The sequence below is a fragment of the Candoia aspera genome, chromosome 3 (genome assembly GCF_035149785.1).
Source record: "Candoia aspera isolate rCanAsp1 chromosome 3, rCanAsp1.hap2, whole genome shotgun sequence".
In the NCBI taxonomy this organism is placed as follows: Eukaryota; Metazoa; Chordata; class Lepidosauria; order Squamata; family Boidae; genus Candoia; species Candoia aspera.
This window is the reverse complement of record NC_086155.1, coordinates 183,436,250-183,500,988: the sequence shown is the minus strand read 5'-3', so window position 1 is coordinate 183,500,988 and position 64,739 is coordinate 183,436,250. Positions and strand designations below refer to the sequence as shown.

At 39.0% G+C, this 64,739-nt stretch overlaps 1 protein-coding gene across 1 annotated transcript; it reads right to left on the bottom strand.

The window, feature by feature from the left end:
- Positions 1-7,633: 7,633 nt before the first annotated feature.
- Positions 7,634-63,689, bottom strand: NECAB1 (N-terminal EF-hand calcium binding protein 1). The gene is made up of 13 exons (XM_063299469.1): positions 63,549-63,689; positions 61,055-61,079; positions 56,186-56,294; positions 49,202-49,227; positions 46,724-46,821; positions 25,304-25,440; positions 24,485-24,597; positions 23,338-23,414; positions 20,233-20,286; positions 19,391-19,503; positions 17,552-17,626; positions 10,686-10,777; positions 7,634-7,833 (listed from the first exon to the last, which is right to left on the bottom strand). The coding sequence occupies exons 1-13, from the start codon at positions 63,654-63,656 to the stop codon at positions 7,808-7,810; spliced, it is 1,053 nt and encodes a 350-aa protein (XP_063155539.1). The 5' UTR covers positions 63,657-63,689; the 3' UTR covers positions 7,634-7,807.
- Between the last annotated feature and the right edge of the window lie 1,050 nt (positions 63,690-64,739).

Here is a 64,739-nt window from a genome sequence, read left to right as displayed (position 1 = left end):
TGTTTCTTGCTAATAAAATGTTACATTTCTGTGCTGGTTCTGCCAATACAGCTGGGAGCTCAGCTCAGCTCTAACCACTCTGAATATGGGCTTAAGGCTGGCATTTTAAATTCTGGACAATTGGAGCAGGTATAACTCACTTGACAGTGAATAGATGTCAAGCTAACATAGATACCAAATTTCTGCTAGTCTAAAATAGGGATGGGGTGGCAAGGATACAAATATTCCTTTCTTTATTCAGCTGGTCCTTGCTTAACGACTGCCCTGTTTAGCGACCATTTGAAGTTATGACGGCACTGAAAAAGTAACCTTACAACCAGTCCTCACACTATTGTTGTGGCATCACATGGTCATGAGATCACCATTTGAGTGCTTCACAGCCAGCTTCCGACAAGCAGAGTCAATGGAGAAGCCAGCAGTAAAATCACAAGTCGCTGTCACATGATGTCTTACTTGGCCATAGGAGATTTGCTTAATGACCATAGTGGAAGTGAGATCTTAAGCCAATTGTGGTCATGTGATGTCTTGCTTAACGCCCACATCGCTTAGCAACAGAGTTGCTGGTCCCAGTGGTGGTCGAGCGAGAACTACCTATACATATCTTTCTCCCTGGCTTGCATTTGCCATCCTGCTTTTGCTGTCTCTCCTAACTAACACAGTTTGTTGTCAGCAAACCATGACCCTGACACAGCCAATTCCTGCTACTAATAGAGTCCTTTCCTAGAAGGACCAAACTTGTCAATCACCAATGCCATCTGAGAAAAGCCAGAGATCAGAGGTAGCAAAAACATCACAAAGAAGTAAGTTTTAATTCTTCTGAATCCTGTCTAGAAGTCAGTCTTTGCTAGGGTGCACTGGCATCTCTCTGATGCCTATGATGATGGGATCCTTTCTAGGAGAGGCCATGCTTGCTAACCAGCCATGCCAGCATTCTGGTGCCTCTGAAAACCCATTGAGTGGAAGGAAGAAAGCACAAGCCTGTGGCTCCCTGGACAGGAAAGCAGAGAGCTAAGAGGTTATTTTTAATACATTTTTTTTTCTAAATTTGTATTTTTAACTTGGAATAGGACACTTTTTGCATTGATTCATTCAACTTTTCTGTGGGCTTTTTGCTAGATAATTCTTCATCTGTGAAAATGAGCAGTATCAAAAGGTAGTATGACTTTGAAGTCTTTATTGATCCAACTAATTTTAACTGTGTTTTAGAACTTTGATGATGATGATTGTATGTCATCAAGTCATTGTCAACACTTAGCGACCACACAACTAGATTTTTGGAACTTTTAACAATCCATATTAATATCTGACTGCAAAACAATTCTAAGGCAGTTGAAAGTATTGGGAGGAACTGCAATATATAATTATTAATGTGTAGCAACATATAAGGTGCAGTACTATTGACAGTCCCATGTCAATTGGGTGGCAGAAAGACTTCTACCGGTATGTCATGACTACGGCGAGTATTTCTATGACCTAAAAATGTTAGAAATATGCAAGCATTTATGACCTTAAAAACCTTTAAATATGACCAATTAAACCAAAAATACGACTTTTAAAGCAAAAATATTCTTCCAGTGCAGAAATGCTAGTATTGAAGGAATCAAATGAACATTTTGAGAGTAAAATGGTCATCCCTGGATTAGTTTTCATTAACAGCAGAATTGCATTGGATGACCACATGCATCTTGAGGTTATTAAACTCAAAACTTATATTGTCCACCAGTATGTTCTTGTATCTGGAGAAACTCCGACATCACAAGAGGATATAGGAACAAATTTGAAAAAAGCAAACTCATCCGGAGAAAATTCTGGCTCGAAGTCTTCAAATTTTGCTTCGAGTCCATTTAGAGCGTTACTTATTTTGCAAGTGTTGAATAACCCAGATTAGATTGCAGCACTCTTTGCAGTTTATCACTAATTTTTTCAGCCACTTTCCCCTTTGCTTGCTTTAAATCACTCTCAGTTTGTTTTACAATGTTCAGTGCATCACTAAGTTCCATTCCTACAGTTTCAAGGTGGGTGATTGCTCTTCATAATCCACTGAAGTTAGATCCTATATATGCTAAGTGTCCAGCCAAGGTTTCAGAAAAGGAATTTTGCACAATCTTGATGGAGGAAGATTCACAATAGTCAAATTCTTTATCCACTGCAAGGAAGTGTAATTTATGAAATAATACATAGCCGCATCCAGCCAAGTCCCCCAACGTGTCATGACAGGTTGGGAAGGGAGAGCCAAAGTAGGAGCAATTTCTTTGAAGTTTTGTATTTGAAGTGGAGCTTTAATGAACATTTTTCCCATTCAAAATTATCTACATCAGGATAGTTGCTTCAAATCTCTTCAGCCACTCTGTAAACCATGTGCAAGGCATGTGATAGGAATCATTTTTGGATAAAGAAGTTTAAGTCCCTTGGCTGCTTTAGTTATGTATGGAGCGGCATCTGTTACAAAGAGAAGGATATGTCCCCTTTTTACACTATCCCACCAGAGTAGTTTCATAGAATCATCAAAGAGCATAGCAATAGTGGAATTGTTTACTTTTTGTAGAGTTTCACATGTTAGAAGAAATACTTCACCAGGCTTGTCACATTTCAGAGTGCTGATGATTGTTTACTTTTTGTAGAGTTTCACATGTTAGAAGAAATACTTCACCAGGCTTGTCACATTTCAGAGTGCTGATAATAACATTGGCTACATATCTTCTGTTTACATCACTTGTTCCATCTATTGAAACCCATATCTTCTTGTCAACAGCAGATCTTATCTTTTCTAACACATCTTCATAGCAGGCAGAGATGTAATTTTTCCTTACAGTTGATTCATTTGGAATCGGGTGACTGGTGTACTTCTCCAAAAAATGCCTGAGGCTACCACTACCTAATTTCCTTAAGGGAATATTTGAAGTAACCATCATTGTACAGAGATCCTTAAAAATTGTGACTGGATATTTGATGAACCTGCAGTTGAAGAAACAGCTCTCTCAAAAAGGAGATGTTGCCTGTTCTCAGTGAAGGTAAATCTTGCTAAACAACTCTTGTGTTTTGCGGTGTCACAATGTTGTTGAATATTAAAACGCTTTTAGGCCGATACCTTAACTTCACACAATTTACAAAACAAAATATCACCATCACTACTGAAAATCTGCTCCCCAAATTCTTGAACAAGATGCCGTAATTCCACACTCGCTGAACATCTACTTTTAGGCATGTTGAAATCAGATTGCAGCTCTCACGTGACTCCACCACCTCGAACACATACACGCCTGAGGTGGGGAGCAAATGAGTAAAAGAAAAAAAAAATAGGCAAATTCTCACTTTTTTTCAGGCTTGGTCAGGGGAGATGCCTCTGCCTGCTGAAGTGATTTTAAAAGAGGTTGCTCTCCCTCTCTTACACACACATACACACAGAGCCCTGAGTTGGGGAGCAAATAAGAAAAAACAGGCAAATTCTCACCTTTTTTTCAGGCCTGGTAAGGGGGGAAGCCTTTTCCCTTTCCCTCCCTCCATCACACACACCCCTGATTTGGGGAGCAAATAAGAAAATGAAAACAACAGGCAAATTCTCATCTTTTTTTTCAGGCCTGGTCAGGGGAGAATCCTTTGTTCCCACCTCCCTCCCTCTCACACACACACACATACCTACATACCCCTCCCTGAGTTGGGAAGCGAATAAGAAAAGGAAAAAAAAAACCCAGGCAATTTCTCACTTTTGTTGCTTGCTCAAACTTGCTGGCTTATCAGGAGGGTTGCCAATGACCAAAATGTGATGTTTGTTACAAAATTACACAGAAATATGACATAACACCTTTAAAAAAAGTCAAAATACGACTTTTCAGGCAAAATAAAAAGCATCTAATTCTCACCAGATTATTCTAAAACATGTTTTAACTTACTTATAAATTCAAATAGAGGTTCCAGAAAAAAAATGACGTCATAGAAATCCTCGCTCTAGTCATAACTAATTTGGCTTGCATTATGTCCAATTGAAAGTAATGTTAATACATTGGCACCCATGAAGCCAATGTTGATGCCAATCTTTGATATGTATGACAACTTTCTAGAAGCCTGCAATAATTTATTCAATCAGTCCCAGATTCTGGCATTATGAAGGCTATGTGGTGATGAAAATGTAACTTTTTGACTTTCTGTAGGCAAGTGATATCTATCCCTTTAGAAAGCGTGCAGTCTAAATTCTTAAGGAATATATTTCAAGTTCTATGTTGTGTTCCTAATATGCCTTGCACCATGAGGCTGGTATGACCAGAAGTGAAGCTCATAATTGGACATGCATCCTCTTACTGGCTAATGTTGCTTTTTTTCCCCCCCTGTGGGCTTGAGGCTTCTGGTTTTAACTGATGACTTGTTTCATCTTGGGACAGGATATTGCATGAGAAACTGAAACATAAACAGGTTTTACTCACCTGCTGCAATCATGCTGATGGATATAAATGTGCAGTGGCATCCCTTAAACAGTGGGCCAATCTGACCTGGCTGCCATGGTTAAAGATGCATTCTTGGGCAGTTGCTCACCTTTTTTCAAGCCAGCTAAATAAGCCGCATAATGGGTCCCAAATTCAGAAGAGCCTTAATCCTGGCATGATTTAACGTCTAACAGCTATATTTGAGGGGAAATCATGGGGTATCCCATTTGAATGAAGACTTCCCCTGTGGTGAAGAGTTCTGAAACACTAACCCATGTTTTGTTATATTGTCCTTATTATAGCTAATAACCCCCCATTTAGTCAAGAGTTCCAGAATCCACTGTTGCTGTCAATATAATTTTATCTCTCTGTGGCTAAGTTTTGTTTTGCTATTGGTAAAATATACCATACTTTGACAATATCAGTTTTATAATTACTAAGTTTTACTATGGTTTTTACTTGCTGTCAGAATTTTATTTCTGTTTTTGAAGTGGTCAGTGATCACAATAAAATTTGTTACTACCAAAATTCGTGACCAGCTATAGCAAACTGCTGTAGTGATGTGAGTAAAGACAGAAATATGTAATGGCTGTAATGGTGTGTGTGTGTGTGTGTGTGTGTGTGTGTATACACATACATACATACATACATACACACACACACACACACACACACACACACACATACAGTGTGTGTGTGTATGTGCGTATATATATATATAAAAAATATAAATCTGTGTTAGCCAGGAACTCAGGATGAAGTTATCAGCCATTATACATTGGTTTCCAGTTTCTTTCCATGTGCAATTCCAAGTGCTAGTTACACCTTTAAAACCCTAAATGGCATGGGACCAGGATACTTGCAGGACCTCCTCTCCCTGGGGCTATCTGCCTATCTCACCAGGTCAGATAGGATGGGCACAGTCCAGAAACCTTCCTTTAAGTGTTGTCATCTGGGAGGACCTAGGAAGTGCACCTTCTCTGTAGCTGTCCCTGCCCTGTGGAACAAACACTCTTTTCCCACAGATCTGGCAGGCCCCCACCCTCCTTGCCTTCCAGAAGTCCTTGAAGAGGTGGCTTTTTCCACAACCATTGGGGTAGGCTGAGCTGGAGCCCAGCAAGATGGTGTGTAGATATATGGAGAGAGTTGCTCCAGGGTGCTATGAGTTTTAATAAGAGTTTTTACTGATTTTTATTTTTTGGCTTGGGAGGTTCTGTTGCTTTTACTGATTTGTACGCAGCTCAGGGTTGTTGTTACAATATAGGTGGCTTAATAAGATTTTTAAAATAAAAATAATTATTTGTTCTTATCAATCTTCCATTAGCAGAATTTACTGTTGTTGAGAGTACAGCCACACAGCCTCTAAAGAAAATAATAAGGCTAGTAAATTTCCTCTGTATCTTGTTCCTTTCAGTCTTTTCCAAAATCTGCAAATGTGTTACATTTGTTATGTTTTTCTGCTGAAGACTGAATCTTACGTTATTGATTATGTGGAATGGTATTTGTTCTGTGGAGATTTTTTTAGTTCCTGTGTACAGACTTACAGATAATATTTGTTTTCACTTAGAGAAGTATTTGAAACTTTATATACGTATGTGGATTCCTCGGTGTTCTCGGAGCTTGCAGACATTTCGTCACCTGATTAGATAACATCCTCAGTGCTAGAAGAGAGTGGGGTTTGCTCTTTGCTTATGTACAGTAGCTTGCCCTGTAAGTGTTGGTGGGGGTATGGTTTTCCCCTTGGTACTTCCTTGATTAGGCTGTTCTTTGCTGCTTGTTTGTGTGTCTGAGCTGGTAGTTCCCTGATTAGGGTATTGTTTACTGCTCGATTATTGGATGTTAATCCTGGTGTTAATCCCCGCTTATCTGGGTGTTGACTGCTGGCGAAGAGGTGTTCTGGTCTTTTTGTTTCCTTTTTAGCTTTTTTATTGTCTCTTGAATGGTGTGTCAATGTTGTTTATCTCTATGTGCCTGTTGATGGCTGACATACATATTTATGGCTGACATACATATTTATAAAGCCTGTTGATGGCTTTACATATGTGTACATTCATCAGACTATTCCCTTTCAAAATAAGCAATGTTCTGCAGAGTGCGGAAAAGGAGTAAACACAATAAGCCAAAGAAATTAAAAGCTGGTGATAAGAAAAAGAAACAGCCAATTCTAGTTAACGCCAATATCAATACATTTCCATACTTTTCTGTCTTTGCAAACTGTTCTTGCTTTCACCATGTCCTGCCTTCTGTAAATGTCTTGCCTTTTTTTGAGGTTCGGTCATCAGTTCCTTTCAACTGTCATGGAATTTCTTTCCCCTTTTCTTCCCTTATTTTATTTATCCTTACTTCCTTATTTTATTTATTTATACTTACTTGGAATTCACTTCTCATTCATTCTTTCTAAATGACCTCAGTGTATGTTTTTCATTCTGGTTATTTATTCAGTGTTCATTCGTTCTTGACCCAATTTCTTTTCATTTTACCTCACACACTTAAGTTTCATTTTACAACTCACTTTTATGTTTCTTCTGACATACCTAACTCTTACTTGCATAAAATAAAGGGGGTAGAATCACACCATTTTTACTTCCTTTGACATTCATTCCTCAAAAACGTAACAGGCTACACACTACCTTTCTAATAGCATTTTGACATCTTATAATTTTTCCATCCATTTCCCATCTTCAATAAACACGATAGCATGCAAATTCATCCACTTGCTCTAATTTTTCACCATTGACATATAACTTGCAATTGTTCACTTCATTTTCCTTATCAAACATAGCTATCTTGGTTTTTAATAGATTAATTTTCAGATCTGTGCTTCCTGTTGCATCATACAGTTTAACATTCACTGCGGATTATTTAAGTTTTCAGCCAAAAACATGACATCATCTCCATACAAAGATATATATTCATATACTCTTTGATGTCAACACAACCATTCCATATACATTTATTTATAAATATATAATGAAACTTTTTCTACTAATATAAATATGAAAAAACAGTAAAAACACTTTAGTTTCTTCATAGGTCTTTTTCTATACACATCTGACTGACTTCATTGCACACCAGGTTAGTAGGCAAAGGGAACAATGTCAGATATGATTGCAGAAATGAATTTTCAAGGGACTTTACAAACAGTAGTGCACACAGTAAACACAATCAACACAATACTACATTTAAAAAAAACCTCATCTAAAAAGAGCCTAAAACTATTTTACATGATTTCATAAAATACTAGCAACAACTTATACAACATGAATTTCTTTTTAAATGGAAGAATCTATCGGTGAAAGAATAGCTATGATCTGCTAACTTTAGAGATTTTATTATTGTTCTCTGGGTGCTGTTTAATGTCGAGCTTACTTTTAAGAAGTATAGTACTTCTAGTTGTTCAGGGTGCACCAAGAAGCTGAAAAGAAAATATTCATGATTAAATAATCTTATGTCAGACATTTCCATCAACATTTCAAAGGGATGCTTAGTTTCAAAGTAATTTTGCAGCATGTAAATGGATGTTTCACTTTATTTACCTGTTATACCAGAACAGATTAAAACATACTGACATGCCTAATATTGTAACATGAACCTTGCAAAATTCTACAGGAATAAAATATTTTCAATGGCAGAATGTTCATATCCCCCCAAAATTGTTGGGCCTTGGCTATCTTTTTTATCTGACTGATTAGTGTTAACAGCATAGTTTTAGAGTAAAGTACTTGTAACCTGCATATAAGTTTATGTATTTTATCCGTTGGTTTTAGCCTTTTTGTTTTTAAAAAAACCGTGAATTTCATCAGAACATATATACACAAAAATTGGGGTGGGGGGAAAGCTAATGAAAATTGCTCAGTTAAACCAACAATTTAGTAAGATTATTTATTTATTTATTTTCTATCACACCTTTATTATTTTTGTAAATAACTCAAGGTGGCGAATATACCTAATACTCCTTTCTCCTCCTATTTTGCCCACAACAGCAACCCTGTGAGGTGAGTTGGGCTGAGAGAGAACGACTGGCCCAAGGTCACGCAGCCGGCTTTCATGCCTGAGGCAGGACTAGATCAGTCTCGTGGTTTCTATTCCATTGCCTTAACCACTAGACCAAACTGGCTCTGTACAAATAAAAATGCTTGCTTGACATTTAAATGATAAATGTTTGGGAATCAGGTTAACCCCTTTAGAAAGGCATCATAGCTGAAAGAACCCTTGTAGATTAACTTTGAAACTTCTGATGAAAGAGTTACATAGAGGAGGATATTTATAGGAGACCTTAAATGTTGGAAGGATACAGAAGAATTTCTTCAACTTTTTTGGTTCTTTCTGGATCCAATACTATCTCACCCTTAAAAATGATCAACCAATACCTTAAATTGCATTTGGAGGCAAGTATGTACCAAATAAAACTCAAATGAATCAGCACATTTGAATTACAATTTTGACAACTGTATTCCCTACTAATAAATGCTTTTGAATTATCTTCACTGAATGGAGAGGGGTTGGACCAATTCCAACTCTGAGATTTATAGAATCAGAGCAGTAATTCAATAGAAGAGAACAAATGTCAGTAGTCAAACAGACTGGCATCAACTAAGTTCATATATTCCATGAAACCATATTATTTTTGTTCTAAAACTCATAGATTAAAGCCAGCTATTTTGTTTTGCAACATTTACAACTTGGCATTATGTATGAAGCTAGGCTACTATGCCTTGTTTAATAAACTATGGTTTAAACATAGTTTGTTGAACATAATATTTGTAACATATTTAACTGTAGTTTTAATTGATGTATTTTTATCTTTTGCTTTTTTGTACTACTGTATATTTAACTATCTTAAGTGTTTTATGAATGGAAAGTTGCTATATAAATCAAATAAATAATGTCCCTATTGCCTCTGTCCTGAATCTCTGAAAAATAATTGTTTAATGATAGAACACCTACTAAAAAAATGGGGGCCTGATACTTAAAGAATTTGCTTGCCTTCCTGCTCAGTTTGGAGGTTGTTTCCTAAGAAAGTGGTTACAAGTTTAGGCTTCAGATGTTCAACTTTGCAGCTTTAGTTATGTTTGAAGGGCTAGAAGGGCTGTTTTGTGAGTCTCAGGGAATGAAATGTAGGTCTAATAATTCTACAAAAATCAACATCACACATAATCAATGTAAATAAAAAGGAGCTCTGATGAATATTGAAGCTTGATTGTAAATTGTCAGTTTGCTTGGTCCTTCATTTCTACCATTGTGATTTTTTTTTAAGAATAATTACCATTTTGTGTAAATTAAAACCTCTGATAGTAATAATGTTACTTTGGTGAATGTTGACACAGTATTTAAATTTTGTGCTACAACTGCCTGAAATATATTAGTTACTGTAAATTGGTCTCCTGATTTCCAAATTAAAATGTATTAGGCAATGCTATTGTCATAGTTATAGACATTAAGCCTTCAGTTATCAATTTTCTTAACACAGAGACACTAGATATCTTCAATCCATTTACATTAAGAACAGAAACAAAAAATGAGGTGTGCTAGACCAGATCAAAGACCTGTTGAGCCCAAAAGTTGTTCTCAAATAGCTAAAGAGATACATTTTGAAAGGCCAAAAGCAGGACATGATTGTAATAACATCTTTCTACATTGGATCCCTAGCAGTTGCTATTGAAAATCATGTTGATACTGGAGGTAACTGAAGCCATCAAAACTAATAGGCATTGGTGCTTTTAAAGCTTTAGTAGTGACTGTCATTACATCTTGTGGCAATGATTTTCATTGTTTTTAAACAATATTTGGGCAGACTGGCCCAAAGTCACCTAGCTGGCTTTGTGCTTAATGTGAGACTACATTACAGGACTCACAGTCTTCTGATTTCTAGACTGGTGTCTTAAACCATTACACCAAGCTGGCTCTCCTACATATTTACTAATTTTACTTTAAAAATACTTTTCTCCTTTCAGCTTAGAACAAACATATTAACCCCTCTCAACATTAAGATTCTTCCTTTTAAATTCACTGTTTGCAAAAAACAAACAAACACCAATGTGGCTAACAAAATGGAATTGACAAGGTAGAAATACAGCTCTGTTAACCTAATGCCATTCTGTGCATAGTTAGAAGCAAGTCCCATGTGTTCAATGAGATTTATACTCTAATAACATTCTATGAATGGATATTTATCTGCTACTGTTTCTTACAGTAGAATTAATGATTGGGAAGATGGAAGAACACAAGGAAATAACTTATAAAGTAAAAATTAAAAAATCCCATTACCAGGAACAAGCATAGTTGTAATGCGTTCTGGAGTTTCCAGGCAATCTATATTACTTCTTTGGAATGACTTGCTATAATTCATCTGGAGATGGCTGGAGAAATAAGTGATATATATTTTCTTATACAAAGTCATACTTAGAAACCTTTTTGGTTTACATTTTGTAGCATTAAAATGCACCACTAAATTAATCATGAATAATAAAAATCACCCAGTCTAAACCTAGAGGTCCCAATTCACATATGAATGCATCAAAAGTACACAGGCTCACAACCAGACAGAACTCATGCAGAGAGATTATTTGTGATTAAGTTGCCTCAATGGGGGAAAGTGCAGCTGTGATTTGTGTTATCACAGAGCTTTCTGTGATCTAAAAACAAGATAGGGCTACCATGGTCTTCTGAGGCATTTGTCCTGTTGCCACAGTTTTAATGCCAGAATAAAAATATTGCCATATTTTATTAAATTGTTTTATGAGCTTTGATGCATCAGGGTTTACATTTTCAAATCTATTAGAATCAACTGCATGCTTTTATTTCATTCTTTTACATTGCTTCCTGCTTAACAAATGCCTCTGGCCAAGAAAACCTTTTCATATTTTAAGGATCAGTACTGCTGGAATAGGAAGTCGTGTTTTTCAGAAAGATGCATAAGTGCCCAATAAGGCGCGGACTCACTTAAACGAGGCTAAGGATTTCCGTTTATTGAGTACAGAGTGCACGCACGCAAAAAGACAGGAATGCAGGCGTGGTTGCGTGGTACCCCATATATACCCGCGTGGCGGACCTTGTCCACCTCCACCCCCCATTGTCCCACAAGCTGGATCCGGATCCTCGATGGGCGATCTGGAAACGAATCCAGTCTGTTGATGGGCGATTAGGGTGATCACTGCCGGTCTCCTCTGTCTTCTCTCCTTGTCCGGTGCAGGTGCATCCCCCGGGGTAATGTGTGGAAGTTCCGCCGATCTGTTGATGGGTCCTCCGGTCCGCGCAAAGGTGTGCTTCCTTTGTCCTTGTAATCGCTTTTAGTGTTTGAGTGCTTAAGGGATTAGGGTTATCCCTTCCTCCTTCCTGAAAGGCATGTTCCCCGTTGTGATGCATGGATGCCTTGCAACAGGGAACATGACATACTGCCCCCCCAAGAAAACTCTAAGGTGCCGGTTTGTCAGGGTATGCTTCGTGGAAGCGTTTGACAAGCCGCTGTGCTGAGACCTCTTGCGCTTGCACCCACTCAGGGTGGGGGAAATGTTTCCATCGGACGAGGTACTGTAGAGTGCCCCTTAGCCTTCTGGAGTCTAGTACCGCCTTAATTTCGAAATGTTGTCCATCTATCATGATGGGCGGGGGCGGGGGGGGGGGGTTCATTGTGCCACTTTGAAAGGGTGACCGGTTTTAGTAGGGCACAATGGAACACTGGGTGTATGCGTCTCAAGTTGTGTGGTAGCTCCAACTTGAAAGTCACTGGGTTGATAATTTCTATGATTGGGAACGGACCAATGAATTTGGGTGCCAGTTTCTTCGAGGGCTGCAGAGACTTGATGAACTTAGTGGAGAGGTAGACCCTATCTCCCACTTTGAAGTTTGGCTGCGCCGCCCTGTGGTTGTCCGCGAACTTTTTGTATGTTGCTTGAGCGTCTGAGAGAGCCAGCTGGATGAAGGGCCAAACCGTGGCCAGTTGCGCTGCCCAGTCATCTAGGGAACAGGGCGGGGTGTCTGGCTGGGGCAGTTCCGGGATCGGAACAAAGTCTCTACCATATACTACCTTGAATGGGGTGTGACCCGTGCTCTGGTGCACTGCATTGTTGTAGGTCACCTCGGCAAAGGGTAGCAGGTCTACCCAGTCGTCCTGTTGATAATTTATAAATGAGCGTAGGAATTGCTCCAGGGTGGAGTTAAGAATCTCCGTAGAGCCATCTGTGTGGGGGTGCCAAGCCGTGGACAGTGCTTGCTTGGTTCCAATTAATTTTAAAAATGCCTTCCAGAATTTGGAAGTAAATTGTGTGCCCCTATCCATCACCAAATGGGAGGGGGCGCCGTGAAATTTATAGATGTGGTTTAAAAAGAGGCGTGCCAGCTGTTGCGCGGAGGGAATGGAGGCGTAGGGTACGAAGAGTGCCTGTTTGGAGAAATAGTCTTTTACCAGCCAGATAACCGTTTTTCTCTGACTGGGTGGCAAGTCCACAATAAAGTCCATCGAGATTTCTTCCCAAGGGCGTGAGGGGCTCGCTACCGGCTGCAACAGTCCCTGGGGCTTCCCCACTTTTTGTTTGGCCATGGCACATGTGGGGCAAGCAGCGACATATTCCTTTACATCCCTCCTAAGAGTGGGCCACCAGAATTGTCGTCTGACTAGATGCAGTGTTTTTACAAATCCGAAGTGCCCAGCTGTTTTGTCGTCGTGTGAGCGGCTTAAAACTTCTGCTCGCAATTGCTCTGGCACGTACAAGTTATTCTGTTTCCAAGCCAGACTGTTTGTGAAAGATACATTGTGTTGGTTGGTTTGCAACCATGTATCCGTTTTGAGGGCTTGAGCGAACTGTTGTTGCAAGCTAGGTGAAATTGACCTGCGTTTCCCTCCCTCTGCGGGTGGCTGTGCTGGGGTGCGCTGTGTCCTGGTTTGGCTGCGCGTAACGGCTTGGCAACCCAGCTGTGTGTCGGTCCACACAGTGCCTACAATGTCGGATGCCTGACTGGCATCCTGGGGCCGCCTGGAGAGAGCGTCGGCTAGGAAATTCTTCCTCCCCGGTATGAATTTCAGCTTAAAGTCAAATCGGCTGAAAAACTACGCCCAGCAAACCTATTTGGGGCTGAGGCGTTTTGGCGTGCTGAGAGCTTCTAGGTTTTTGTGGTCTGTCCAGGCCTCAAAGGGGCAGATGGCCCCTTCCAGGAGGTGCCGCCATGCCTCTAGGGCGGCTTTGATGGCGAACGCCTCCTTTTCCCACACGTGCCATCTCCGTTCCATTTCTGAGAACTTGCGGGAAAGGTACGCGCAGGGTTTCAGCTGATTGTCAGAATCCCGCTGAAGCAGGAGTGCCCCAATGGAAAAATCAGAAGCGTCTACTTGTACCACGAAAGGCTTGGTGGGGTCGGGGTGTTGTAGTACTGGTTCTGCTGTAAAGAGGCTTTTGAGGTGCTCAAAAGCCTTTTGACAGTCAGCCATCCAGTTCAGGAGCGCTCCCGGGTTCCGTGACTTTCGTGTGTCCCCTAAGCCCTTTGTATGGAGTAGGTTGGTTAGAGGTAGCACAATTTCTGCCAGTCCCTGGATAAAACCCCTGTAAAAATTCGTAAAACCGAGGAAACTTTGTAGTTGCCTCCTCGTGCGTGGGCGCTCCCTTGCCAGGATGGCTTGGACCTTACTTGGGTCCATCTCGATGCCCCTCGCCGAGATTCTGTAACCCAGGTAGTCAATTTGTGATTTATGAAACTCGCACTTAGAGAGCTTGGCAAATAGCTCTGCTTTGCGGAGTTTCCTGAGCACTTGCTTAACCAAGCGTTCGTGCTCCTCTTCTGTTTCTGAGTATATTAGCACGTCGTCTAAGTAGACAAGGACCCCCTTGAACAAGTGGTCGTGCAAGACCTCGTTAATAAGTTGCATAAATACTCCTGGTGCCCCCGCCAGACCAAATGGTAACACCTTATATTGAAACGACCCCAGGGGGCAATTAAAAGCTGTCTTCCATTCGTCCCCCTCCCATATCCATATACGGAAATAAGCCTCCCGCAAGTCCAGTTTGGAAAATATTTTGCCTTTAGAGAGGTGTGCTAGGATGTCCTTGATGAGGGGTATTTGTTTGATATGGACGCGGCATTCAAGCCGTGGTAGTCCGTACAAAGCCTCAATGTCCCATCCTTTTTTTCCCTGAAAAGGACTGGGGCTCGGACTGGTGAGTTAGTGGGTTCATTGAAGCCGCATGCTAGGTTTTTGTCCACGGATTCCCACAATTCTGCCAGCTCCTTCTGGGTCATTGCATAGATTTTGGGCTTCGGTAAGGGTGTATTGGGAACCAGTTCTATTGTGCAGTCCGTTTTTCTGTGGGAGGGGGGGAGTTTGTCCACCTCTTTCTCCCCGAACACATCCGTGAACTCCGCGTACCTGTCTGGCAAACCTGCCAGGCCCGCTGCTTCCAGATGCATTGTTGTGGATGCTGCCCTCCCCACCACAGCACGGGGGACCTCATCCCCTGTAGGCGCTTGCTAGGAGCCGTCTGGGAAGGTGATTGTCCTGGTCTGCCAATTGATGTGTGGGTTCCGTCGCACCAACCACAGGATACCCAGGATTATTAAGGGTTGGCCCACCGGTGCCAGGATAAATTGCAGGCTTTCCCGGTGGCTGCCGAGCTGCAGTGCCACTTTGTCGGTGTATTAGGTGACCGGGCCCCCTCCTGCCGCTGATCCGTCCAATTGGGTGAATACTATATGGTGCTGAAGTGGATAGCGGCGGAGCTTTAAATCGGCCACCAGGTCTGGGTGCATTAAGCACCTGGAGCAGCCCGAGTCGATCAGGGCCCAAATTTTGATGGACTTCACCTGTGATTTCAGTTCAACCTTGACATACAAGGTGGGGCAGTTTTCACTCACCCAGCTGTTGCTGCGCCCTTCTTGATCCTTCACCTGCCCCCTGGTGCTTCTTAGGGCAGGTGGTTGGCGTTTCCCGCCGGCTCATCGTCATTGCTCTCTGACTCTTCAATGGGGTAGGGTAAAGATTTCAGTCCGACCTCCCCAGTAGCCGCTGGCATCTTTTTGGGCGGTGTTGGTGGTTTACCCGGTGGTTTCCTCGGTCTGCTGTCATTTGTTTTAGCGTTTGGGCAGGATGCGGCTTTGTGCCCTTCCTTCCCGCAACGGAGGCACTGCCCCTTGGCGAATCGCCGCTCCCTCTCCTCCTTCCAGGATTGGGGTGCTGGTCTCGCTGGTCCGGCCGCAGCTCGTGTCGTCATTTGCATGGCTGTCTGCTTTGCTTGCAGGAACGTTTCTTGGGCATTTTCCACCCTGCCGGCTAGCTGTATCCACTCAATGAGAGTGTTAGGGTCGTCCCTGCATAACGCCCACCTCAAGACGTTCAGGTCCAGACCTTCCTTGAAACGCTTGATCAGGGTCGATTGTGACCAGTCCTCCACCTTTCCAGCCAGGGATTGGAATTCCATGGCATAGTCTGCCACAGAACGTTGCCCCTGGCTGATTCCCCTTAGGGCTCTTTTTGCTCTGTCCTGCTCAAGGGGATCTCTAAAATGTAGGTCAAGCGCCCATATGAACTCGTTGACGTGATCGAGTTCTGGAGCCCCTGCTTGGCACAGCTGTACGTACCAATCAGCTGCTCTCCCTCTTAGTTTGTTTGCTATGGCGTTGATTTTGCCTTTCCTCTATGTAATTTTTTGTGTTTGTGATGAAGAAAGATAGCATGGTCGGGTCTCCGTCAAACTTGACCCCGAGGTCTTTGACACCCGCTCCCAGTGGGTTCCACCTCACCTCTGGGCATCTTGGCACCTCCCGGGTTGCTGGGGTTCTCCATTCTCTTGGTGGGGATTCCCTTGGCCAGGTTCCGGGTGGCGTTGCTCCCGTCTCGTGCCTGCTCCAACCTCAACCCCAACGTCGCGTTTCTGGGATGGGGGGGGGAGACGTCCCCCTGTTCGGCTCACCATGAAAACCTCTGCCTGGTTCCGCGTCCTCTTCATGCCACCTCCGTCCCTGCCCCAGATGTCTCGTCTCGGAGGTTGGGGGGGGTGATGCGCCTCTGGAGCCTGGTCCCGGCTCCCCCCTCCCTCAGGCTTCCCACCCGATCGCCAACCTCAGGAGCAGCTGCTCTATCGACTCCAGCCTTGATTCCACCGTGCTGAGCCGCTCATCAGCTTGGGAGCCGGCCGCCGGCCGGCCGCTCCGCCGCCTTCCCTCAGCTCCTGGGGTTGTCGTGAGCCGGTGCTCTCTCGCCTCTTTCGATGGCCCGAACGCTCCGGGCAGGGATCCCGCCGTCTCGTCCAGGGTGACCCACTCGCCTTGCGACTCTCTCGTGGCTTCGAGAGTCCCGCTCCTCCTGGTCTCCTCCTCCGAGCTCGATCCCGAACCTACCCGGACTTCGCGGTGTCGGGGTGTATGGGTCCTTCCAATCGCTCATTCCGTGGAGCCAGGTGACCTGTCACCGGTCCTTGGGTCACCGCCGCTCTGTCGGTTGATTCTGTTCATTGCCAACTCGGGTCCCTCACAGGTCAGATCTGGATTGGTGCTGGCGGAATTTTTTTTTTTCGATTCCCGTCTTTATGTAATGGGTGCGTTTCCCAATAAGGCACGGACTCACTTAGACGGGGCTAAGGATTTCCGTCTATTGAGTACAGAGTGCACGCACGCAAAAAGACAGGAATGCGGGCATGGTTGTGTGGTACCCCGTATATACCCCCGTGGCGGACCTTGTCCACCTCCACCCCCCATTGTCCCACAAGCTGGATCCGGATCCTCGATAGGCGATCTGGAAACGAATCCGGTCTGTTGATGGGCGATTAGGGTGATCACTGCCGGTCTCCTCTGTCTTCTCTCCTTGTCCGGTGCAGGTGCATCCCCCGGGGTAATGTGTGGAAGTTCCGCCGATCTGTTGATGGGTCCTCCGGTCCGCGCAAAGGTGTGCTTCCTTTGTCCTTGTAATCGCTTTTAGTGTTTGAGTGCTTAAGGGATTAGGGTTATCCCTTCCTCCTTCCTGAAAGGCATGTTCCCCGTTGTGATGCATGGATGCCTTGCAACGGGGAACATGACAATAAGTAAGTAACTATGTTGGCTCCTAACTGATTAAACCAATTAATATAGAAAACGGACACGTAATATACTGCTCATACTGCCTAAGCCTAAGCTAATGCTGATGAATAATCGTGTTTTAGAAATCTACTTACCTGTTCCAGGCGTTGTGCTCCCAAAATTCATAAACAATGAAACAGGATTTGCTTGAAAGTTTCTGAATGGAAACACTAAAAAATAAGCACATAATTTATTTGGATAGAAAACAGACCGTGTGAATATTTCATTTATTTAAAAGCATTTCTGTAAGTGTTTTTCACCTTAGGGTTGGTACAGGCCTAATGAGAATGCCTAGTTTCTTTCTGTAATATTAAACTAAGTCAAAGCTCATTTTTTATTACCATGAGATTCATATTTTAAATAAACCATCATTCCCAGCACTGGAACATCATATAAACCGCACTGAAATCCAAAATGCATGTGCAATATATGGTATGCAGAGGGATGTTGAGCCTAAGACTAAGCAAAATACGTTTTAGCGGAAAACCGTGATTTCTTGGCCATAGCATAGCAGTCATTTGAACTGTATATAACTTAGAAATTTGACATTCGCTGTTAGAGTTTCAGTAAGGAAATATATGAACATATGCATAATTATTTTTACTGAAACATTTAAAAAGTGAAATACTGTTAGTTGTTTGGAAGAAGGAAGAGGCATTGAATTGAACCTCCCCAAATCTGATGGATGGGAATTTATAACCTGACACCTAGAAACTACATAAGAAGTTATACATACATAGAAACTACATACTCTTGGAGCACACGATTCCTTATTCAGTTGGCAAGGCTTGTGGGAAAGCCTACTTCTTTGGGCCTTTGGCCCTTAGCTGAATGAAATGGAAATTTTCAGTCCTATCATACTCATTTTCAGCTACATAATTACAACAAAATATCAACTTTGAGACATACCAGCAGATGGCACCATCTACATGGGAAATAATGATCAGATCAAAAGGGAAATGTCTCTTAGTTTTCTATATCCTCATCAGGTTACTGATGTTAATTATTTTCTCACATGGATAATAGTTTCTAGTAAAATTGTAATCCTATTCCATTTACATTCTTTTGTTCACTGTACCTTCAAGAGTTTCAGTAAATGTTACTTTGGCATAATGGACAGCATTTACTAGTATGAATAGCTAAATGTAATGCAAAGTATTTTTTTTTACATTGGTTTTGTTTATATAGCTCTGAACTAGTTTTGTCAAGTAATTTACTTTGTCAGCAGTAATCTGCAACAAGCAAACAGAAATTGGAATTCAACCTATGGGAAAAACCTAATCCTATGCATCCAAAGAAGTTTGACTGGTCAGCAATAGTCTATTAGCTTTCTTGGAGTCAGAGAGCAGAGCACAAGTTACAGCCTGCTGTAATGTATAATCTCTACTTTTTAATAGGCAAAAGTTTTGCATTTAAAAACAAAGAAGTTGTACACTTTAAATGATTTGCACTGTAATATCAGTAATCTGAAAGAAATTATCAGAAGATACCAGAGAGCCATTTGGCAATAAGAAGGCGCTCATTCACTTGTTCCTGGTTAATACTTGCACGTTTAAAATCTAATCCCTATTTACTCAAAAGTATATTCTATTCAGTGAGATTTACTTCATAAAATGTATGTTAAGGATTGTAGCCTTGTAGGTAGCACATCTTTTGAGAAATAAGGCCAGTCTATTCAGCCATATTTATTCCCAGGAAAATAAATATTGCCTCTTATGTCCTATTGGCTGATTTCCTATAGGTTACTATGGCTTGAGTTCTGTACATTTATAATTCCAAGAAAACAATACAATGGAGGGACTAAGTTTGCTGAATCAGTCAGACTAGGATGTTTTATAAATGCCCTTTATTAGTGATTTCCAGTGCCTCCCAAAGTGCAGTCTCTCAATAATGGCCTGCATTCTCCCATCCTTTGAGAATAATGTCATACTCACTGAAGACATCCATCCTGAGAAGAGGCCGTATCTACATACTGCTTTAGAGCAAAGCGGAATGGCTCTAGTTCTTCTGTGATTACTGTCATCTGACGTTGAACAATCATTATTTGCTGACAAAACAGTAGTACAATCTGATTAATTTACATCGACTATACTGTCATCGAATTACCTTGTTTCATTTTTAATGCTTATTTTATACCCCTTCCCTCTGGTTTTCTGGCTCTTCCTTGCAACCCCAGCCACATTATTCTGGGTCCACTGAATATGCCACACTTAGGTGTTACAGCCTTTTTTTCCCTAAAGATTTTTTTTGTATTTTTATCAGTTCTGGGTTTCCCTTCCATATGCTAACTTGCTTTATTAATTCAACATATAAAAATACTTCTAAAGTTTAATTGTAGTATATGTTTGTCCAGGCTTTTAAGTAGTTTATTAAGCTAGTATGCACACAATAAAATGACAATAGGTTAATTAGCCATACCTAGGATAGGTTTAAGCCTTTCATTGATTTAAAAATGGATCCGTCTAAGAATGACTAAGTCCGAATCCAACTCCAAAGGTCAAATAACATATAAAGCAAAAGCAAAGTTTTAAATGTTTGGATGCAACAAGAGTACAGTAAAATTTAATCTTGAAATGTAACTTGACTCTTGGATCATGTTTCTGGAAATCCTTTATTAGAAACAAGTCCCACAAAAGATTGTGGATTCATCTCTAAATCAGCACAGGATGGCAGCCTTAGCAACTCAAGTCCCAGGACAGATTCAGAACTCTTTTTGTTCTGCTTTTCCATTCATATGGATTCCATGGGATGGGGTTGGGGGGAAAACATGACTTACAGATTTAGTATTTCCTTCTGATACCTCTTCTTCTAGCGGCTCAAGCTTTAGATCCTTGTCAACCGATAAAGGGGAGATATAAACAAAAGTGTAAGGGTTATCTAATTAATGCTTTAACAAACAATCTTCAGCTTAATAAAAAAAATCCCCAATACCATGATTCGTAACCAATTTTGGTAGAAAATAACATGTAAAATGGCATGGAATTTAAGGATATTGAAAAGGCAATTTCCCATACTTGTGGAAACAGTCTAGCATTGTCCTTTGAATGCAATAACTTGTGTGTGGGGGTTGGGGACAGGGGCTCCATTTTAGCAGTGAGGAAAATACATCTATGGAGGTTCCTAGGATAGTTACAGATATTTCTACCCATTTTTGAAAAGGGGAAAAACAGAAGAATATTCCAAGTGAATGTCATATCCTGCCAAGTAGAGCCCTCTTCTGATTTATGGCTGACCATAAAAGCCAATCTTTTATGGTCTATGTATCTCTTTTTTTTCAGGATTAAAAACTAGTTTTGTCTGGAATTGGTTGAAGACAGTCCATGTGACTGAAACATTAGGAACGATGGCTGTTGCAATGACAAAGCAATCAGCAGATAACAGATGAAACATGGGCAGATGGTGATATATGAATAATTTCAGCTGGTTAAATCTGCAGTGAAATAGGATTTGCAATGGGTGGTAGATTAGAAGATAATCTACTTGTAAAATATAACTTTTAAATACAGAGATTAAAAATAAGTATATCCTGGTTGGTTAAGATACATCCTTTCTCTAAAAAGCAATACCTTGTGCTTCCTAGAACTTCTTTTATGCAGGTTGCTTATTGATTAACACACCTTTCCTCTACCTACCCTATGATGAAAGGCAATAAAGATATTATTTTATTATTTATTTATTTATTGAACTTCTCACCAACCCAAGTTGTGTACAGTGACTCTGGGCAGTTTACAATAATAAAAATAACATTAAAAATACAATGTAATAAATATAAATATATTTCAATATAATATACATATAAAAATACAAATATAAAATATAAATACAAGATAGCAAATCAAGATCTTAGTGTTGGCACCATCATGGTGCCAACAACCTCCATGTATGGCTATCGCCCCTCCCACCCCAAGCCAGGTGGCATAACCAGGTTTGAACCCCCTTCCTGAAGGCCAGGAGAGTGCAGGTCTGTCTTACCTCCAGAGGTAACTTATTCCAAAGGGCAGGCGCGATGGCAGAGAAGGCCCTCCTCCTGGACCCTGCCAATCAGCAATCCCTCATGGACAGGGTCCACAGCATGCCCTCTCTGCCTGACCAGGTGGGATGAGTCAATGCCATGGGGGTGAGGTGGTCCCTCAGGTAACCCGGACTCATGCCATGTAGGGCTTTAAAGGTGATAACCAACACCTTGAACTGGACCTGGAAGCAAACCAGCACCCAATGCAGCTCGCGCAGCAATGATGTTATCTGTGCCCTCCTTGGGACTCCTAAGACTTGTCGCACAACCGCATTCTGTACCAGCTGTAGCTTCCAGATACTCTTCAAGGGTAGCCCAATGTAGAGTGCATTACAGTAGTCTATATGGGAGATGACTAGGACATGAGTAACTGACTGGAGGGACTCTCAGTCCAGGAAAGGGTGTAGCTGGTACACAACACGAAGCTGCACAAAGGCTTCCCTGGCCACGGCTGCCACCTGCTCTTTGAGCAGGAGCTGTGAGTCCAGGAGAACCTCCAGGTTCCACACCGGATCTGCCGGGCAGTGCAACCCCATCCAGAGTCAAAGATAATGAGTTCCCAGCTACCCAGGAGCCCCCAACCCACAGCCACTCTCTCTTACCAGCGTTCAGCTGAAGCCTGTTGTTCCCCATCCAGACCCCCACAGCCTCCAGGCACTGAGAGAGGGTGGTCACAGTTTCACTTACGTCACCCAGGATGGAGATGTATGGTTGAGTATCATTAGCACATTGATGATACCTCACACCGTGGCGACAGATGATCTCACCCGGTGGTTTCATGCAGATGTTAAAGAGGAGCAGAGAGAGTACCGAACCCTGTGGCACCCCACAAAGGAGGGGGCATGGGCCGGATCTCTCACTCCCCATCACCACCGATTGGGACCGGCCCTGGAGGAAGGAGGTGAACCAGCACAGAACCACACCACCCACCCCCAACTGCCTGAGCCAACCCAAAAGGATACCATGGTTGATGGTACTGAAAGCCACTGAGAGGTCAAGAAGAGCCAGGATGGATGCACTGCCACCATCCCGCTCCTGCCAGAGGTCATCCATAATTGTGACCAAGGCTGTTTCCATCCCATATCCGGGCCTGAAACCCAACTGAAAAGGGTCCAGATAATCCATTTCATCCAGGACCCTCTGGAGCTGCAGCGCCACCACTTTCTCAACCACCTTCCCGAAAAAGGGTTGGTGGGAGACTGGATGAAAATTGTCCAGAATGGTAGAGTCCAGTTTCTTGAGGGGTGGTGCACCAACAAGAACATGCCTTAATTTGCCTTGTGAACTCTCTGTGTGCTTTTTATAATATACAAGTTTTTGTTGCATACCTGCTCAATTGCAAATAAAGAACAGGTATATTTGTGACTTTCTTTCCTGATACAGTTGTGGCTTTTCTTGAATATTTATTCTTAAATAAAATTGCCTTCCCTCCTATTTTTTTCAGTTAAGTCACAACCCCTGCTCTGATCCACACCACGTTTCAAACTGGATCTTTTTTTTTTTTGTCAGCTTCTCTCACCACACAAAATTTTATTCCATTCTATTCTGTTGTTGGAAAGTTGCCCTGCTGATGAACAGATGGATAGAGTCCTGAACCTCTTAAATGCAGATGGAAGTAGAGGACATGCCCTATACTGTACTTCTTTTTGGTCTAGTGAAGACATATACAATAGCTAGTGGGATGGAGGGGGTCTATAAAGAGTACATATCGTATAAGTTTGTCCTGTTTCTAGAACAAAGTAAACTTCAGAGTGTTTAAGTCTTAAAACAAAAAAGAAACCTGAAATGCTGAATGAATCATATTTCTTACACAAGCTTCCAGTAGCAAAGAGGGGCATGGAGAAATGTGATTAATGAAGTCATGCACACCTTCTGTTCTAGCTTATCAATCAGCTTCTGAAGTCTGTTTATTTGGGTCATCCATTGGTTGTCCTCCTTCTGCAAACCTTTGGAAAACATAACACAGTTGAAAACATGATTGAAGATTGTACTTGCTTAATAAGGGAAACTTTTGTGATATCTATGTATTGTTTCTTGGAGAGAGATGGGAGTTTTTGTTTCACTGGGCAAGTGGTGCAGGTAAAGTATAAATCCTATGTTGTTTCTGTCTTGATTTAAACCTTTCTACTGCTGCTATTGATAATTCTTTTGCAAATGTAGGAAATCCCATTCCTCATGGATGGCCTGCACTGTATCTAATTTGGCCCCACAGGGTAAATCTTAGTAAAGATAAACTTATTTTCTTGGAAGCCATTTTCTTGGAAGCCATTTCTTGGTTTACTGCTGTTTTCTTCTGGTTTTTGTTTTGTTTTGTTTTGTTTTTACTCTCCTGTCTCACCAATAGTCTTGGAATTTATTACACCCACACCACTTTCTATTTAAAACACCGCACAGCAGTTTACAATTCCAAGGTGGTTCTCCATCCAAATTCTAACCAGGACCAACTTTGCTTAGTTTCTGAGAGCAGCCAAGGCTAGGTGCTTTCATCTGCTGAAGTGAATACTGGTGGGAAAGGAGAAAATTCCTTCAGAAAGTCAACTAAGAGACTTGTATCAGCCTGCCAATTGTTCAAAAGGATGGAGATTTCCTTCTCCACATCCAGTTATGGTAAAAAACACACCATGACATTGGAAACAGAGGGGGCCTTTTCATCACAGTGGGTTTATCAGGGCAAATGTTTGTTACATAAGTGGCCATTTTGGATTATTTTGTACACAATACATTGAGGTGTGTTTCTGAAAGTGTTAAATGTACAGTATATCTAAAATAGATTAAAATTTGGATATATTCAAATATTTTAAACGCTGTAAGAGCCATAGTTGGTTGCAGATGCTTGGCAGATATAAAGCCAGTACACAAATGAGGAAATATAAAACATGATCAGAATATAAGAAATGATCAATTTTATACATTTTATATTTAAATGAAATTTATTTCTCCATTAGTTTTATATGACTTCTTTTTGGCATGAGTTTTAAAGAATGAGTAAACATTGGTAAATATTAAACAATATTACCTGAGTTAAAAAGAGGACTAACTGGAGAAAAACTGTTATTTCTCTGGAGCCTTCGACCTGAACATCTTCCTGAGTGTTGTATTTTGAGCACGTCTGGCTTCTTTGGGACTTGCCTTAGGAAAAGAAAATACATAAAGCCGTTCAATGTTTAAATTTATCTGAATCTGTTTGTAGCCCTTTACATCGACAAACTTTGTTAAACTTTCCTGTTATTGTTTTTTTGTCACAAAATTGGCACTAAATGCACAGACCCTGATATATTTATTAAATTTTTATCCAATCTTTCACTTAGGAGGTCAAGATGTACATGGGACTTCCTCCTCTTACATTTCCCCACAACAATAGTTCTGTGCGGTAGGTTGAGAATATCTGCCCAAAGTCCTCTAGTGATAACTAGAGTCATGAAGGGTCAGGGAGTAACACTTTGCTTTGATTAAACTGGTCCAGGCAATGGGATAGAAAGCTCCAAAACAGTTCCTTTTTAGTTCAAAGGCAATGAAGGCAGAAAAGAACAGCTCATCAAGACAAGAGGTGCCTTAAGATAACTGGACTAGATAACTAACTGGACATGGATTCATTGGGAAGGAAGAGTCTTGAAACAGAAGGAACAGTTATGTTAGGGAACAACTCATGAGCCACAGCTGCTTCCAAGAAGTCTTAACTGCAAATCTTGGGGATAGCTTTTATTTGATAGAAGTTGGAATATCAAAATGTCATTCTCTAAAATAATTGAGCAAGTCATTATTCCACAGCAGCTTCACTCCTAGAACATTTTCTACCACACTGCCAGTATGACACAATAGTAAGAACCTTCCTTACTTTTCTTGTTGGGTTTGTTTCTCTGTGGTTTCCATGGCACATTCCAGAGAATTATGGAGAGACTGTAGTTGATTCAGGGTTTCTTTTAACAAAAAGCGAGTCACAAACTGTTCCAACTTAGAAGCCTCTTGATAATTCTAAAGCAAATGGGGAAAAATGCTAGTAAAGGGGAAAAGCTTAACATTTCTCAGCTACAAGTACTTTCACCTAAATGACAGCTCCTAAATAGTAGTTCTAAAGTCAGATTTGATGTGCTCCTATTAGGATTCCAAAGAAATATATATTGTCTTACAGGTAGCAACCAGCCAAATTTTGATTATCTTAAAATAAGTGGGGTAGGACCATTAGTATTGGGTGGGAGACTATTAAGAGTACCAGAGTTGTAGGCTAGACTGGGAATTTGGAAAAAAAATCCCATAAGGCAGCAGTGGTAAACCACACCTGCATTCTTTCTAAGAAAATTATATGTATGTGTCCATGTGATCACCAGGAGTCAACCTTGACTTGTGGGAAGACAAGTCCTGGGAGGTTGAAAGAAGGCATCATCAACATCATCATGTTAAACCATAATATGGTTAGCTTGGTTTTGGCAGAGTGTGTTGTCCGAATCCATGCATTGTAGACTGTAAACCATGATTTAAGATATTGTCCAACCCACATGCTTGGGGTTTGTTCAACAAATCATGGTAAACAACTATATGAATCCAGACATTGTGACTTATTCAACTGTGATTAAAACAAGCCATGGTTTAGTGTTAAGTATACGCTGATTTACTGGTCTGGGTTGATCTTGTATTTTTCTTTATTTTAAGGCTATTGGAAGATAAACTTTTTATTTATTTATACTTCCAGGTTTGTTGAATCCATTCTGTCAAGTAACTTGGCATACTTAGCAACCACAAGCAAATTTGTAAAAAATGTTAAGGGCAATTAGGAGATGTTTATATTCTAATGGCTTTTAGAAGCCTTATGTTGAAAAATGGCCAATTTAAAAATCAATAAAATACAGATTTGTAATTGCTAAACCTAAAATGTAAAAAGAAGCTACATCTCATATAAAACTGAAATAGCATTCAGGAACATTAATCAAAAGGTTTACAACTATAAGACTTCACCTAAATTCCCACTGCATGATTCTTTCAGACATCCATCTGCTCCCTTAACTTTGGCTTGAAGATGTCTTGCCATCCATTCTTTAAAGTCATCCTCACGGCTCAGCCTTCCCTTCCGCTCCCACTGACCCACCCAAATGATAAGTGGGGCTACCTGATTTTGGAGTTTTCTGACCTGGTGAGAAAGTGGGGTTTGCCATTTTCTCCAAAATAAGACTTGCTACATACATCATGTGAAGCACTGCAGCTGTGACCTTGGTGAGGATGTGGTGGGGGTTGGGATCTGGCCAGATCCTATTGGCTGCTTTTAGTAGGTTACACACTGCTGACCCCCCCTCCTCCGAGCAACTTACCCATCAGTCATGGCATTTCTGTTTTCTAAGCCAGTGGGCAAACACATATAGAAACAAATGCACTAGTAGGGAAGCCATTTTGTGGGGCAGGACACTGCAGGCCTTCACCACTCCACCCTTGAGCTGCTGACAGTCTGTACCATCCTGCAGAACAATCTGCCTGTCAGCCCTACCCACTACCCAGTTCATCTGCAGGTGCTGTAGGTGGTACATGTGGTGGGCTGGGTTATTCCAATAAAGCAAAAGTGGAAAATTCCCATTCACTTTGCAGTTGAAGCTCACCACTCTAGCAATCTATCAAAACTTGCCTCCTCACCCAGCCCCAGCCTATATTAAGGAGAATGATTGATGTATGTCTTTCTCACTGGCAGGAACTCCATTAATAGCTACATCCTAACTTGTCCCACCATGAACTATTAAGATGGTATCACTTGCCAAGTCAGAATAGGGATTGGCTATGGGGATAGAGCAAATGATGCTGACATGCTCACAGATCAGAGGAAACGTTCTTAAACCAGGTCTGAATATGTCCTTTATGACTAAAAAAGGTTTTTATATCTGCTTGTGTCAGTATATGATGTATATTTAGTTACAATATCATTGCAGTAAAATAATATAATTCAGTGAGTATGGATCAAATGTAAACTCTTGAGTTTCACCAGGGAAGCAAGCAAGAATATAAATGGAATTAATAGAACAGCAATTCAATTGTCTAGATTTAGGCACCCCCTACCATAAACATCTTTGTTATTAGAGATTTGTCACTCATACTGATTTTTTAAAAAATTAGGCCAGAGATATCCCTTCTTTCTCCTGTTCATGGTGGAAGATCAAGTAGTTATTAAAAGCCTAGTGGTTGCTCATCTTAGAAATTGTCCATGTCAATGTGTAGCAGAAGGCATTATATTCTTCACATTTATATAGCATTCATGAACATTAATTAAGCCTATAATGTAATCACAGTAGCTGTTATTTCTAACATTAATTGGGAGGAAAAATCCTGAAAAAATAACTTATCTGTCACTCCCTGCTTTTAAGCTGATATCAACTCTGCATGAAAACATTTGTGACAGATTTTTGAAAGTGTCAGAACTCATTTGTTCAAGTAAGGCTAATTTCTGTCTTCCTCTACATTATTTGACAAGGCTATCTCTAATTAGATTAAGGACGGTGTTCCTGGAAAACATAATTTAATTGCTGGTGGCTTTCATTCTCTGGACATGAGGCTAGAGCCATCAGGGAGAATGTTGCCAGAAATGGACAATGAGACTCAGATTTTTCAGCAGATACCTACAGCTTTTTGAACTAAAGAATAACTGTATTCTTTTGCAGCAAATGAATGAAGAAAGACAAATACATTATTAGGAGATCCACCTTTCCTATATAAAGTTCAATAATATAAAAGGTATTCCTTACTTAGGGATGATCAGAGGATATTCAAAGTCTGCCAACATTACAGATGTGTCTCTTGGGCCAAGAATTTTGAAGCAGTTGTTTTGGGTATTGCTGTACAAATAGTTATTTTCAATCATGCTGATTCAATTAGAAAGAAATTGCTTTCATTTTCTTCTTCAAAGGAAAACAAAATTTTCTAAAATTCTCATGGATGGATGGATGGATGGATGGATGAGATTCTTGTATTTATAATTAGCTACTAAATAGCCAAGAGTGTACATGGATGTTCTGTACTCTCATCTCTTCATTAACTGGCAGCCTTTCTGCCTTCCCATACTTCAATTAAATTCAAAAGAAAGTTAACCTAAGGAATATATATTTGGGGTGGGTGTTCAGAATAGAACACATAGACAAATACGGAGAGTGAAACGATACTTGTAAAGGGAGAAAAATCCAAAAACTGGTATCTTCCATCTCTTCTTTAGAGTACAGTAACTTCAAAAACTCTATCAATTCTAAGAAAAGTTGAAATGCCTGCAAACAAGGGGGAAAAACAGAAGTCTCACGGAAGAAACAACCCAAGAAAATAGAATGACAGACTGCAGCACAATATTCGTTTAATATTCACGAATACTTTAGATTTCTATCCCATCCTACCCTAGAAGTTAAAGATAGTTTTCCATTTGAAAACAACAAGAAAAAAAACAACATCTACTTTCTGTCAATATTTTGAAGGGTTTATCCAGAAAAATGCTTTGTGACTCAAGAAAGAGACAACTGTAATAAGGCTACAGAAAGGACCTGGTTAATTGTCAGAACGGGCAATAGATATTTAAAAAAATGTTTCTAAATTATGTATTTTATGGCTCATTTCTTTTCTTCCTAACCATGTTTGAGAATAGATTTTTACATTATAATAAGAACATCAACAGATTTTAAGGATTATGTCATGAATTTGGCAGGTCCAATCATCGTAACTCCATCTATTACTGTGACAAATGGTCAACTGTGAATTAATAACTTGTGGAAACTGTAACTCTCTCCTGTTTTTAGAAGATATGGCACATCAGAGTTTAAGAGAACAGCCAGCTAGAAGAGATTTTTATAGTCCAGGGAGGACTATAGCTCCTCAGTAGAACATAATGTTGAATACAGAAGTTTCTGGGTTCAACATCCAGAATGTCAGGGCAGCCACGCTTAGAATAAGACTCAGACTCACTTAGAAGGTCTAAGGATTTCTGGTTTTATTTGAATGGTGTGCATGCAAAGAGAAAGACGGGAATCCTTATGTGGTGACAGGGTGCCCTGTTTATACTTTGCTGGCGGACGTCGTGCTTCTCCACCCTCGGGCCAGGACCGGATGGGTGCTTTAGACCTCGATGCGTCAACTGTTGGGTGATCCCGGCGATCTCCTTTGTCTCCCTGTCTTCGTCCGGACCGGGTGCGTCCCCTGAAGGTGTTTCCCCAATCTTCTGATAGGCTTTAATTACTGACTGATAGGTTCTCCCATTATGTTGGGCATTACTCTGTGGATATGCGTGCCTGAGTGAGGTGTGAATGCATCCCCGGGGGAAATGGGAAGGCGTTCCCCTTGCCTTTTGATGGGTGCTAAGTTTGGTCTGAAGGGCTTATCTATTGTGTTGGGGGTTCCCTTCTGGATTAATGGTGCTTGAGTGATTTAGGGATTATGCTTATCCCTTCCTCTTACCTAATGTGCATGTTCCCCGTTGTGATGCACATATGCCTTGCAACGGGGAACATGACACAGAATCTCCAAGGAAGGGCAAAATTTTGGTCTGATTCCATGAACAGAGAATCAGCAGTAACTTCCATTTTATACTCCAGGGCTCCCACAACATCAAAATGAGCATTGGCAATTAACCCTTGACCTATAGCCAGCCTGTAAGTCAGAGGATTATTCTAAAGAGAGCAATGAGACTGAAAAAAAATTACTATGCCTAGGAGAAGTATGTGTAAGTGCATTGCTTTGATGGAGAGACAGGTAAATCCAGAGACAGAAAAACATTACTGTTATTGATAGGCAAGGTGGGAAGGCTTTATTATATTTCTTTTTATATTAAAAACCTGCACCTGTAACTTTTAATAGTCCATATTGTTGGACTTCTAATAAAGTAGGTTTATTAGAATTCTGAGACCCTTATCTGTTGATAAAAGGTTTCCTTTTATTTATATGGCTTTATTTGGTCGAATGGCTATAAAATATGGCCAACAATTCAAAGTGAACCTCAAAAGTTCTCATTCTCCCATATAGGGGAAGACACAAGAGGAAATATTCACAGCTTTAGATTGCTTTCCTCCCAGCTCTATTCCTGTTTTGTTTTTTTCACAAGTCTTGCAGCTCTGGCCTTCAGGATCCCTTATGCTTGGAAATACATTAAATCTAAGTTCTGTGCTGCCAGCAGGGTTCCATTGTTTCATGCAGGTGAGAAAAATACTTAGATTTTATGTTCTTAGACAGCTATCACAGTGCTTGGTAAATGAATGCAAGAATCTCTGCTTATTATGTTTTCTTGTTGTTTTTACTAATGTTGGATTTCTTTTTTTTAAATATAATTTTATCACTTAAAATACAAATTACAGAACACACAACCAATAATTACAAAAAAAATCCCTCCCAAACATAAAATAATTCGATCAAACAACCAAAACATAACACATATAGCTTTATAACTTAACCTCTACGTGCACCCATCACCCCTGGGACCTATAACCCTCCTTATCTCTTTTTATTATCACACATTTTTATTATTAATAATTCTTAATAAGCCCTCTTCTCCAAAAAGATTATATATATATATATATATATATATATATATATATATATATATGGTTTTACTTCCTTCTTTTGCTATATATTAACAAAAACATATTCCAGAAATTCACCCCATATAGCATCAAAGTTGTTCCTTTTCACCAAACACTTTATATTTTAGTTCACAGGTCTATTTATCATTCATAGCAATATTCCATACTTCTTTAAACCAATCTTCAAGCTTCAAGCTCATAATCCACTTTCCATTTTTAACTATTATTAATCTTAAGGCAGTAACAAAAATTATTATCATCTCTTTCTTTTGCCACTCTAATTTCGTATTTCCAAAATTTAACAATAATGCAGTCTTTGGACTTATTTGCAAATTAATAGATAGTATTTCATTAATCTCAGCAAAAACCTTTTCCCATATTTTTTTAATCTTTTCACATTCCCACCATAAATGTAAATATGTCCCAATTTCTTTTTTACACCTCCAACGTTTTGAATTTTTTCTATTATCGTGGTTTAGCATTATTGGAGTCATATACCATTTCCAAACTGTCTTATAACAATTCTCTTTAATTCTAATAGACACATTTTTCATAATTCTGTGTGTCCAAATTTTTGACCATTCCTCATCTGTAATACTAACGCCTAAATCACTCTCCCAACTAAATTTCATTCCTGGTTGTGCTAATTTACATTCTATCAGTATTTTATAAATTTTACTTACCCTTTTATTACGTTGTCTTTACCATTCTGCTTTAACTGTATTATTAATTCCTCAAATTTTGTTAATTGTCTGCATTTCCCAATTCTTAGTCCATGACTCCAATTGCAATACATTATACCAAGATATTTTACTCTGTCCAAATAGTCCCTTTATATCCTCTCTACTAGAAACTTTACTTAACCAATCCTTCAATCTTAATACTCCAGCTCATCCATATCTTTTATTAATCCTGTCTTAAGATTTTCTAAATATACAATTTGAGTCAGTGGTGATATTCCAGGACTAAATATTTTATTTTTATTTTTATGCCAAATCTGTAAAGTAGCATTACTTATTGGGTTCTTTTTAATTTCATTAAAACATTTTTCTGTTTTGTATAAAAAGAAAACAATCCTTATCACTTATCTCCCCTAACTCCATTTCTCCTCAGATCAATTTTTCTGGTCCATATATCATATTAGGAACATATCTCATTTGATTAGCTATATAGTACATATTAATATTTGGAATACCTAACCCTTCTTCTTTCTGGAATACATACCATAATTTTTTATTTATTCTTGATTTTTTAATCTCCATTACAAAAATTATTTATAATATTTTGCTATTGTTTTAACTCCTCCTGTGATAATTTTATTGGCAGCATCCAAAATTTTAAAAAAATATATTTTAGGTAAAATCTTCATTTTGCATAGCACTACTCTCCCAAACCATGACAATTTCAATTTTTTATATCCAAGTATTTTTTTCTTTTATTTCTTCCTTCAATTTATCAAAATTTAATGTTTTTAAATCCTGTAAATTTTTAGCTATATTTATCTCCAAATATTTAAAACTCTCCATAACGTTAATCCTATATTTCCTTTTAATTTCTTCTATTTCCCCTCTACTATTATTAATATCATCTCAGATTTATTCCAATTTATTTTCAAACCTGTTGCTTCTTCAAAAACTTCCAAATGTTTCTGAATGTTACTTAAAGCTTCTAATGGTTCTACAATAGTTAATAAAGTATCATCCTCAAACAAACTAATCTTTACTTTTTCTCCTTGTCCTATTCCTTCTATATCTTTATCTTTCCTTATTGTCATGAGTAAGGATGGTGAGCAGGGGGCTCCCACCCAGACTGTCAAGCGCATGCGTAGCACTGAGGAACTGTTCAGCCATTCAAAGAGACACAGATCGGGACCGCCTTAACCTTTGGGGTTTATATGGCTGGGTTTTCCCACGCTTCCTCAGTTTGTTAGGATTCTTGTTAAGTACTAGTAATAAATATTAGAGACCAAGTCATTGTCTCAGTGTGTTTCCTGGTAGTTAGGACACTTAACACATTCACTAATAATTCTATCACTAAAATAAATAAAATTGGAGATAAAGGGCAACCTTGTCTTCTTCTTTGGCTTAGGTTAAATTGTTTTGTTATTCCATCATTAACTAATACTGAAGCTTTATTCCCTGCATATAATCTTGTAATAATATGTTGATTTTTTTTCCAAATCCCATTTGTTGAACTAAATTTTTTAATGTTGGCCATTCTACTGAATCAAAAACTTTAAAAATATCTAGTGCGATCACTCCAGTTTTTACCTCTTTTTCTTTTATATAATTAATTACATTTAATAACCTTCTCATTAAAATCTACCATTTGTCTTCCTTTTATAAATCTGCTTTGATAATTTGTAATATATTTTCCTATAAACCCATTCAATCTTTTTGCTAATATTGCTGTGAATATCTTTGCATCTTGATTTATCAGTGATATTGGTCTATATAAGTCAATTTCCGATTTATCTTTTCCAGGCTTTGGAATCAAAACTATTGTAGAATACTGCCAGGATGGTGGAATCTCCCCTCTTTCTAAAACACTACTAAATAATTTTTCCAGTTTCGGAATTAAATTTTTTTTAAATACTTTATAAAATTCTGCCCCTAAGCCATCCATCCCAGGCATTTTTCCAACTTTCAAATTTTTTATAACCTCTTCTATCTCTTCCTTCACAAATTTTTGTTCTACTCTTTCTTTATTATCCTCCTGGAGTTTAATACTTAATTTTTTCTCAATATAAGTTCTCATTTCACTTCTGAACTCCCTTTAGTTGTATATAACTTATCATAGAATTCTTGTATTGCTTTTATCTTATCTTTCATCAAATTACATCTGTTTCCTTTTATATCTTTAATTATACCTATTTCCATTTTTGTCTTTTTTAATTGAACAGCCCTGGCTAACATCTTAGAATTTTTATTAGCATATTCAAAATATTCTCTTTTTAAATAAATCAAATTTCTCTGGACCTTTTCCATCTCACCTCCTTGCAATTCTTTTTTTAACGCTAATATCTCAAATTTTTTAAATCTCTATTAATAATATACATTCTCTCTAATTCTCTTCTGTTCTATCTCTTCCTCCTTTTGCTTTTTTTTTTTGTTTTTTTAATATTGAGGCTTCTTTAATACTTAATCCTCTTGTTACTGCCTTCATTGAGTCCCATAATATTCCTTGTTCAGTTTTGCCATTATCATTAATCTGCCATATTTCCTTCCATTCTCTCCTTAATTTTTCTATTATCTCTTCATTTCTAAAAATATTCATATCCATTTTCCATCTTTTTGCTTCCTTATAATCACATTTCATTCTCATTTGAATACTCATCACTGAATGGTCACTAATTTTTATACTTCGATTTCTATATTTGTAATTTTTGTCAGCACATTATTTGAAGCAAATATATAATCTATTCTCGAATATGTATAATTTACTTTTGAAAAGTATGTAAACGCCTTTTCCCCACCTTTCAATTCTCTCCAGACATCTTTTAAATTAATCTGTTTCATCAATCTGTCTAACATTGTTTTTCTATTTTTCATCTCCTCTAATGTGACATTTGATTTATCCAATTTCCTATCTACTACCATATTACAGTCTCCTGCTAATATAATCATCCCTTTACTTTCTTTTTCAACCTGCTTCACTACAATACTAAAAAATTCACTTTGTTTTTCATTTGATGCATATACATTTATTAATGTAATATCCTCACCTCTTATCTGACCTTGTATCATTAAATACCTTCCTTTATCATCTCTCTTTATTTTTTCCATTATAAACCCATATCTTTTAGAAATCAGTGTTGCTACTTCCCTTGCTTTTGAAGTACCATACAATTTTTCATATTTATCAATCCAATTTAGCTTCAATTCATTAATTCCATACGTCTTTTGATGTGTTTCTTGCAGAAAATTTATGTCTGGTCTTTCCTTTCTTAATTGTGCTTCCACTCTTTGTCTTTTTAACACATTACCTAAGCCTCTAACATTCCATGTTACAACTTTTATGTTTTTAACCATCTTTAAACTTATTTCTAACCCAACAAATATTTTTTGTCCCACCTTGTGAACTGTCTATACAGTTTGTCCCACTAATTTATATCATTATACACTAGCTTTCCCATCTTCGTGGTATATTTTTACCAGTTCACTCCCTTTAAACATAAATTCTAACTCCTTAACTGGATATTAATATACATAGTCTAATCTTAATTTTTATATGGGTCTAACCCATTTAATATACAAATTTTTCTAAGATCTAACATCATACTTATTCTTCCGGAACTCACATATAATTGACACTATTTAACTTAATTAAATTTACTCTTATAAATTCTTCTTCTTCTTCTTCTTCTTCTTCTTCTTCTTCTTCTTCTTCTTCTTCTTCTTCTTCTTCTTCTTCTTCTTCTTCTTCTTCTTCGTATTCTTCTTCGTATTCTTCTTCTTATTATTATTTACCAGTTTCCACCCTCTAATATATCTTTACTTTTAATTCCGTCCCCATAATAACTTCTTTTTTTTCCCTGTAACTGCTTTCTTCGGTAGAAATCTTATCTCCAGCATCTTTCTGCATCTCCTCCATCTTCCTCTCTTCTTGTTCCTCCTCCACACTCGAACTCTGAACCTTTCTTTGATCTTCTTCCAATTCCGTGCCCTCATCTACTTCTTCCTGATCATTTTGCAGCTTTCCCATCTCCTCCTCCCATTCTTGTTATGTTAAAATGCCTTGCACTCTTGTAATATTTAAAGCTGCTTCTATAGTCTCAGCCCCCAAAAATCTTCCAGCATGTTGAATTCTTAAGAGCAGGAACCCCAGGAATAACGAATACTTTTTTTCTGAAGAACAGTTGTAACAGATATCAAACTTTTTCTCCAGGCCAAGGTTTCGTAGCTTAAATCTTGGAAAACTTTAATCCGTATTCCTTCAAAACTCAGTGCCTCTTCATTGTCTCTGATATATTTTAAGAGCTTATCTTTTTTATAGTAACTCCAAAATTTTATCAATACATCTCTTGGCAAAGCTCTTTTAAGTCTCTTTGGTCCCATTCTATGTACTCGATCAATGTCAGCCATTTGCCACTCTACATCCATTTTCAAAGTTTTAAGCCAGGAATAAACCCTGTCTCTCAAATCTTCTGAATCCATCTCTTATTCCTCGCAATCTTAAATTATTTCTTCTATTACAATCTTTAAATTGCACAATCTGTTTATAGTTCTCATCAATTTTTATTTCATGCTCATATATTTTTTTTCCTATTACTTTTAGTAACACATTCCAAATCAGAGACCTTATCTGTGATTTTTTGAATTTCTTGTTTAACTTTTTGAGACTCCTCTTGAATGTTTTGTATCATTTGTTGCTGTAATTTATTTCTCTCTTCTTTGGCATCTAAGAAATTCCTTTTTATCATCTCATTTAAAACTTAATTCACCAGGCCACTCTTGCCCTTGTGCCATAACCTCTTTCAAATTTATATCATCTTCCTCGTCATACGCTTTTTGAAGTATTCTGAATTTACTGTCTGAAGGTTTAAGATGTTTTAACTAATTTTTTTCCAACTTTTTTTGCTGTTCTCTCTTCTTTTAGTCATATGTTAAGTCTTAATCACAAGAGGGCACTGTTAACAAAGAAAAAAATCTCCTTCGCCATAGATGCCATTTTCTTCCTTTTAAACTATTCAAACCAATTATTTTTATTTCTTTTTCTTTTAGGAGATGCAGTCCTTCTAATTCTACTTAATAATATTACACTTTTCAATAGTCCATAAACAATCTTTGGGAGTGGTATTGATATTTCTTCTTTATACACAAACAAGAGTACGTATTCTCTTATTTGTTAGTCCAAAAAATGTAATAACAACAACTTTCTTTCCATATCTGTTTTCTAAGTGTTTATCAAAATTTAATTAGTCTCTACAAGTCTTGGAACATCTGTTATAAATAAATAAAAAAAGAGGTGTGATTCCAAGCTAGTAAAAAGAAAGGAAGAAAAACAAAACTTTCTGTCATGAGCACTGATGGTGAGCAGGAGGGGGGCCCTATCCAGGGGGGAAAACGCATGCGTAGTACTGAGGAGTTGAGCAGCCATTCAAAGAGACACAGAACAGACCCACCTTGACTTTTGGGGTTTATCTGTCTGGGTTTTTCCCACGCTTCTTCAGTTTGTTAGGATTTCCTGTCTAATGTAGCAGTAATAAAACACTAGAGACCTATTCCTCGTCTCGGCGTGGTTCCTGCTTGTTAGGACACTTTCATTTCCAAACATTTCCAAGCTCTATCACCGCCTCTTCCTTATCTCTTCCTTCTCTCTGTTGATATTTGTTCCAAAACCTTCCATTCCCTCTTATTTTCCACTGTTATTGTTCACGCTTTTCCCATATCAAACATAGCTCACCAAAGAAGCAGTTTAATTAGTCATTTAGTTATCTTTTCCATAAAGCCGAGCAGCAGCTATTTTCTACTCGTGCTGTCTCATGGAGGAGCCGGAGGTGTGTCCATGTAGGATTTCTTTTTAAACAGACAATAGAAATGTCCTCTTGAAGCTGTTCTCTCACTCTTAATGTAGACTTGCATAGGGCTATTTTTTGCTGCCATCTAGCAGTCCTCTCGATTTCTGCAGCCCAGATATGATAGCCCTATCTAGGAGTTGTCGATGTTGTTTGAGGAAAACTATGGTTCATTTGTAAACACATACTCAGCATGTTTCTCAGGTTCAGCCCCTAGCATCTCCAGTTCAGTATGATCCAAGGAAGTTTGATTGTGAAAGTCTGACAGGAGCCCATGGGAACCACTGCTGATCAGTATTTACAGTACTTCCTATATGTGTCAGTTCTTACCCACAGCATAAGATTACCTCATGCATTCAAGTGAAAGGGCCATGTAGGACAATGATAGAGCTCAGGCTTGAGATACAGGATAGTCAGCTGTTTCCGGGTGAAGTTCAATAGTGAACTACTGTAGATGTCCCTGAAGGAGTGGGTACGGCATTGCAGCAGAGATCGACGGCCAGACGGCGAAATCTTTGCGGAGTGTCTCCAGACAAGGAGAGGCTGTGAGATTTCTCATCTGCACTCCAGACAGCTGCTCCTCGTGAGGAGACCTCAGGAATTGTGGTTTTTGTGGTTGACTTTTGAGTCAAGTGGCTGGGAATTGAGGAATTTCAATCATGCTCACAACTGCAGTGCAGCCTGTAATGGACATAAGGTTCACAAAAGCTTCACTTTCTTAACCACTACGGAGCACAATCAATTTAAAGTTAAAGAGAGATCTTCCGATTGGCAGAATAAGGAAAAACCACTTGGTGAGTCAACTATCTTTCTGGATCAAAGAAAGTGAAAAAAATAATGTTTTAAAGATTTTAAATTGCTAGCAAAAACCTTAACAAGGATTTGATGTAAGAAAGTTTAAATGGATAAAGGGGACAGTAATTTTGAAAGATTAATTTTTGGTGAAAGTGCTTTTGAAAATATTGAAACTAAATAGACAAATGGACTGAACTCTTGTGGAAATGTTGTTTGTTTAATACTAAACACAGACAATTGGCAGATTTTATACAACAAAGAAGATAAAGGTAATATGAGACAGACTGTATGACTGCAACTATGGAGTGTCAGATGGGACTAAAGGCATATCTGGATTGGAATTGACATTGAGGTAGATCAGATCAGGAAATACAGTCCATAGGAAGACCAGAACTATATTGAGATAGACCATAATAACAGAATCTTGCAAGTCTGATTGTGCTTCTCCTCTGTGTCCTGTTATACCCCGGTGAGTCAGGGAGGAGTCATCTTGTATCTCTTCTTAATACTATCTGCCATCCCAGGACTTCAGGAGTACTTCTGTTTTCTAACGGTTTCTGAATACTTGCTTCAAGGCCATCTCCCAGACTCTACACTTGCTGATCTGCTTCCAGGTCCAATCTGACATTATTATCTTTAAACCCTATATGCCTTAGTTCCTGGGTCCGTACAAGGTCCTATCTACTGGTTAGCCAGCCTTACGCATCTTTAAGAGAGAACCTGTTGAAGGTCCCCATCTCTCATGAAGTGAAGGAGTGAGGCCTGATCATGTATCTTCTATTTGCTGCCCTTGCACTTTGAAATGATTTGCCTTCCAAGGTACAGAACACCCCAAACTTCCTAGCCTGTTCAAGTCCTAACTGTTCTGCAGAGCCTGCTATTGATGAGTGGGATGCCTGGAGATAGTTAATTAGATTAATTGCTTCTTGGTATACCTGTGTTTTTGCTTCAGCAAAGGATCGTTACCTTGTCGTGGTGCTGGAGCTTGAGCACCTCAGTGATGCCATGAGCTAAACCGTGAAGGGCCACCCAAGACGGGAAGGTCATGACAGAGAGGTCAGACTAAATGCGATCCCTGGGGAAGGTAATGGCAACCCACCCCAGTATTCTTGCCGTGAAAACTCAATGGATCAGTACAACCAGAGATATGTCGGTATACCATCGGAAGATGAGACCCCCAGGTCGGAAGATGGTCAAAATGCTACTAGGGAGGAACAGAGGATGAGTTCAACTAACCCCAGACGTGATGACGCAGCTAGCTCAAAGCCGAAAGGATGGCTAGCAGCCGATGGTGCCGGTGGTGAATGGCAAATCCGATGTTCTAAGGATCAACACACCATTGGAACCTGGAATGTAAGATCTATGAGCCAGGGCAAATTGGATGTGGTTATTGGTGAGATGTCCAGATTAAAGATAGACATTTTGGGCATCAGTGAACTGAAATGGACTGGAATGGGCCACTTCACATCAAACGACCACCAGATCTACTACTGTGGACAAGAGGACCACAGAAGAAATGGAGTAGCCTTCATAATTAATAGTCAAGTGGCTAAAGCAGTGCTTGGATACAATCCAAAAAACGATAGAATGATCTCAATTCGAATTCAGGGCAAGCCATCTAACTTCACAGTGATCCAAATATACGCCCCAATCACAGATGCTGAAGAAGCTGAAGTAGAGCAGTTCTATGAGGATCTGCAGCACCTACTGGACAACACGCCTAAAAGAGATGTTATTTTCATCACAGGAGACTGGAATGCTAAGGTGGGCAATCAAATGGTACCTCGAATTACAGGTAAGCATGGCCTGGGAGAACGAAATGAAGCAGGACATAGGCTGATAGAATTTTGCCAAGACAACTCACTCTGCATAACAAACACTCTCTTCCAACAACCTAAGAGACGGCTTTATACATGGACTGCACCAGATGGACAACACCGAAATCAGATTGACTACATCCTTTGCAGCCAAAGGTGGCGGACATCTATACAGTTGGTAAAAACAAGACCTGGAGCTGACTGTAGTTCAGATCATGAACTTCTTATTGCACAATTTAGGATCAGACTAAAGAGATTAGGGAAGACCCACAGATCAGCTAGATATGAGCTCACTAATATTCCTAAGGAATATGCAGTGGAGGTGAAGAATAGATTTAAGGGACTGGACTTAGTAGATAGGGTCCCAGAAGAACTATGGACAGAACTTCGCAACATTGTTCAGGAGGTGGCAACAAAATACATCCCAAAGAAAGAGAAAACCAAGAAGGCAAAATGGCTGTCTGCTGAGACACTAGAAGTAGCCCAAGACAGAAGGAAAGCAAAAGGCAACAGTGATATGGGGAGATATGTCCAATTAAATGCAAAATTCCAGAGGTTAGCCAGAAGAGATAAGGAATTATTTTTAAACAAGCAATGTGCAGAAGTGGAAGAAGACAATAGAATAGGAAGGACAAGAGACCTCTTCCAGAAAATTAGAAACATCGGAGGTAAATTCCAGGCAAAAATGGGTATGATCAAAAACAAAGATGGCAAGGACGTAACGGAAGAAGAAGAGATCAAGAAAAGGTGGCAAGAATATACAGAAGACCTGTATAGGAAGGATAACAATATCGGGGATAGCTTTGACGGTGTGGTCAGTGAGCTAGAGCCAGACATCCTGAAGAGTGAGCTTGAATGGGCCTTAAGAAGTATTGCTAATAAGAAGGCAGCAGGAGACGACGGCATCCCAGCTGAACTGTTCAAAATCTTACAAGATGATGCTGTCAAGGTAATGAATGCTATATGCCAGCAAATTTGGAAAACACAAGAATGGCCATCAGACTGGAAAAAATCAACTTATATCCCCATACCAAAAAAGGGGAACACTAAAGAATGTTCAAATTATTGAACAGTGGCACTCATTTCACATGCCAGTAAGGTAATGCTCAAGATCCTGCAAGGTAGACTTCAGCAATTCATGGAGCGAGAATTGCCAGATGTACAAGCTGGGTTTAGAAAAGGCAGAGGAACTAGGGACCAAATTGCCAATATCCGCTGGATAATGGAAAAAGCCAGGGAGTTTCAGAAAAACATCTATTTCTGTTTTATTGACTATTCTAAAGCCTTTGACTGTGTGGACCATAACTAATTGTGGCAAGTTCTTAGTGGTATGGGGATACCAAGTCATCTTGTATGCCTCCTGAAGAATCTGTATAACGACCAAGTAGCAACGGTAAGAACAGACCATGGAACAATGGACTGGTTTAAGATTGGGAAAGGAGTACGGCAGGGCTGTATACTCTCACCCTACCTATTCAACTTGTATGCAGAACACATCATGCGACAATCTGGGCTTGAGGAATCCAAGGCTGGAGTTAAAATCTCTGGAAGAAACATTAACAATCTCGGATATGCAGATGATACCACTGTGATGGCTGAAAGCGAAGAGGAGCTGAGGAGCCTTATGATGAAGGTGAAAGAAGAAAGTGCAAAAGCTGGCTTGCAGCTAAACCTCAAAAAAACCAAGATTATGGCAACCAGCTTGATTGATAACTGGCAAATAGAGGGAGAAAATGTAGAAGCAGTGAAAGACTTTGTATTTCTAGGTGCGAAGATTACTGCGGATGCTGACTGCAGTCAGGAAATCAGAAGACGCTTAATCCTTGGGAGAAGAGCAATGACAAATCTCGATAAAATAGTTAAGAGCAGAGACATCACACTGACAACAAAGGTCCGCATAGTTAAAGCAATGGTGTTCCCTGTAGTAACATATGGCTGCGAGAGCTGGACCATACGGAAGGCTGAGAGAAGGAAGATCAATGCTTTTGAACTGTGGTGTTGGAGGAAAATTCTGAGAGTTCCTTGGACTGCAAGAAGATCAAACCAGTCCATCCTCCAGGAAATAAAGCCAGACTGCTCACTTGAGGGAACGATATTAAAGGCAAAGCTGAAATACTTTGGCCACATAATGAGAGGACAGGACAGCCTGGAGAAGATGCTGATGCTAGGGAGAGTGGAAGGCAAAAGGAAGAGGGGCCGACCAAGGGCAAGATGGATGGATGATATTCTAGAGGTGACGGACTCATCCCTGGGGGAGCTGGGGGTGTTGACGACCGACAGGAAGCTCTGGCGTGGGCTGGTCCATGAAGTCACAAAGAGTCGGAAGCGACTAAATGAATTAACAACAATACCTGTGTTTTGGTTACTATAAACTGCCTTGAATTGACAATGTGGGCAGTCTATACATTAGTCTAATAATAATGCAGAGTTGTTGGGAGTTGGGCAGCATACACATTTAACAAATAGTAGTAGTAGTAGTAGTAGTAATAATAATAATTCAAATAATAAATACCAAGTATCTTGGTTTCTGCTGTTGTTTATTCAGACTGCAATAAACTTATTATAAATAGCCTCTCTCAACAACATGGTTATAAAACATATTTTGGGAATTAGCTCTGATTGTAAAAAAGTTATTCAGCACTGCAAAAGCCAATTAAAATGACCATTTAATGTAATACACAACTACAGTTCTCTTTCTTCCATTGTTATCTAATGAATGGGAATACTGTAGGTGAGGTTTGGAATTGATGTCTCAATATTGCAGCAAGATTTTTCAAACCATTTCTCCCATCTGAGGATGAAAGAGGCCCCGTTTCACGTAGTGAAATAGCTTTTGTCAACACTGTTCATAATTCCATTAATCTTTGTCTAAAATGGCACCCTCTTTATGAATTGGACGTATTTAGGGGACAGCACATTGGGAAAGTTTGCTCTGGACTACTCATGCAAAACACAGTGACTCCCAGTGGATTCCTAATATACGAGGACCACATTCTTTGCTCTTTATCTTTCCTGTGTTTATTATCACAAACAGCCTGTACAGCAAACAGAACTGCAGTTGGCAGTGTAAGATCTTTGCCAGGTAGAGAAAACGACTTTGTATGGTTGGCAGGTTTATAATGGGTAACAGATAAAATAACCAAAACAAACAAAAGGGAGAGAAATAATGAGATGCCTCAATTCTTTTGAAAGATGAAGCATTCCATTTCTAAGACATTGTTGTGGTAAGTCAAACAAGAAGAGGACTGAATCAATCTTCTCATTTCTTCTTTAATCAAGCAAATTTGAAGCTGACAGAGATGCAGGAAAAATCTGTCTTAGACCAATTGTTAATCTAATTACAGTTCTACTTTGCAACAGAAGTGACTCATAGCAATTCCCCTCCAAGACAAAAGTAATGAGATTTATATGCCACACTTCTTCTCATCACCTTTCTTTCTTCAGATACTCCATTACACATACAAGGACTTCCACGGGCCTTTCTCTCCCTTGCCTTGCATGCTCTGCTTCAGTAACACAACAGCAAAACATTAGTCAAACATGATTTTGCCCGGTTTCTTTAGCTATCTGATCCCATACTTTGAAAGTGGAGACACAACATTTTTCCCACGAAGAATGACAAGATAAAAAATGCTGGACGTGCCAAGGAGATGAGACTGAAAAGTCTGTGGATCTTTCATTTAGAGTGCTTGTGAGGAGGAACATCTGGAGAAGGTAGAGTAACTCAATGTGTCTTGGTGAGAGTTTTAGCCATCTATAAGTTGCTAGTAAAATTCAGTGAAATTTGAGGCAAGTTTGGAATGTTCTATTCAAACAAAACCTTTGAAGAGACTTGAAGAAAAGCAGAAGGATTTTGAAAAGAGTCATAGAACAAAAAATCCTAATGAGTGTTTTGCATGTCCAGGAAGGCATTCTCTGGGATGTTGGCATACCCAGCTTGCTCTGCCCTACTTCTGAACCATTGACTTAGTTCACATATGCCAAACAATAATTGGTTTAAAAGTGCTGGGAAGTAATCAGTGATCACATTGGTCCAGCCTGTCAACTGCAGGCCAGGCAAACCGCAGATAATCTGACTGTACCTTTTCTCTCATACGTGGGCTTCTACATGTAAGCAAAAGACAGTTTTGCCCCAACCATTCTTCCTCCGAGAAGAGAAGACATCTGTTGTTTTGGGAGACTGTAGGTGGAACTCCAGGTGAAAAGGAGAAAGAAAGTTTGCTTGGGAAGGTGGGCAGGGAGAACTATCACAATCTCTTCCAGCCTGATTAAAGTGGAATTTTCAGGAAAAATGGAATTTCCAAATAACTGAATCAAAAAGGAATCTGATTCATGGATAGCTTATTCTCTAAAGCAGTGTCTTTCAAACTTGGCAACTTTAAGATGGGTGGACTTCAATTCCCAGACTTCCCCAAACAGTGCCAGTGCTGGCTGGGGAATTCTGGAAGTTGAAGTCTGCCCATCTTAAAGCTGCCAAATTTGAAAGACACTGCTCTAGACAAATAAGAAAAAGGGTTAAGTTTAACCATTGTGGTCTTTTTGTGCTAGTTAAGCAGTATTGTCTCTTAATTTTTTTGCTTTTAAAATTTAAGAAAATTGAGCATTCAACGAGCAGTCTTAATTACTTAAATCAGGCTAGATTCCAGAAACATCGTTTATTCTTTAAAATCAGTTGATGGGTAGAGAGAAGTGTGTGGTTACTCTGTCGGTTAGAGGCAAGATACCATAGCATGCCTTGAAGCAAAGTGCCCCTTTGAAGCTTCTCTTGGCTTGATCCATAGGAATCCAGCGGCTTTCAAACTTAGGGAGAATCTTTGTGGGAAGAGATTATAAAGGATTTATAAGAAGTTGATAAAGAGACGCTTAGCTACACACCTAGTTTGATAACTGAATTCACATATCTCACTGAACCATAATTTGCTTAAAGATCATTGGCTGAGTAAGTCACAGTTGCTAGATTCACACAAAACACTAGCCAAAATTGCTACCCCCATTGCAGCTTAGCCCAGTGTGTCTAGTACCCTAGATGTTGCCAGTGACCCAAGGCAGGGTAATGCAAGTTCAGCTCTTTCAATTCCATTCATGTTTCTCATGGCTTCTTGGGGTTTAAAATTGGGTTGGCTCATTTCTGTCCTTTTGTCCTGAAAAGTTACCCGTTACAATAATTAAACCATTTTCTTAATCTGATCAACTGTTCTTATACAAATTACTTAGTAACTTGAAATCTTGAAGGAATAGTGGGATATAATCTAATAAATAAATACCTATTTCTTTAAACTGTTTGAAATACTGAGATTGATCAGCTTCAGACTCTTTTTTTCCCCCCTCTTTGCTCCTGCTGTACTCAGTTACTGCAGATACTAAAAATGAAGGTTTCATTCCGTGGCTTAATTCAGCCCTTTTCAAGTAAATATGTCAGTCGAGAGACATACTGACTGTGGCTGTACTCCAACATCTCTAGATGCCAGGTTAGATAAGATTGCTTTAGAAAGTTCAGTTTCCCCACTAAGAGGATTGACAGTCTTTGCTGATCTAACTGTACACAGCACAGCACAGCACAGCACAGCACAGCATGATCTTTCTTTCAAGGCAGATGTGAATTAATGAGTTCAGTCTCTGAGACAGTGTCTGGAAAAGTGCTTCTTCTACCTGGTCCTGCAAGAAGTTGTGATTACATGGGCAAAGGAAACAAATGTTACAGTGCTAAGCAAAGATTGTCCACCGCAATCTAGCTCATTATAGACTTATTGATTAGCAGTAGCTCTCAGAATATTACTTCAGCTTTATTTTGGGTATGCTAGCAACCAGGCATGAGACATTTTTCATGAAAAGCATTTATTCTTCCACTAAAATATAGAAATAAGTGGAATTTTTGGATATCTTCCTAAAGTTGCTATTCACAAAACATACTGTATCTTTTATGCTTTTTATTCTAGTCATCGTTACACAAGATGGGCAGTGAATAAATATGATAAATAAATAAATAAATATTTCACTTTATTTCATAAGTAATAACTTCCAAGTTCCACCCCACACTATTTCAGATGAAACCTGAGAACCTGGGCCCTTCCAATATTATTGGACTACGTTCTGTTCTCTGATAATTTGATATACTGGCTGGGGCTAGTATTGCATACGGAGGAGATCACGTGGATAAGTGGCCCATATGCCATCTGTGCTGCGTACCCCACTCAAATTAGGTTTTAGTATTTGAAGTGATCAAAAATGTCTGTTCATTTCATTCAAGGCAATAAAACTTACCACTTTACATATTAATCCCAACATTATTTAGTATTTTGAGTTTCCATGGACCACTGGCCAGAATTAAGAAAAAACCATGGAGAGAAAAAAAACACTGGTATAGCATGTAGTGTGGAGGTGGTGTGTGTGTGTCAATTTAACTTTCTATGCCCAGGCCCAGAAATATCTTAAACAGGCTTGTAAGAGCTGATGGGAACTGGGACTGAACCACCCAAGGATGGGCATCTGTTCCCCATCTAAGCAAATGTGACAATTCTTTTCTCACAAAACAAATCCTTATATACTTAAGCAATACGAGCCACCATTACATCATACAGTTGGAAAAATAACATAAGGAACCCTACTTTCTTTGTAGTGTCCATTGCCTTCAGGACGGCTACATTGAGATCTTCCAAAGCAGATAAGACACTTCCATAATCTCCCAGGTGTTGGGAAAAATATTCTAAAATAAATAGAAATACAGAATCAAAAAGTGGAAAGATCCAAGAATCAAAGTATGTGTGTGCGTGTGTGTGTGTGTGTGTGTGTGTGTGTGTGTGTGTGTGAGAGAGAGAGAGAGAGAGAGAAAGCATAGGAAGGTGGGTTTCCCAAACCCTAAAGGATAGTTTATTAAGACCTTAATACTAGGTAAAAGCAGTAAATGCTCCTGGATGCACTATCTTCTAGTAACATATACCTATAGATTTATTTCAGCAGTAGCAAAAGAAAAAGAGAGAAAAAAAGAAAGAACACTAAACAAAGAAAGAAAATGTCAAAATGTAGTTTATGAAGGCTATACAGAGATATTTTACTTACAAGCTACACTTGCATCTCTGCTTCTTCTTCGCGGAGAACAGAGGTTCTAGTAGGTTATTTAGCTCAAGCACCTGCTCTCAGCATATGTTCAATATGTACCTCTGCCTTGGCCTGAAGACATCAAACTAGACAATGCCTCCTACCTAGGCCAAATATATCTAAGTTACCTAGAATACGTCTCCCTTCTGCTGCCTCTCTGAAGCTAATCAAAGTTGTGGAGGATTTCCATTAGGAAAATGATGCAGAAGCAAGAATTAAATAGCTTTTATCTCCAGGGTCATGATTCTAATTAAATTGTTTAGAGTTAAGCATAAAGGCATGAGCTTTGAATGACAATGATAGATTTTCCAAATCAAAATGCATTTGATCTTTAAGTTAGCATAGAATGAAAGCATAAAGGGTGAGTGTATCATTTCTTGTCTTATGGCAAAAATAAAAGAATAAAAATAAAATAATTGCCACTGAAATGAGATACTCTACGGTAAAGAAATTGCTTACATGAGGATCTATGAATGTCCTTGTCTTTTCAAAAAGTGAAAACCTTGCTTCCAAAAAAAGGGGCACCAACCTTATTATAAGACAAGTCCCTCAGATCTCCCCAGATCCACAAAGCTCTATCCATACGAGGATAGCAGGAAGGGGTACATAAGAGTCGTCTGGCTCTATAGCAACAACTAGCAGTGTTGGCTCTAGGTTGAGGGAGAAGTTCTGTCTCTTCTCTCAGTGCCCCTGGTGGGTCTCTCTGCTACCGTCTTTCTTATTTTATATTCCCATACTTCTGTTAACCTATAGTAGCATCATTCTGGAACATCTTAATCATTGTTCAATCATATCCCCAGATGGAATGAATGGCACCAGATCAGAGAGACTGCTCATAATCCCAGCTGGTAAAAACAGTTAAAGAGGCATCAATGGTAGGCATTAAACAATGGGTCTTGCCAGGGGGCAGACATTACCGCAGGTGCCAAAAAATGTTGCCATTTCTAGCAAATCTCATTATGACTTAAACTAGAAAAGAGAATGCAACATACATACATAAATACATACATAGGGGTTATATGCATGCTTCAGAAATTATAATAAAATTATCAATCTGCAACTGATAATCTGCCCTTCAAATGCTTTCTTTGTGGCCTACACTTAGCATATGTCTTAAGTGACTCTTCAGATCATGGTCACTGAAGAGGAGGCAAAGTTCGTTAGGTAAATCAGGGTGAAATGTCTTTCCAAAAAGGTGTTTAGATTAAAATAAATTGAAAGAGACATTTAGTCCAACAACACATCATTGCCTATGTACAAAAATACATGCACATTCCTGTTCCCAACCAACATAATTCTAAAATCATCACAAGCATTCCCTATAAAATTTATCCACTAATACATTAGACAACTAAGGGGACATCATACACTTTGTCCTACTTGCTCAGTATTGAGCCATCTGTGAAGTAATCCATTTATTCTCATGCAAGCTTTATTCTCATCCTATCTTTATTGCATTCAGCAACTGACCTTTAACTCCACCTTCGTGCATAACATTCTATAATCCAAGCCTATTCCTTTTATCATATGCTTTCTCTCAGTGAACAGCTGTACAATAAACTTTCTCACATTCTTACGTTTCTCAATGACTGGCTGAAGGGCAAAAATTTGATCTGAAGACCCCCTAGGATAAAACCACAGCGCACCTCCCAAACTTTGCTCATTTTACTCTCTTGCACCATTTTAGTAAGAATTCTGCCAAACACCTTCCTAACCATACTTAACAAACTAATTCTACGGCGTATTTCGCATGTGCTTTTGTTATCTTTTCCTCACTATAGAGCAGCGTTTCTCAAACTTGGCAACTTGAAGATGTGTGGACTTCAACTTCCAGAATTTCCCAGCCAGCATGGGGATGGCATTTATGACTTGCTTTTAATCAGTTTCTTGGGCACTAACAATGAAACAAACTTAGCCATCTTTATTCAGACTTACTAGTTTCCTCTCTCCTCCTGATTTTCTTATTTGATTAAAAAAGGATCACTTACCAAATAGTTCCTCAGTTTCCAAGTTGCTGCAAGGAAAAGGATATAACAATATAGAAAATGCTATTTTGTGCATTCTGTTATTGTTTATTTAATTAGGTTTGCACACCAACTAATAATTTAAGTGTGAGTTAGTAGGTTATTGTTAACAGTGCTTGACCAGTTTTTCATTTCCATTAAGTTGATTTGCAGGGATTAAAGTCTACATTAAATTTATTTCTTTATTTCAAACTGAATATGCAGATCAGATTGCAGCTCAGACAAAATTTCCCAGCTTTTCAAGCTTAAATAGCAAGTTTGAAATACGTTTTACCATTAGAATGCAAAATGGAACAGTTAAAAATGGCATAGCAAGATAATCACAGGCAACTTTCTCAAATAAAAGATACATCTATAGATTCAGTTTGCTACCTTGCATAAAGGAGTACTTCAAAGACTTCATTTTCTTTACAGATAGAGAAGTACTACATCAATTTATTTTCTAAATGATGCTTAGAACAGCTTCAGAAATCACAAATGAGTCTCTGACATCCTGTGAAGAATACAGAATGCTCAAGTCTTGAACATACAATAGTTAGGTAGAATTGTGTGTTTCTAAGTCGGACTCCAGCTTTTATTGGGCTCTTTGCATATAGTCAGTCCATCTTGCCCATATCCCATGAGTATAAGGGAAAAAAATGGGCACATGAGATGGAAGTTCTCAGGAGCTGCTACTTATTCCTGTTAGTAAATATGCAATACCAAGAAAAATGAAACAGTAATAACGTTCTGCCTTTCAGGGAACCACAGATCTACTGTTGAAGTGACTTCACCCCTCTGTCTAATAGTAGGGCCATCCATAAGAAGCTGAAGCAACCAATAATCATACTTTGTCCCTTACAAATTTGATATAGCAGGAAATGGTAGATGGGGCGAAGCCAGACACTTGCTACTTTCCTAAAAAGAAAAGTTGTTTTTAACGTGCATAGGACTGAAAGGTGAGGAATGGTGAGCTAGCATATCTCCAAATGAGCGGAAACAATGACACAGCTGCAACTGAAGGATTGGCAAGTGGACTGGTCCCACAGAACCTCTCTGGATAAGGAGATGATGGGAGATCGCCCATTTGTGCTCCAGACATCTGCTCCTCATGAGGATAGCAGTTTCATGTGGGTTTGAGCGGCAGAAGGGAAGCCTTCATGCTCACAACTGCGGCAGAGCCTTTTTAAGGACACAGGGTTCACTAACCTCACTTTCTAATCACTTTCAGAAATTACCCATTTAACTACCTTGAGGCTAACTGAGATCTTCAAAATGACAAGTTTGCAAAGCCACCTGGTGAGTTTACCTGCATTCTAGAACAAAAGAAAAAATAACTATGAGCTTAAAAATTTAAAGAATTTGAAATAAATGGCAAAAGCTAAATAAGATTTTAACTCAAGATAGTTATAAATGAATCAAGAGACCAGACAAATTTGGAATATTAGGACTTTTGCTATAAGATTTTGGAAATAATTATATAAACAGAGCCCTCATAGGAACTAAATTGTTTAACCTTCTTTAAGTCATAATAGAAATTCGAGACTTTATGATTTCAGAAATTGGACACTAGAGGGGACTAAAGATTCCAAGCATAAAAGGAAAAAGAAGAAAAAAAAAGAGAGTCAGGCTTGCCTTTTGTCTTTGGTCAGCATTGGGACAAAATGCCAGAAAATGGTGTAACAGTTGAAATACTCCAGAAGATATTTAAGGAATGGGGACAGAAAATAGCACTACAATGTCAGCACTGTTCTTTGCTTCTATAGATAGACTATGTCCAAAATACATTTAAAAAGAAATGACAGGTCTGAAAGAAAATGCCTTTCTCTTTCTACACGATCTACAGGATAAAGAGCTGAAACTAGCCTTATCTGATGTAGACAAATTAGAACACAAAGAAACTGTTGAAATATTGGAAAATGAAAAAAATTGATTGTAAGACAGAGATGACAGTTAAAATGGAAATACAAATTATAAGCCAAGAGAATGACCTGGACAGTGACTCCTTATTGGATTTACAAAAGAGGTTTGTTAAAGTTTCAAAGAAGCCTCTGAGATGGGAAAAAGAAAATCTGATGAGAGATCAAATCTTATGACAACATCTGAAGAAATAATGATTAAGATTCCTAGAAGCAAAAGGAAGGAGTGCAAAGTTGGTTTGTTTGACCAAGGTTAAAATATGTTTCAATAAAATTCTGGGTACCATTTATGGATTGATTATTTATGTATTTATTATAATTTGTCACTGCCCATTTCCCCCAAAAGAGGGACTCTGGGCAGTATACAATAAAGCTAAAAAATTAAAATATAATAAAAACAAAATATGGTACATAAAATATAAATATAAAATAAAAAAATATAAAATGGCATCAAGATGGCAGTTAAAAATTTTGATTTGATTCATACATATATGAGGAGCACTTTAAGGCACCAGCCACCCCCAAGATTGACTACCTCCCTTCCCGCCCCAAGCAAGATGGCAGAGCCAGGTCTTCAACTTTTTCTGGAAGGTCAGGAGAGACCTTTGCTGAAACCAGGACTGAAATGTTAACAAGTTATGGATTTATGTATGGATAAGGGATGGATCATAGGAAGAAGAGATATTTGCATGTAACCTTATAAGGGGGAAAGAATTAAAGTTTGTTTGTACTTGTCGGAAGTCACTTCTTTAAATATTTATCTTTTTTCTTTTTTTCTTTTTTTCCTTTTTCTTCCTTTCTCTTCTTTTTCTTTTTCTTTTCCTTTTCCTTTTCCTTTCACTTTCTATTCTCTCTTTCTTTACTGTTCTTTTCCAAGTTTAGTTTGTAATGTCTCTTATTATTGCTTTTAAAAAAACTTTCAATAAAAATTATATTTTAAAAAAGGAATGAAAGAACCTACGCACATTTGCAGAACGAAAATTGGACCAAAAAGAAGTAAATTCAGCAAGCAACTTCTCCCTCAGCTTATTTATTTATTTAAACAATTTATATGGCTGCTCATTTCTTTCTTCTTACTCTGGCAGCTAACGAGACATTAAAAACCAAGATAAAAAACCTGAACAAAAATGGAACTATAACAGGAACAAAACCATGAAAAAAAAAAAGGTACAAAGTGCCAGAGCCCACTAAAAACAACTTCTCGCTCAAACTACACAAGTCAAGCTCACCTACTGCCCTGCCCCCAGACCTGGGAAAAGATCCAGGTTTTAAGGCCTTCCTAAAGGCTAAAGGATCGGGGCAATCTAAATGTCCAAGGGAATGCTGTCCCAGAGGGCAGGCGCTGTGACAGAGAAGCATGTGCCTCGTGCTCCTGAGTTTAGTCTAGTGGTTAAGGTGCTGGGCTAGAAACCAGGAGACTGTGAGTTGTAGTCCCGTCTTAGCCAGCTGGGTGACCTTGGGCCAGTCACTCTTTCTCTCAGCCCAACTCACCTCACGGGGTTGTTGTTGTGGGGAAAAGAGGAGGAGGAAGGAGTATTAGGTATGTTCGCCGCCTTGAGTTATTTATAAAAATAATAAAGGGGGATAATAAATAAATAAATAAAATATCTATTGTACTCTACAGTTGATCATGTTTTCTGAACAGCAATTGCATTTCAGAAACTGAAACCTCACACACTGAAATGGAAACCTCACACACTGAAGCGATTATAAGGCAAACCCTGTCCCTGTTTTTTTCCATTTGAGGAACAGTGAAACTATAAGCAGATTTACTGATGAATTGCAATAAATGCTTTCTGAACATTTTTCTCAATATCTCAATTTGTAAAAGGGTTAGATTATATTTTGAAAAACCGTTGAAACTATTATTCGTTACATCCATTTGTATTGTATATATATATATATATATCAAATTTAGATTTTTATGAATTTGTATTATATAAATCCTTCTAAAGCAGAGCACAACATTAAAATCACAATATTAGTATTAGAACTGTTATTTGACACAATCTTATGACTAAGGGCAGTACAAGATCAATTTTTTTTCTCCCCAGTAACAACCCTGGGAGTAGGTTGTCTGAGAGAGAATGACTGATCTAAAGTCACCCAAGGAACTTCCATCGAGATAAATTAAAACACAGAAATCAAGTCTGTTCCAAGAGGGTAGTTGAAAGAAGTTGACCCTATGATGGGAGAGACATTTCTGTTAGAAAATATGAGGCCTTGATGTGAGAACATCTGCTTCCATTAAATAAAGGCACCATGTAATTTACCTCAGTCCTTCTTCCATGGAAGAGTTGTCAGTTCTCTATTTGAAAAGTTGTCCAGTTTTAAAGATAAGTTACATTAGAAAAGAAAGCAACACATATCCCAAACTTGCCCATCAACCATTAGAATTTACTTCTGTGATAATGTTGCATTTTTATGTACATTAAAATATTTACTTTTCTATATATGTAAATGGCCACTGTAGCAACAAGCTATGGTTCAGCTTATGTGCATTTGAAGGGGGCCATCAACACAGGACTTTCTCGGAATCTGCCCCAAAATGGTATCTGCAGCCTTTCTGTTTAAATTATTAAAATACATAGTTTTTCAGAATGGCTGAAATCTCACAATAACACCAAATTCTTGTGCAAGACCTGAAAACTTGCTGAAATGGCAAAATGGCTGAAAAGTTATGACATTTTGTGATTTAAGTGCTTGAAAGGGTTGCTAAATGGCACGTTTCGAGTATCTATAGAAGGCCACCATGAAAACCCCAATCATGTAGCCATGCCAACTGAACTCTCCATGCCCAGAGCTTATGTACACAGCTGCCTTCTACAGACTTCCCAATGGATGTGTATGGGTAGTGAAGCAGTCTTCTACTATGATGCTATAACCTCAGCAACACTGCGACCCCTGTGCATTCTTGAATGAACAGTGAACCCCCAAAATGTGCTGAAATAGCCTTATCCTATTTACAAGCATGCTCAGTGAGCTTGTGCAGGCAAAGAAGCAGCAAGTTTTGATAGATGGCCAAACCCACACTTTCCTTCTCTAGATAAAAGGAGAACACAGGATTAGCCATCTGACCAAACTATTCCCCTTTGGCCTAGGGCAGTGTCAGGCTTTTGGGCAGCTGCCTAAAACAGAAAGTGCTTCTTTCTATTCCAGAATTCTTTTTAGCAAGTTTTATTGGGAAGAAATGGACGAAGTTACACAAATTGCAGCAGCTGAACTATTTTCCATTTAGAAACACTATATTTTTGTGTATATTAGGGTTGAGAGTTTTCTATTTCCTTTGTAGCAGCCTCCCCGTGCTCTAGCAAGGTGGTGAGCCTTTTCACCGGTGACAGAGAACCTGGCAGCTGGTTGTTTGCATAACAGTTTCCTGAATCTTTATCTGTCTGGAAGCCAACTCTTACACCAGAAAAGTTTTGTCAGACGGTTGAAGCTGAGCTCCTCCAGACAAAAGGAGAATGTTAGTTTAGCTCGCTGACCCTGTGCCTTTGCAGGCTCAGGATTCCTGAAACGAATGACAGCAGAGAGGGCTCATCCAGAAAGGCTTTGCAGCCAAGTGCCTCTCCTCCAAAAGCAGCCTTGTGCCTGGTTTGTTATGAAAGAGACCCCGTGCCCTCTCATTTGCAAAGGAGAGATCCGGGGTGCTGAGGCTAGAAGGCACAGCTGGTGTTAATACACGTAATTGCTACAGGCACCAGCTGAGCCCCATGTCTCTAATGGTAATTTCAGATTGTCAGACAGACTGATATTGAGATGAGTTCTAGCAAAGTAGAGATCCAACATGAGTTTTCTGATTTGCACTTTTGAAAATTCTGGCAGAAGCTCTAAATGTTAAAAATGCAATTATCATTTTGGACTTGTGATTGACAGAGCTCTCCCCTGGACTTTGACCTTAGATGGGTTGCTATGGCTTTTTATTTTTACCTCCCAAGACTTGTGAGCTTACAGCAGCTGCATCAAATGCTAACACCAAAGCAGAAATAATGCCATCAGCAGGACATTCACAGTAACTACCTGACTAAATCCAAATGCATATTGAATTTCTGCTTAACTTCAAGGTTTTCAGATCTCGGCTGCAAAAATCTGTATGGCCACCAATGGGAACAACCAAGCTCAGAGAGCACCAAGGACTCCACAGTACTTAATATAGCCTAATAAAAGCACCACTCCATAGTGGGAGTATATTTTAATCACAGAATGTGGTTCAAACTGAGCTGGTTGCTAGGAAAGCAGGCTTATTTGGCTGGCATGTTATGGTGGCTACCTACCTGGATTTGTAGGCTAAATCCAAATCCATAACATCATGTCATCCATTAATATAACTGCATGACAAAAAAATGGTTATATTTTTTCCCCTCTGATAGTATAAAATGAAAGTGTTTGCAGACATAATGGGTCCTATATGGAACGTAATACAAACAGGCAAAGGTTTTTGTGTAGGGGCACCTATAAATTGTATTTAAATACACACACAAGCAAAACATGTGTGCATGTGTATGTATGCATAATATTCTTCATGGAATCCAATAGAATTTGCAGGGCCATTTACTCCATCTTTCAAATTAATGGGGTCAGGGATTTTTATATGGGAGCAGCTTTACAGTTCTGGAAGGGATTTATTTTCCCTTCTCCCAAAAGCATTTTAAAAACATTTTTAATTATTGGTCTGACAATGGTATAAATCACTGATACATCCCTGTGAAAGCAAACTACATTTCAGAATGGCAGAATGGCGTTAGCACAAATGAAAAGAAAAAAAGGAAAAGGCACTTTCTCAACATTTATATAAACATACAAAACAGTCCACTGTTACTCAAGGAGTACGGATAACTCCCTCACTCTACCCACCCCAGTACTATAGCCTACCACTTTAGACACGTTCAGCATTAATAGATTATGGATGAGGCATTTCATACATACATTCATTTCATACATTATTTATAAAGCAGCAAGTTTATCTGACAAATCCATGTAATAAAATGGCCCTGACTTTCCAAATTCGGCCCCTGTGACTTTGAATGATTTTTAAATCAATGCTACCTACTCTGTATGGTGTACATCAATCGCCCGAAACAGCTGGTGAAGGTCCTCCCTGCTCAGGATTCCATCAGCAAAGTAAGCCTTAAATTCATCAAAGGACAATTTGCCATCATCTGGAATCAGAGAAAGATTTGTTTATACAGAGAGCCATTTTACTCCAGCTAATTTGAAGGCCATGACTTTTTAAAAGGAAGCATCACAGACTGTGATTTTTCTAATTTTTAAATTTCTGCATAAAATGAAAATCTCATCTGTCTCTCACAAACATACATACTCTTTACTATATTAGAAAAAATGTGTTTCTTTTAACTACAGATGGTCATTTTTGTGGTACAGTGAGTAAAGTTTGGCTGTTCACGTTCTTACACATTTTCCATGAGTAGATTTGAAGGTTTTTTCCAGATGCGCACAGCTCCCATTGTCTTTGGGATCGCTATCCCTGATTATTGCAAAGCACTGTCCCTCCTACCTGGTGTCATTTCTTTCCAACTTCATACAAGGAACTCTAAGAACAGAATTTTTCATGGTAAAGGGCATTACAATTGAGCTGGGCAGGATAGATAGGAGGATTACTAGTGGGGCAGATAGGAATTTCCTTCGGCTTGGTTTTTCAAGTTTCTAGAAGTAGTAGTAATAGCCTTCTCTAGGAAAAAGCTTGAGCTTCCTCTATAGATTTCTCTTTTAAAAAATGGAAAACTAAGATAATGGTATGAGCTGGACAGAATTCTCCTGCCATAGGTTATTATGGAAGAATTATTTTTTAAAATCTATTGCTCAATATTTTTGACTCATGAAATTTATCAGTCAATATTCTTTGTTCCATGAAAGCAGGCAAAGTTTGGATTACGCTTCCACAGGTTGGGGCCAACCAGAGGGTAATGTTCCATGTTTGCCCTAAAGGATCTGATTAGAGTCCCTCTGGTCGGAGGAGATGGGCGGTGACAAATTTGATAAATAAATAGTGTGGGGATCTTGAGATAACATCTACTTCATTGCTTCCATCTAGTAGTCACATAGATTTTTGAAGCCCAGATCTGATAGCCCTACTACAAGGGAATAACCCCCACTTCTATCCTGGATATCTGTTCCATCATCAGATGCTATCAGTGCTAAATATCTGTCTCATAAGAGGTTTTTGAGCCATTTCTCTTGAATGATTGCCACAGTGAAAGGAAAATCCAATTTCAATGAAAACTAAAAACTCAAACTTTGCAGTACATGATTCATGAACAGAGATTTTTTTTCTGAAATGACATTTTCTTCAGATACACTGAAAAATAGCTCAATATTATATCAATTTCCTTTGCATCATTTTGAGAAATGATTTTACCCACTTTCATAGTCTTAGCTATATTTGTTTCATTAGCATCTCCTCAAGTAGCCATAGAAACCTGTTCCAAGCAAGTAACATGATATTTGTTTTATCTGATTATTTTATCCACCAGTGATTCTCTCAGCTTGTCTAACAAGCAGATCCTAGCTGTATAATGTTAAGTATAGCTAGAAAAGATTTCCTTATACTGATGCTTATACTGTAGGTAGTCCTCATTTAGTGACTGCCTTATGTAGCGACTATTCACTGTTACAAAGGTGATGAAAAAGTAACTTTAAAACCAGTCCTTGCATTTATGACCTTCACAGATCTGTAAACCAAAGGAAAACTGAAGTAAGATAGTAAGCACAGTCACAATTTCACTTAGCAACTGCTTCACTTAACAACTAAGTTGCTGGTCCCAATTATGGTCACTAAATGAGGATTATTTTTATTTATTTATTTATTTAATTAATTAATTTTCTATCCCACCTTTATTATTTTTATAAATAACTCAAGGTGGTAAACATACCTAATACTCCTTTCTCCTCCTGTTTTCCCCACAACAACAACCCTGTGAGGTGAGCTGGGCTCAGAGACAGTGACTGGCCCAAGGTCACCCAGCCAGCTTTTGTGCCTAAGGCAGGACTAGAACTCACCGTCTCCTGGATTCTAGCCCATTGCCTTAACCACTAGACCAAACTGGCTCTCCAGTTTGCCTGTAGAATCCAAAGTCTAAGCCATCTAGGTACACTGTATCAGAAAACAAATACAGGCTTTTTTAGTATCTAAAAAGGCTGTTGCTATGAAAGATGATTGTGAATTTAGCGAAAGCAAAATTAATGCCAGCTAGTATTCTGCTCCTTCATACTGGTTATGTACCTCCTAGGCAGTATGGCTGTTGTGGATAATTCAAGTCCAGACATTTGGAGGGAGTCAAGATTGCAAAAGATGGCTATAGTCAAGCAGCATCAGGTGTGCGTAAATGTCGAAATCTGCGACACGGTGGGGCATAATGTCACAAACCAAGCCCCACTCCTTTTGTACATTTCTTGATGTTGCACGCACATGCAAAAGAGGTAGGACTTGGATCATGATGTTGTATCCCCATCTTGCAGATTTTGACTGGCCAAACTCTACCAATAAGACTGCATAGAGTAGAATCCTTTGTGCATTGACTCGTAAATCCGTTCTACTGAACCCGAGGGGCCTTAACTCTCAGTAGACATGTACAGAACTGTGCTATTAATTCTACTTCAAACATCTGATTTTTCAACCAGATAATTTATTATTCCTTATTTATTCAATTTGTATAGCCACCCATCTCAAACCAGTGACTCTGGGCAATGAACAATCATAAAAACAATTAAACACAATAAAAAAAGAAATTAAATACAAATAGCAGCCAATAGATATTGTAATCCGTCAGTGTCAGCACAACCAGGAAACAAGGCCCTTCACACACTTGTGATCCCAGGCCCAGGCACAAAGCCAGGTCTTCAAGGCCTTAAGTGTTTTATCTTTTCTTGAAATTAAATAAATAAATGGCCAGCAGGGTCAGGGCCATCTTTTAATCAACAATAAAATCCCTGATCCGAATAAAAATGAATAATTTTCTTGAACAGATTCATAACTTGCTTTGTAACTACTTTCAAACAACGTTGCAGCCATTTTTGTGGTAAAATAGAAGGAAAATTGGAAAAATGCCTAAGATTAAATTATCATTTTTTACCTAATGAAAGCAGTAAAATCTAAATGCAGCTAAACACATTCTGAATTTAATTCCATGGCAAGGGGGAATATTACAGACCTCAGAGAAAGAGTGCAAAACTAATAATTTGAAACAAAGGATGAACATATATTTTTCTCTTTGGGTGGATGAGCAAAACTGACTTCTGCCATGAAGATGGGATCCTTCTCATCAGCTCCTTGGGCAGAGCTGTGTGAAACTGGGCCAGTTCTGCAGTTGAAACAGCAGGTCAGTTTATGTTACCCCCAATCGTTTTACTAAAGCTAAAGATCTGTTCAAGAACAGGAATCCTCATATTAGATTTATTTAAGGGTTTCATCCATTCTGCATCAGATGTAGTTCTCATCTTTGTTTTTTTCTGTTTTGGTTCACAGCTGTTCTTCCTGGCACAATATGAATAATACTAACATCAGGTATTCTCAACCATACCTCCTCAGCCTTTCATCAGTTCTTAATTATTGGATTTTTAGTGCCTTGTTTTCCAGAGCGCTGCTGGAAGCTCTGCACAGCTGTTACTCCACAGTTCCAGATTTGCATTTCCAGCTACAAAATCTTCTTTGCTGGGGCCTTTTAAAAGGCAAAAGTTTTGCTCATATGTTGCAATGAAGTGGGTAGACACTGGATATTTATATTCCTCACATTCCTTCACTACCCATCTCGCCAAAGCGACTCTATATAATTTGGAAAAGGGGTTTCAAAGTACGTAGCACATGACTGGAACTCTTCAGAGCAGCTATATCTCTTCCTGGAATCACGGGGAATTTGTAATACTTATATTTGAGGAAAAGAATGTATTACTATCAGAGCTCTTCCCTTTTTCATATTAAAGCCATTTCCCTTCTGGCCCTCACTGAGGTGATATAAAGCCTCTCCTCATTACTACTTAAGCGGCACAATGATGGCTGAATACCTCTAGAAGATGCTGTAAGTCCCTAGTGAGGGTCCTGCCTAAGTATAAACGTTGGCTGTAAGACTCCAAGAGGCACTGAAGTATCAAAGGGAAAGACTTCTCTGCCCAACCCATGACTGGACCATTTTTGGTCCTTGACTTATGAATCTAGTTGCACACTACTGCCAGAATGGTGCACAACTAGAGTTTTAGGTCAAGGACTTAAAATGGTTAGTTTATTTTCTTTTCACTTAGTGTGTAGGGCAAACCCAACCACTGTAGACTGTAAACTATGTTTTATAGCTTGGCATGATGTATGGACTCAGCCATTGTTATTTATTCAACAAATAATGGTTAAGCCATGGTTTCACATGATGTGTGAACAAGCTTGTGTGTCTGTCAGAAGCTTGGATAGATTTATAAGTCCTACTCAACCACATATCCCATCAAGTCACATGCTCCCCATAGATATGGCACCATAGGTGTTCAGTACAAGCTATAATATGTTGCATGTGCATGACATCATTGCACAAATGAATTATGTAATGTACATCATTTGCACGATGATGTCATAGCAAGCATAGCATCCCTTGCCTACATTCCTCTATGGATTCCCATAATCAGCACAATCTAGATCAGTGTTTCTCAATGTTGCAACTTTAAGATGTGTGGAGTTCAACTCCCAGAATTCCCCAGCCAGCATGGGAATTGAAGTCCACATATCTTAAAGCTGCCAAGGTTGAGAAACACTGATCTATATGATGATGGATCAGGTTCCTCAGCCAGGTAATTTCAGAGCAATGGGTCCACCAGTCACTGCCTCTCTGAGGGAAACAGAGAGCAGTTGAACTAAATGTTCCACCAGATCCCTTACCATTTTACCTTTCAATTCTGAGAAAGAAAAGCAAATTACTGGACTTACCATTTTTATCTGCTCTTCTCAGTATCTAAGAGGAAATAAATCAATATATATCAGTATCAACAAAGAAATAATTTAATGTTTATAAGGAGACACACAGTTCAATAAGCATAGCAATGCTTTAAAGCATTTAAAAGAAGGCTTATTAATTATGGTATCAGTACAGACTATATTTTTGAAGAAAGGTGCATTTAGTGGTAGCATTTTTTTTACATCAATAGATGATGCACATTTGCAATTGGTTAGTTGCCAAGATTGCCCTTGTATTTGGTGCCAGGTGCAAATAGTTCACTTCTGTCAGGCCTGGTAATCAGTTGTGGGATTATTTATGTATCAGACTGGCTGAAGACAATTACAGTGATGTGATTTGATGTCCTATATTGTTGTGACATTCTGGGAACATTTTACAGTGAAAGACTGGGTGTAGGAACTGTGGATCCACAGTGCATCCATACATCACAGCAAGGATCTTTGCTATCAGCCCTGTGCAAATCCACAATGGAACAGACATTTGGGACTGCACCCTTTAAGTATATGCATGGATTTCTACTAGTGATTTCTGCTAGGTAGACTCTTTTCCCTATACATGTTGCCTCATTTGCATGAATTATTGCCAGAAATTTATAGCTACATTTGAGGATCTATCTGGGGACTACTGCTTTTGGAATCACCTGTGATACTGAATAAATTTGATGAATTTTCACTAGATATTCACATTTTACATACAGTATATTTTAATATGTGATTACAGAATATTAAGACTACTGTTATGTAGCAGTGTTTAACAAATAATAGTATTTAATAGCTGATATAAAATAGTATTTAGAATTTAACATAACTGGGCAATTGTCAGCAAATGATTTTACATGGCATTACCTTCCAAATCCAAAGGTATCAAGAGGTTCTAAAAATCTAAAGCATTTAAATTTGAAAGGAGAAAATGTATGCTGAAATTCTTATATAAATATTAAAATGTTTTATCTGATACTTGATAGATGAGGGTTTTTTATATAATCTGTTGCTAATTCGGTCCCAAGATTATTTTTTGCCTTTTAATAATAAAATTATATTAAAACAGCTTTAAACATTTTTTTATGGTTTTTACTGATGTTTTACTTTTTTTTATTCTCTTTTTGTAACTACACAGCCATTGGGAGTTGAAAAATCACATATTCATTGAAATAAAATATAATCTATTGAAATGCTAAATTCTATGTATATATTCTTCTATTTTCCATAACAACTATTAGATCTGAGTCTGAATGTCCAACAGTTAATAACTCACTAATTGGTTTGGAAGATTAGCATTTTGTCTTCGACATTTTTAAAACAATCAAACATGTTCCCAGGAAACTGTTATTCTATCATTTATGACAATTATATTCTCCTTTTGTTCCAGAAGCTCCAAGTGTTGTACATGAATATCCTCCTTTTATTTTTCAGCATACTACTCCCATGAGATACATGAATTAGAGAGATAAGGGAGGGACCAGAATCATCCTATGTCTGAGCTGATGTTGGAAGCTACATCTCACACGTTCCAAGCCAACACTGGAACAATATTATTGCTTTGTACACAAAACAGGGTAAGTACATAATGTCCATGCCCACCAATCATGCAGTGATGAATCTACTGCTGATATTCATTTAAGCTGTACCAAAGATTTATTTTCATCATTTGGGACTGTCCTAAGGAAGCATTAGATACTCTAGCATTACTGAAATTCACAATACCTTTTCTAAACTTCCCATCCAGAACAACCAGCCAATTCTTTTGCTCTGGAAATATACCCCATTGATATTAGAGCAAACCGAATCACCCATGTCATGCAGAATCATTGTGACTAATTTTGCAAATGCTGGATTTTATATAGCCTTATATTATTTTTAAAAACTAGCATTTTAAAAAATATTCTGAACAGAAGATCTGATATTCTGGCATTTTACTACATAGCATGAGAAAAAAAAATGCTTTCTCTTTTCTTGGTTGTGTTTTTAAATATCTAAGAAAATAAAACAACATAAAAAATAGTTAGTCTAAATCTGTTTTCCTAGTGAGAACAGTGCAAAACAGGTTAATATATTTGCTATTAACTCCAGAGCCTGTTATTTGTGCCTCATGTTGTTTAGCACTCAGCCAGAGGGATCTAATCTGGAGGACTCTAATAGGCCCCATATCAAATAGTTATGATCGAGGTATTAGCATCATTTGACAAGATGATCTCCTAAAAATCCTGGAATTCTTGCCCCTACCGATTTGGGTTGGGCAAACGTTCAACAGGTACTGATTTCCGCACAAGATGCTACAGGGTGAGGAGCAACCTGTTAAATGTTTGCAATAATAAGGGAAGGCAGGAAGGGTTTTCCCCACCGGCAACCTCCGTCCCGTTCACAGGAGAAAAGGCTCGAGTTTCCCTAGCGCCGAGGAGGCAGCAGATCAAAGCCAGGAAACGCTGAAGCTGAGAAAGAAGGGAGGCGAGGGACCCGCCGCGCTTACGTCGAGGAAGATGGAGAGCCCCTGGGTCCTGGTCGAAGCAGAGCGGAGCTCCTTGGAGGATTCCGGGGAGTAGGAAGACGCCGCGTCCGGACGCCCAGCGCCATCCATGCTGCCCGCTCCGGACCTTCCTTTGCGACTGTGCCGGGGTGCGATGCAGGAAGGCGGCAGCTGCTGGCGGCGGCTTTTCCCTGGGCAGGCGAATCCCCCCTCGCTCTTCCCGGCCTGCCAGCTAGCCCCGACTCGCAAGGCGACGAGGAAGAGCCGCGGCGAAGGAGCGAGCGCTCGGTCCCCTGCGCCGCCAGCGTTTGCGCCGCGCTCACCTGCTCGCTTTTCCTACTCGGCTCGTCGCCGAGCGCAGTGCTGAAGGAAGGATGCTTCCCTTCAGTCTGGAACTGGGCTAAGCGGAAGTTAAAGCCTGTGCAGGGAGCCGTACGGTACTTCTATCCCTGGGCATCCATCAGTGGAACGCCTTATTTGCCCACACTTGAACACTGACATTAAACCATACATAAATAAAAAGAAATAACAAACAGAACATCACTGTAAGGCAGGAGTAGCTATAACTAAGGAGTGCCAAAATATATGAAATGGTTAATTACCACAAGTACAAAAATTTCCCTGCTAGGTCAGACTAAATAGTCATCTAGCCCAGCCAGAAATCTCTAGACAGCCATGGGCAGTGGACTTTCTTCACCAATGGCATTCAAAGATATTCTGCTTTTAAACATGGAAGTTCTACACCTGGTGTTCTCCATAAATCTTGGAATCAATGAAATTTGAATTTCTTCTGAAATTTGCACTCTGAAGGATGCCAAGCTGGAAATGTTTGTTCTGTAGAAACAAAGGATTAGAAAGAAAGAGATAGCCAACACTGTCTTTGTACTGCACCCTTTTTTCAACAAACCGCGATGAGGTGGCTTCACAAAACATACTAACTATAAACCGTGTTTTATAAAGAATACTGGCTTGGTTCACAGAACACACAAAACTGCAATCGAGCAACCCACATGTTGGTTTAACATTTTATGCAAATTTAGCCAATATAATTACTTTATGGCTCAGTGGATGTCACACAAAGGAAGAAAATTGGATTGATTGAGCCAACCTGGTTATGTGAACCACTTGTGGGCAAGCAGACGACACACTGGGAGACCTTTGAGAAGATCGTTGGGAATCTTTTTAATGTAACAG

Excerpts from the sequence above, each read along its gene's own strand:
- NECAB1 (XM_063299469.1), bottom strand. The coding sequence starts at position 63,656 with ATGGATGGCGCTGGGCGTCCGGACGCGGCGTCTTCCTACTCCCCGGAA. Across the intron at positions 46,822-49,201 it reads GGAAACTGAGGAACTATTTG|AATATTTTTCCCAACACCTG; the intron begins GTAAGTGATCCT and ends TATTTATTTTAG. Across the intron at positions 10,778-17,551 it reads GAGCACAACGCCTGGAACAG|CCATCTCCAGATGAATTATA; the intron begins GTAAGTAGATTT and ends TTATTTCTCCAG.